We start from the raw sequence: 71,182 nt of genomic DNA on the forward strand, positions 1-71,182 counted from the left end.
ATTAGCAATGGCCTGGACAGGCTATGCAGTCTTGGGGAGGAGGAATGTGGCTTGCTATGGGATCTTTGGATAGTCTGGGAAATTTGTCAGACCCCAGATCTATTTTGCCAATTCCTGAGCAAACCTTTTCTCAGTGTAATTGACTTCACCTGCTTCAAAGAGCCAATGCTTAGACTTATCTACCCCGGACACTTTGAGACACCCGTATTCAGCCCTCTGCTTCCACAAAGGGAAATAAAGGCTAGATTTCCACTGGAAGATATATCTCTGTGCAATTAGCAGAACTCAAATTCTAATGTAAATCGCTTGCATTTGGTTTTAATCATTTCTCTAATGGAGAGAGAGAAGAAAATAAATTATGTATTATGCTAGCCTTAACCACGAGAAGTGTAAAACAGTCATATATATACCAATGCGAGGCTTGTTATGGTCTTAATTTTCCAATAACAATGAAAAATTTTTGACAGTGCACAGATTAGGTGCTGGATAAATGTTCCGGGGAGATTACATTATGTAGCTTTTGTAACTCAATGTGGTGGAATATTGCATTTTCTGGCCACTGAAAATAGAGTGGAATGCAGTTATTAGGATCACTGCAATATCTATATGCATGTTCTCAAATATAAATGGCGTGCTATAAACATAAATCACCCAACTGCGGTATGATTATGTTGGAATAATACAGCGGAGACACAAATGAAGAGAAATGCCTTCGAACTGCTTTCCCTGCTAGGAGATTGGAACCTCTGGCACGAAGACCAGAATTATAATTGGAAAACTGAGTAAATACTGTGGCGGTAGTTTTAACCCGAGAAAAGCACCAATTTCTTCTAAAGTGAAATTGAAGCTGCACGGTCCTATTTATCTCACCAGGCACTTCCTCCGCACTGTATAAAATAGCCAGATCACTGACGGGAATGAGTTAAGATGGCAGCTGCAATCGGTGGTAACATTTGAATCTGGCAAGGCGGTTAAAAATAAGAAGAAGCAATGGGTTGTGTGTGTGTGTGTGTGTGTGTGTGTGTGTGTGTGTGTGTGTGTGTGTGTGTGTCTGAAAGGTTTCAAGTAAGAGGCAAAATACAGGGGTCTTTTAATGTTTCATTATCTCCTTCAGCCCTCGGGAAAAGCAGAGGCAGTTGTGAAAAAGACAAATTTTGTGCATTTTGCGAAGTGAGCGAACTCCCTGGCTGCCACCACGTCCCAGCTGTCAGACTCTGCCCATACCACACACCGGGTTGGAAGGCGTGGAAATTGCTTCTTGTCCGGAAGGGCCTGATTCCAATAAGACTATTTACGGTGTTGCCAAAGCACTGTGGTATTTTACCACAGAGGCCAGCAATGGAAATCCTAGACGGGGGAGGCAAGGAAAGAGGAATGACACAGAGTGCAGGGGAGGATATCAAAGTCATTTCTTTGGTAGCCTTCTTTATCTTATTGTTAAACAAACCAGTCTCACGTACGAGACCCATGACCACCCTTCAGGTTTCTGGACCTATCGAGCTAGCCCTTCTTACCAGCTGCACCCTTTCCCACCTTCAAATGTGACTGCAGTAAAGCTGATAAGGAAGTTCCCACAGTTTCTTCTTACTTACTCCAGGCATCGTTCTGGCACTGTGACAAATACCGAAAGTAAATCAACTGAAAAAGGAGGAGGGTTTATTCCGTCGTTACAGCCTCAGAGGTCTCCATGCGTGGTTGCTCAACTCCATCACTTTGAGTTGTGACAAGGCAGGTCACCATGGCAATGGGTACGCAATAGAGCATATTTTTTTCCTTTAACATCCTTTTTCCCTTAGTAACTCTTGTCTCTCTCCCTTCTGCAGCAGCTGTCAAGAACGTGCCCTTTTACCCTGGATGAGGCATGGGCCCCTCAGCCAGCCTTCAGTGTGACCCGGAGACCCACAGCTGGAAATGTATTCATTGGACATTTTGGAAGCAGCAAAAACAAATATTCAAAAACTCCCAAAAATAACCAAAATCACCAAGACTCCAAGTTTGAGATGCCACAAACTGTCCCCATCCTGTTCCTAGGTCTCGTACACTCAGGATCATCCACAGCTTCCCCGGGAAAGTGACAGGTTCCTATAAGTGGACTGTGAAGCCTGAACTTGGAAAGGAGAACCGTGGGAGAGCAGACACCAGGGAGCAAACGCCAGCTGGCCACAGCTCCGAGGGCCTTCACGTGGGCCAACAATGCCATGCTTTCAAGCCACAAGGTTTGTCCTTCCTCTTGTGAGAAAACCAAGTATATGACTCAAGAAAACACTTTAGGCACTGAGGAAAATATGAGTTATATCAACAAATGAGCAAGGAAATGAAAGCAAAGCCAGAAGGTATAGAAACTTCTAGAAGGCTGCTTAGACAACCACACAAAAATCCTTCAAAAATCTGTACAGTAAAAATCTGTTACCGGGGCTACCCACTTCTAGGGATGTCCCTGAAGCAAGCGATTGGGGACATTTTAAAAATACTTAGCTTAAAGTGTAGGTGTCCTATCAGTGTTTGTGATGACACACACATTAAACTTCACGTTCAATTAAACTAGATGTTTAATAACTGGAGATCATTTAAGAAGTTCTGGTCTGTACAAATAGTTGGGTCCTAGACAACCTAGGAAGTTATACATATAAGTCATACATTTGCTGATGTCACAGTACTTTGTTATTTTATAGTGAAAATGGCATATTATGAAAAACAGGTTAGGATCAGAAACAGCCAAGCAGTAGCCAAAATATACAGAAATGATATTCAAGATTTTGTGTGAACATTAATCCACAAAGAGTAGTGATCTCCCAAAGCAGAAACAACCAAAGGGCCTTACTACTTCCTAAAGTTCCGCCCTGGGAGTTTCTGGTCTTTGTACTCAAGGACTAGGTGCTCAGTCAGAGACAGATGAATTCTTGCATTGCAGAGGTGGACAAGAACAGAGACTGTACTCGATTTACAGGACAGGGCATCTGAAAGGACAGAAGGGCAAAAACAGGAACCTGCAGGGGGTCACCGTTGTCTTCAGTATCCACATGAGGAAACTGTCTGAGATCAGGGCAAGAGCCTCTCACAGAGATTACAAGAAAGCACTGAGGCATGCTCAGAGCCAGGGGCACTGGATTTCCCCCCGCACTATGCTGTAAGCATGAAGCACACACAGGCTTTGGGTATAGAGAACAAAAGGGCCTTGCTTCAGGAAAAGAGAAAGACTAGCCCCACATCACACACTGCTCTAACTCTGATCTTACAACTTGTAAGAGCTAGTGCTTACAAGATCGACCTGTTTGGAAGTAACATCATAATCATAGCTCTGTAACCATGCATGCATCACAATCGAAGCCCTGTAGAACCCACAGGATTCCATAAAGGAGACCTCGGAGACACACTGACTCCTTCTGCCATTTGAGGGGCGGTAAGAGGTACCACTGGGCAGTGGGTGTGTCAGCCTCTTGATATCAGTCTTCCCGGCCTCGGAACCATAAGAAATAAATTTCTGTCGTTCATATGCTTCTCAGCGTGTGGCACGCTGTTACAGCTGCCTGAGTGGACAAACACACTCCATGTTTACAAGGCTCCCATCTGTGCTTGAGAAAACTTGGCCAGGGGCTGCTGGACGGTGGTGTGAGGACTTCTGGGAGGTTGATAGTGCTGTTCAGTGAAGGTGTGATCTTACTCATTTCCTGTCCTCTTGTTCCCAAGGTTATTGAGAGGGCTCCATTGAAATCATGGGGTAGCATGGCAGAACTCCCTCGTTCTCCCTGAATTCCTTGCAATTTCTGCTTCACAGATATGGGGTTTAGGCCATAAACACTCAGGAATTTTATACGTTTGAAGGAGCTTCATGAAATGCTACATCTTATCTCTGATCATGATTATTCTTTGTTCCGAAATCTCCATTGCTCGACAGTAAATATAAGTCACCTTCCATCAAAATGTTAGCACTTAGTGTCTAATTCTAATGGCATGGGTGTAGCGTCCAGAAGCCTCTAACTCTTTTGTGCTTTTGTTTACTTATTTCAAAATGTACTTAATTCATCATTTTGGTCATCAATCTGGTCTCTTGGGAAGGCTTTGAACTTCCTCTATAGCAGAATATGAGCCAAACCGATGTTCTCTTTGGCTTCTAACTCTGAATTCTGGAACAGCAGGCTTGTGCCACAACGCCCAGCTAAGTGTTTGCTTCCAATTAGCATAGCCTGATGCTATGGTCTGGATATTGTTTGAATGTGCCCACGAAGGCTTCATGTGTTCAAATTTAATCCTCTTTGTGAGGTACTGAGAGGGTGGAAGTGTAATTCACCATGAGACTTTACATAGTGTTGGAGACTAGGATTAGATAAGGTCCTCAGAGGGGGAAAAGTGGGGGAGGGTGGAGAAAGAGGGGGAGGAGTAGGGACAGGGCAGGGGAGGAGGGTGAAGAAATAAATACACCCTGGAACTTGGGTCTTTTACTGTCTGTGCCTTACACCTCCTCAGAGGTCCACCATCAAGAAAGCCCTCTCGAGTTATGACTTGCATGTGTGTGTGTGTGGGGGGGGGATGTTGCTTGGTTTTTGTTTTGTTTTTTTGAGACAGTTTCTCTGTGTAATAGTCCTGGCTGTCCTGGCACCCACTTAGTAGACCAGGCAGGCCTTGAACTCACAGAGATCCACCTGCCTCTGCCTCCCAAGAACTGGGCTTAAAGGCCCGTGCCACTACTCCCGGCTTCCATCCCCTGTTGTTAGTAGTCCTCCCTTTCCTCCTCTTACATTCACTGCTACACTGTGTTTGTATAAACTGCCAAGTATCTTTTTTCCCTCTTGTGTAGGCCTTTGGACAGAATTCTGGGTATATTGTGTCACCGAGACTGGTCTTTCTCATCTTTGTGTAAATGCATATTTCTATCATGAATAATTCTCTCCCAGCAGCTAACTCAGATGCAGACACCCACAACAAAGAAATAGATGGAGCACGGGGACTCTTATGGAAGAATAGGAGGAAGGATTGAAGCCTAGGAGGCGATAGGAACTCCACAAGGGTCAACTAACCTAGACCCTCAGGACTCTCAGAGAAGGAACCACTGATCAAGGAGCACACACCGGCTGGACCTAGGCCTCCCCACACATATGTAGCAGATGTGCAGCTTGGTCTTCATGTGGATCCCAAACAACTTGAATGGGGGGTGGGGTGGGCTATCCCGAGAGCTGTTGCCTCTGTGTGGAATTCTTCTAGCTGGGCTGCCTTGTCTGTCTTCAGTGGGAGAGGAAGTGCCTACCATTACAGAGACTTGATGTGCCAGGGTGGAGAGGATACCCAGGGGACCTCCACCCATTCAGAGGAGAAGGGAATGGGGGTGAAGAATTATGGGAGGAGTGACAGGGAGGGGGCAGTGAGCGGGATGTAAAGTGAAGAAGTGAAAAAGAAAACTCCTTTTGCTTGAAGGGTTTGTAAAGCACCTTTTAATAGTCTGCCAACCATGGACTCTTGGGTGTGGGGTCTTTCTTATGGCTGCACAGACTTTGGAGTGGCACTTCTCTCAGAGTTGACAGACTGCTCTCTGGAGCTTTCTGCAGGCGAGCCTCCTTCCCTTGGTCTCTCTCTGTAACTTGTCTCTATCCGCCTTTTTTCTAGCTTCCTTTAAGATTTTCTTCTCTGTCATTGGTTTTTAACAAAATGGCGTACCTTGGTGGAGTTTTCTTCTTGTTTCTTTGAGTGCTTGGGTTCCACTGAGTTTCTTGCTTCTCTATGTTAATACGTTTCATAAAGCCTGGGACATCTAAATATGATTGATGATTGATTCGAGTTCTTCTCTTAGAGATCCTGATTGCTCAGAGTTGACTTAAAGCCACTGAAACTGTCCACATTTCAATTTTTTTAATTCAATTTTCTTTTCACTGTTTTGTTTTTGATACTTTTAATACTGATGTATTTAGTTTTAATTTATTTTCATGAACACCAACTCTCATGACTGGAACTCAGTAGTGAGTAGGACAGTTTTGAGAAAGTGAAACAAGAGAAGGACAGCTGCATAGTGACCTTAGTCTACCAGCAAATGGTTTATGCAGAGGAAAACTGAGCCTGAAGGAAGCTTCTAGAAATAAGTGAATTTAGTGTGGCCTCAAAATTAGAGACCTATATACAAGAACAGGATTTCTGTACACTAGCCAAGAACAATGAGAAATTTAAAGTGTATTTTGAAATTGAGAATTTTCAATGCAAACTGTTAGGAATATCCTAAAGGCCAACTAGACAAAAGTAAAAAAAACCTACATACTAAAACCTATGAAATCAGGCCTGGGGAGGGGGAAGGTACTTTCTGTGTAAGTACAAGGGCCTCAGTTTGAATCCTCAGGACATGTAAAAGCACATGCATCTGTAACCTGCACTCCTATGGGGACAAAGTTGGAAAACCCCAGGAGATTGTGGACTAGCTGGTCGGCTCACACAGTGGAAGAGAACAGTAAACAGTAGGTTGGGGAATGAGACCCGACACCTGGGTTATCCTCTGACCTTGATGTGGGTGCCGTGACAAACACATAGATGCACAGGCACACATACATGCACACATCATGCGCGCACACAGACACTGAGACATTGAGAGAAATGTTGTATTCATGAGTCAGAACACTCAGTCATCGCGATGTCCATGCTTTTAAAACTTACCTGAAGTTTCGAAATAATCCTAGCCCAAATTCCATAGTTTCTTTTTAAAATAGAAATTGACAGTCTGATTCAGAGTTCATATGTGGAGTGCAAATCCAGTGGAAATCAGCAGAGCTGGAGGCTTGCGTTGCTTGACTTATATGGTGTTGGACCAGAAGGGATTCAGTCAAAAAGATCAGCACAACAGAATAATGGTTCCCAAAATAGAGCAACACACAGCCACAACCGATTCTTTTTTAAAGTCGACATTTTCCAACAAAGTGGCTCTCCTGAATAATGGATTCTGAACAAAAATGTAAACGTCAGAGAGGATAGGATTTTCAACAGTGATGCTAGGACAATAATCCTCTATCCAGAAGAGGGAAACAGAGACAAAGGAGGAAGAGGAGGAGGAGGTAGGAGGAAGAGGAGGGAGAAGAGGAGGAAGAACAGGAGGAAGAAGAGGAAAAGGAGGGAGAAGAGGAAGAGAAGGGAGAAGAGGAGAAGGAAGAGGAGGAGGAAGAGGAGACTGACACATATCCAGCATCTTTTTTTTCTTACCATGCAACAAAACCTTTATTAACATTTTTAACAGAGGTTCAGCTGTCATTGACACTGGTAATTTCTAAACTTAAATTGGGGCAAATGGCTAGAGTGCAAAGTAATGCCATCACTGCCCACCAGGAATACAGACTGAAGAATTAACAACCACCCCTCAGACAGAGGACCAGGGGCAGGGTCGACTCTTTCTGAATGTTGTAATCAGAAAGGGCAAGGCCATCTTCCATCAGCTTGTCTGCGAAGACGGGCCTCTGCTGGTCAGGGGGCATGACCTCTTTCTCCTGCACTTGGCCTTCATATTCTGGATGATGTCACTGGGCTCCACCTCTAGGGTGATGGCCTTGCCGGTCAGGGTCCTCACATGAAGATTTGTATTTTGACCAGTTAACGAATGTGATGAAACCACAAACCACCTAGCACGTCGAAACACCCTCACGGAAGAAACCCTCACAGAAGAAGCCCTCACAGAAGTGCAGAACTGGAGAAAGCCTCTTGTCACTTGTACCTAGCATCTCATAAAAATAAAAATCACATGATAGCCCTAAAGGAGAAACCTGAAGCTGTGGAATTTCAGGAAGACGGTGCAGATGAAAGCCTTCCCAATCTTTGGTGAAATAAAGCTTTCTTACATGTGACAGCAAAATCACTCTTTCAGATGGGTTTTATTTTTAATTATCTGTATGTCCGGTGGTGTTTATAACTGATGTGCACTCACTCAGAATATAGAAAGAGTCCTCGGTCTCAGTTATACAACCAACAAAGTACTTCAAAAGATGTGGAGAGCTTGCAAGACGGAAAACGAGCAGACGGGATGCTCGGTGCCATCCTTCTGAAATCCGTCCAGCTAGCAGCTCTGTCCATCCAGTTAGGTAGCTACACATTCAAGACCTGATTGCTCTAGGTTGTCAATAACTCCTCTACACAGCTTGTCAGTTCCTTTAAACATTAAACGTAGAGCAGCAGTGTCATTCAGGAATTTTGCTCCCAACCCATTTGTCCAAAAAGGGTGAGACAATATCCATGAAAAGACGGGCACAAAATTTCATGGAAATTTGACTTATCCTAAGGAAGATACAAAGCTGAAACGAGATGCTGAAACGAGAGGATGAAGTATGCTGTGTTCACACTGTGGAATTCTGTTCATATATGAGAAGAAATGAAGTATCAGTCATGGAACAACACGCGTGAATCTCAAGACAGTTAAAAAATTGTGAAAGGCCACGCTGGAAAAGAAAGGCACAGTGAGGAAGGCATTTACATGAAATTCTGGAAGCTGAGACCAATCTATGTTGGGGTTTGGTCTGGTGGTGCTATGTATTCAAATGCTAAATTTTGTACCCCAGGATCTGGCTACCCCAAGCCAAGTGAATTCCCAAATATAACAGCCTTTGTTGTGTAAACCTTGCTCCCCAATTTTAAACTATTGGTTAAATAAAAATAGCTGTGGCCAATTACTGGGGAGAATAGAAAGAGGTGGGGTTTCAGTTACCAGGCTGGGAGTCACAGGTAGGAACCATGAGGAAGGAGAGGAGGAAGGGGAGGAAGGAGGAGGGGGAGGAGGAGGAGGAAGGAGGGAGGAAGAGTGGGATAGAACTGAAGGTCTCCATGAGATATGATGGACTAGGAGCGCATGCCTGAGTGAAATGAACCCCAAGGAGGACAAGCTGGAGAAGCAGAAATAGCCCAGGAAGATACAAACAGCGAGTATTGGAGGAGCAGCACTGGGGAAGTAGACAGTCTAGCTTATAGAAAGTTAGACTAGGGGTAATTCCCCCAGGAACTGAGAAAAGCTAAATAACTAAATCATAGTCCAAGCCTCATTCATTTGGAAGCAAGGAAGGGATAGGTATAATTCAATTCATTTTACAAATCTATATTGACAAAAACCAGACCTTCTATGCCTAAAGATGGAGTCACTGGGAATGGAGGGTGGAGTCGAAGAGAGGCAGGAGGATTGACTGTAGTCAGTAGTCACACCCTCATTGCTTTGGGGGTAAGGGGTTCACAGTCTTAACCACAATGGCTTCACAGATACGCATAGATAGGTCAAAACGTCGGTTTATACACGTCAGAAATGTGTGCTCCAGAGAGGGAAGGAGGGTATAAAGCTGTACCCTTAATTAAGAAGCTGTTTGCAATCAATACCTACTAGGAGAGAGAACCCATTTTCTCCAACGAAGTGACTGGGTATATCACCACACTCCACAGCGGGCTTCGCGCTCTATCACCACGCTCCACAGCGGGCTTCGCGCTCTATCACCACGCTCCACAGCGGGCTTCGCGCTCTATCACCACGCTCCACAGCGGGCTTCGCGCTCCGGACTCCTTGGCCAACCCAAGATGAGCTCTATTGGTTTTGTGTGTGCTTTTGTAGGGGGAAGGTTTTGTTTGTTCGTTTGTTTTTGCTTTGAGGGGTTGGGTTTGGGGGGAGTTGAGAGAAAGAAAAAGAAAGAAAGAAAGAAAAAGAAAGAAAGAAAGAAAAAGAAAGAAAGAAAGAGGAGAGAGAGAGAGAGAGAGAGAGAGAGAGAGAGAGAGAGAGAGAGAGATATGAATTTGAATGGGTAGGGAGGTAGAGAGATAACAGATGTTCGGCTAACAGATGTTCTTCCTACCCCAGGGTAGATGAAGTGGGGCAGAGGCCATTTCTCCCTTTCTTCAAAGCTTTGTTTGACAAGGGCAGTTGTTCCAAGATAAGGAAGTGTAATGCTCGAATGAGAAGGTGCCTACTAGACCCACGAACGCTTAGGGATAAAGACGCATGGCCACCAGGTTACTCCTGTTTCTCTTTTCTCTCTTTCCTTATTGAATTCTGCCTATAGTTATACAGAATGTCATAGAAATAATGATATTTCTCTATAGAGCACATGGAGATTTTCCCAGTGCTTTTCTGCATGGGATCCCTCAGTGACTGGGCAGTCTGTCTCTGATGGTTAATTAGAACCCATTCTGCAGATGGGAGGACAGGGCTTGTCTATGGCTTGGTATTGGTATCCCAGGGGGGCCATGGCTGGATGGAGATCAGTGAGCCTCTCCAGCTCACCCCTTCCTCATCTGGATTAAGTGTAGCACCCTGCTAGAGTTTCTCTGACTGTGTAGAAGGCCTCTCTGCAGTTTCCCAGAGCAGAAGTACAGCCCTGCCTTTTACAGTTCAAAGTAATTCTTCTGGACACATTTTCACCTGAGAGCATGAGCTCACTCTGGCTTAACACCTTTTAATCAAGTGTTTCCTGAAAGAACATGTAAGTTCCTCCAAGATGAGGTGATGGTTCATGGCGAACACTGTCTTGCTTCCTTATAAATCCATCACAAGTTAGGCAACAGAAGGAGAGAAAGGCTTCTCCCTTTCAAATCGTCCCCAAAGATTCCCTGCTTTGGCAGTTTGGACTTACCAAGTTTCTCTCCTGCTGCAATGCCCACGTATCTTTAGGTGCTGGTCCACATTTGGGAGTGGCAGCAGCCTGTTCTTGTGACCCCTTTGTGGACAGATGCAATAGAATCTCTCAGGGTTAGAGACCGAGCTCCGTTGTAGAGGACGAAGCCCTAGGTTCTCTTTCTAGCACTGTATAAAGAGGGTGTGGTGGTATGTTCATAATCTCAGCACTGGGCGGGTGGAGGAGGCAAGAAACATAGACACCGAAGTCATCCTCGGCTACAGAGGGAGGTTGAGGCCAACTTGGACCAGAGACTCCGATGCAGAAAAGAAATAAAGATAGAAAAGGGAGGAAAGAGGGAGGAAAGGAAGACGGGAGGGAGGAAGAGAAAATGGAAGAGGGATGGAGAAGGGAGGGAAAGACAGAGAAAGAAGGCCAGAGAAAGAAAATGAGGAAGGAAAGGGACAGAAACTTTGTCCCTGTATCTGCCTTTACATTCCATTTGTTCTAGAAACTAAATTCAAGTTCATCTTGTTAGCATCTCGAGCTACCTACATTTCAGTGACCCCTTACATAAGACAAAGTGGATATATTTATCTCATCCGGCAACAGCTGGGTCAAGGCTGCCAAGAATTCCTCCCTTCTCTGCTTTCTCCTAGTGGAGTGGCCGGCTGATCCCAGAGGGCAGGGACCCGAGCGAAAAGCGCTTTAGTGGTGGCGTTCAGCCCCACAGGCAGGGAGGGTTGTGCTCATTAAGTCTTCCGGTCCCCAGGAATGGCTGGAGGCCTTCTGGGGAAGCTGCTTAGAAGATTGCTGGGGGACTCCCGCTGTTACCGCTGTTACCCCGAGTTGAGTTTCTCTCCTTTTTCTCCCAGTTATCCCTTATTAGAGAATCCTCTAAAACCAGGAGGAAGGAGAGGCGAGCCTTCTGGCTCGCTCCCAGTCCTCCTGCCGCTCATTAAGGCTTCTTGCTCAGTGTGTTCTGTGATGTGAACTTGTGAACTCAGTACAGCTTACTCCGCCATCATTGTGAAATCAGCACTTAAAGCTATCAAGGACCCAACAGCAACCAGCTCTCAGGAGGCGCGAACAAAGGCGCCTGCCATTGTACTCGGGGCTACTTTCTCAGGCTCATGGCGGATGGCGTTTCAAGGAATAGGAATTGGACTATGGGATGCACTCTTACCCATCCTTGAGCTCCGCGTACCATGCACAGAGAGAGCCCTTGCGCTTTCTGAAATGAATTCTGAGCGCTTAGGAACAGGCGACTGGGTTTTACAAATCAGTTATACTTTGATCCGGTAGGAAAACCCTCAAGATTACGGTGGCGAACAGAGCTGATGTGGGACAATTAGGGCCAGAGTGAAACGGGAGGAAGGGTGAGAGGATTCCAGCTTAGGATAGCTCCGAGGATGTGTCGACCATGGTGGGGGGCGGGGACTGTTTAGTAGAGGTAGAGACTGGAGAGGATATGCTACCCTAGACTTTTGGTTTGCTCTTGCTTGTGTGACTCAGTCCTGGCCACGGTGTCTAGTCCCCATCTCTGTTTTTCTGATTCAGCCATGAGGACTAATTTGGCACTGCTATTATCGCAAGACCTACTGCAAAACACTTCTGAATCTAGGACAGAGGCTAGCCTGTCAGGTCTTAAGGCCAGACTCAGCCAACTGCTGATTTTTGTAATAAAAATAAAAAAGAAATTACTAGAACTCTGTGAGCCTTGTTTCTTCCGGGGTTTGTTGACTATGGCTACATTCATACCACAAAGACAGCAGGTATAAGATTAAAATACGTATCCTCTGATCCTTCATGGAAAACAGTTTGCTGAACGTTGGAATGGTGGCTTCCGAAGGCCAAGATGTACTCGCTGGGTTTAGAATGGCGTGGAACAAGTTATCTCACTTGTAACTTGGTAAGAAATGACCGTTGTCTTTGCTGCTAGATTTTTCTGATGAGGACAGGGCACGGTGGGCATGTCTGGTGTCTGGGTAGTGATAGGGGAGGTCTCAGCTAGAAGATTTAGAAGATGAGGGCTCTGCAGATATTTCCATGTGGCCTTTATGTGTGACAACTGCAGGATCCTTCCTTGGGGATGTGTGAAGCCATACTGCCCGTTATGACCTCATCCTTCAGGCCGCACAGGGTCACCGTTTTCCTTCTGATTGCTGCAGTAGATGGACATAGATGTACATTTCTACCCAGCCTCAGGGGAAGATAACTGGATCCCATTGTAGGTAGAAGAGCACACACACACATACACACACACACACACACACACACACACACACACTTTCCATGGGAAGTCTGGCGTGTGGGCTAAGGCTTCAAACCTGGGGAATTTCTGCCTTTAAAATACTTAGTCCTGATTCTGCTACCCACTCGTATTTGCATAATTTGAGTCATCCTTCTCAGGGCCCCCTGGGGCAGCCCAGCCTACAACCAGGAGCCACTGTCTTCTTTTAGAAGTTTGTCCTTTTAGAAGTTTGTCCCCATCCTTAGGCTGCTGTCGGATTTTCAGATTCTGGGCATCCCTACTGCTCATGTAATTATGGTCCTTCCTGGACTTTGTCAAAGACCCTATTACTTTTCTCAGTAGACCTCAAACACATGTTCCCGACCAATGCCTTTGGCCTGTTTTTTGTTTGTTTGTTTGTTTGTTTGTTTGCTTGCTTTATTTTGTTTTTGTTTGTTTGTTTCATTTATCCTTACCTAGTAATGGCCTTTAAATCCAAACTTGAGTTTCATCCATTTTATGAGCTCTTCCCGTCCATCCTGGTCTGTGTCTCTTAAACCATCCATTTGTGAGCACTATCTGGAGCCTGAGTGTGGCCCAGGTGGGCACTTCCTTGTGCACAGTGAGAGCTCTCGTCCCCCTTCTTACCGACATTCCTCTTGTATGTTCTCGATACAACATTTTTTGATGTTGCTCTGCACAGCACAGTTTTTTTCCTTAGGTTTCTACTGGATGACCTGCTATCAAATGCGCAGGCTTTTCTAATTCACATTTATCATTCACTTGAATTTATCAGGCGGCTGGGGAATCAGACGCAGATGTAAGATGCTTCAAAAACAAGACACTGACCTACTTTCTTTAGGGTGCCTTTGTCAATCTCAACACTTTAGATAATGCTCATCAAGTAAAATCCAGAGAGGACAGACAGGGACGGAGAGAGAAATGGGAACAGGAGCGAATGGCTGCATTTGCTCACACAGCTAAGACAACCTTCCCCTCTCCATTGCCTGTATCTTACCTAGAAGACAGTGAGATAGCTCTCTGAGGATGTTTGTCCATACTCTGAACTCTATACGGGCTTGTAGGGTAAGCCATGATGAACATTTTCCAAATGAGGGTGCCCCGTATGTTTGGATGCTAAATTAGCAATCATAAAAGGTGGGGAAATATCTCCATTCCCCCTTCTTTCTCCTCCCTAGTTGTCTGGTTTGCCGTTTCTGTGCCCGTATGTAATAGTTTCTCTGTAGGTTGCTTTCGGTTCATTAAGGGGTTGCTCAATTTATTAGGAAGCAATCATGCATTTATACTTTCTTTTCTCTGAAGTGCACTCTTGGATGTGAGACCATACACTAATCACCTTGAACGTGATAATGAGCGCACATTCACGTTGTTACGGTAAACGGCGGCCCAGTGCACTCAGAGTGAGGATACATCTGAACTATGATTTGCCCTTTCCACTGCAATGTTGAACAGTCCCAGCAAGGGTCAGCATGCCGTTGGGAACGTCTCTGGGAGGAGTCGATCAGCTTAGAACCAGAAAGCAGTAACCTGGTACAGTAGGAAGAGGAAATAAACTTTGGGGAAACGAGGGGGGATTTTGTAGAGTACAGAAGGCTATCTTTTGATAACGCAGCAGAAAGAGGATGCACAGAGGGCCGGAACGGCTGAGAGTCTGACACAACATCCAATCAGAACTACTTTTTTGGTTCTGTGGTTATTTGTTCGTTTCCTTTTGGGATAGGTTCCCATATATCCCAGACTGGCCTCAGACTTACTACACAGCAGAGGATAACCGAGAACTTCCTGATTCTTTTGCCCCCGCCCCCTCCTCAATGTCAGGATTATAGCTGCGGACCACCTTGCCTGGGTTATATGGGGCTGAGTTGATTTTAGACAAACTCTCTTACAAACTAAATTCCACCTCCAGCCTCCGGTGCATGGTTTAAACTTGAAAGGTGCTTATTTATAAAACAAAAACAAAAACAAAAACAGAAAACCAAAGTCATGAAGCCACTCATCTAGGAATCACTAAGAAGCCTGAAGTTTGTCCGTTGTTTCCACTTTGACCCCACTTGGCTTTGCCCCCCCTTGCCTTCCATTGCATACGGGGAATGTAAGTGTTGTATCTCAGGTCCTAGCCAAGAGTTTGAGCCAGGCTGTCACGAAAGGGTGGTGGCACATTTTGGGGACCTGATTTCTCTCTCTTCTGTCATCTCTACAGTGTGCTGGGCAAGTATTAGGAAAGAGCCCGTCTACATCTGAAATCCTGTGTCTTTCAGACAGAAACAGATGGAGACGCTACCCGGGTGGATCCCACTGGCACTTGATTTACAGAAACTCAACAAGAGTGGTCTCCTTGCTGAAGGGGAGGGATGCTGAGTAACCCTGTGGAGGATCGGCAGAAGTTTCTTAACCGAGTTAAGGGAAACCCAGAAGGAAACACGCCAAGTAACTCCACAAATAAACAGTTAGGTTCCAGCATGCCCTGGGGTGTTCCAGAAGAGAGAAATAGAATTCATGCCCATCTATGTAGCACCATCTTACTTATGTGTTTGCCCTATAGGCTGCTATTCAGACCATAAACTCCCACACAGCTTAACTAAAGCACATTTCTCAACGTTTCGCCTGGGGTGTAACTTGGTTTCACTACAGCGATGCTTTTTGGGCCAGGGAAACAAAGACAAAAAGAGAAAAAGACCACACAGTGTGTGTGTGTATGTGTGTGTGGTGGGGGGAGGGGCTGAAGGAGAGGGAGAGGCTGGGGAGGGGAGAGTAAGACTCATTTTCCCACTGGGGAGCTTCAGGAACGGAGTCTCTGCCTAGTCTCTGTGTAGTCCTGTAATTATCATCACCAGGTAATGCTTACTGGGCACCCTGGGGAGCTTCTCTCTGCTGACCATTTTGTCCTTACTTAAAACACCCCCGTTGCTATGCAGTAGAAGCTTACAAAGCGATGCACAATGGACAGTGAGTCCAGATGAGGAGTTCTAAGCGACTGTGGTCGGCTTGCTATGCGGGGCACATTTCCAGCAGGGAGGACCTCCGTTGGTGAAGCAGGGATGTGGTCTTCAAGGCCCACTTTAGCTATATGATTCCATTATTCTCGGTTATTGTTTGAGTTCTCGTTTATGAAGAAACCATACAATTCTAAAATTAATCAGGCATCATTGTGAAGTGTAACTTCTTCAAAAACATAACTCCACATGTCACCTCCTTTTATCCGTCCGACAATGCACAGATAACAGCTGGCGTGCTTGTGGGGCCTATGGGAAAATGAGGTTCTCCTGGCCACCTAGTAAGTGGGAGAGCTGGGCTCTCTGGAGCCTGTGGATAAGGCCACTGAGATCCACCACCTCCGCGCCCCTGTCCATCATCAGTGCTATGTTGTGTGCTTTACAAAGCAGTAAATGGTCAAAGCATACGGAGTGTTACTTGATCTTAAGGCTTTGGGCCCTCCAAGTAAGGGTCCACCCTTGCCTACATCCTTGACACAGATTCACTAGTTGTCCACTCTAACACAAAACTTTCATCTGCACAACCTCTTGGAAGCCTGAAAAAACATTTAGGTCGCTAAGTGATATTGCAACAGCTAATTCTTCCAGAAGAAAGAAAAAAATCATGTATCAACATTATCATTGATGAGGAATGAGATCTGGACTATTCACTCACTCAGATACAAGTTGATTATTACGTGAAAGTCATTCGCCTGTATATTCTGCTTTTTAAAAAAAATAACTAGTTTTATTTATTAGCTCATCACTGATCAAGTCCAAGTGCATTGAGAGTTGCTGAGACTTGAACTGAAACTTGGCCTGTCTGAAAATCTGTGAATTTAGTCTCGGAGACTCTCCCTCCCTCCAGGAAGAAACCTTCATTCTGGAATAAGAGATATTTTTTTTTCTTTTCTTTTTTTCGGAGCTGGGGACTGAACCCAGGGCCTTGCGCTTGCTAGGCAAGCGCTCTACCACTGAGCCAAATCCCCAACCCCAAGAGAGATATTTTTTACAGTATCTCCTGCTTCTGTAGTTTAAAAAAAAATCAGTAGCTTTTATTCTTATTAAACCTCTGGTTCTTTTATTCAGTATTATTATTTTTGTTTCTCCCTCTGTTTCCTATATAATTTGGACTATTTTTATTGAGAATTATAAATTGTAAATAAGCAAATAAATATGTTTAAAACGAGGAGGAAGACGGGGAAAGGAGTAGAAAGAACCATTTTCAGCTTCTCTCTGCTATGTTAATGCACAAGGCAGTTTTCAGTTTTACCAAAATAAGGCCAAACTATTTCCAACAAATTCATTAATGAAGCATCAATAAAGCACACAGGGTTTTTATTTATTGGCTTAATGTTTTATATAATATATTTTGATATTTATATGTTTGATTCTTTTTATTGCTAAATATTGAGCCTTCAATTAAGGGCCAAGGAGTACTGAGGAGTAGTGGAGTCGGGGTAGCCCCAAATACTTTAATAGACCCTGCAATCGTAGAACTCAAATCCTGTTCTGGAATGGGAGACATTGGGTTAGGAAAAGCAAGAATCCCCTGTGAATGTTTGGTTTGGGCTTGAGCTGAGTCGCAGCAACGTATGACCTATCCCGTAAGTCCATCTCTGCAGTGTTTTCAGACAGATTGGCACATGGAGTGATGACTAGGAAAAAAAGAACCTCACTGCAGGTGGCACCTTCCAAAACAAGAGCTGTCTGTGCCCACCTGCCTTTGTTTCTTTCCGAGCTCCTGTGTATACCATAGTTGCTGCCCTTCATTCTCTGCATTCATCAGACTCTAGATTCTTCAGCCATTCATGTGCACCCAAGAGCAATAAATCTTCCCTTGGCTGTGTCCAAAGTGAGTGTGGTCCTTGGGAAAACATAGATAGAGGCGGTCAATGGGCCACACCATGGTCAGAGGAAGAAGGGGATATTAGTAATCAAGAATGGTCAACAGGCCCCTCCCAGGGAGGGGCGTGGCTATCTCACCATGGGAGGAAGTTAGAGCTAGTAGAGAATGCCCATCATGGCAGCCCAGAGATCTGCCAATTGTCCGCAGTACTTTGGCAAGTGAAGGGATGCTGTCTGCCTTTGTGTAGCAGAGCAGTGCTTAGTAGATCTAGAAATCAGAGGATAGTGAAAGGTACAGAGCTAAAGAAACACCAAGAGAACACCTTACCCACTTCATCCCACCCACAGAACTGGTGAGAGGACAGGCTTACCGAAGGTCCTCTTTTTCCCTAATTTGCCAAATGTTCCTATTTACTTATATACTGTATCTGGAATTTTCCTGCCAAAACCCTCTACTCTCTTCTTCAAATAAATGACTTGGATTTCTTACCCCGTTTGTTCCCCAAACTGCTATGTCTATTGCTGGAAGCCTGGCCAAAGCCCCCTAAACTAGCACAACGCTTCCTAGGGCACACAGACATGCAATTGTGCTGGCTTTCTCTACCCCACCCAGTCGATTTCAGACCTCTGCCCCATTCTAACAAGCTCTTCCATTTTCAAGACTTTCAGAGAGAGCCCTTGACACTTTTTTCTAGTTGTTGGATTTGCCTGTGTTCTTTTAGAAGATATATTCATTGCCTCGCCCTTATAAAAGAACATTTGCTGAGTGCTTATTGTAAGAGACAGCCATTGTTCCACACATTGAGTATATTGGGACAAACATACTGTATTACCAAAGGGTCTTTCTAGAAACAGAACCAATGTCTTACAAATAATAAACCAGTATTACTAGCCGGGCTTACACAACAGGACAGAGAGTCCAGCCGTAGAGGTCTGTACCTTGGAGAGACAGAGCCCAGAAGCTTTCAATCCCAGAAGCTGGGTTTCTCAACAGCCTCACTTAGGTCCTGAAGGCTTTGAAGATGTCTGCAGAGTCACTGGTGTTGAGTCCACATTGAATGCCTAAGGAGGTTGGACCAACTATCACACACAACACACACAGCACACTGCTCGAGGAGCTCCCACAGGGATCTCCAGCATCTCCAGCTTCATATGTGTTAGTTAGCAACCTTGGGAATTCAACCTTGGGCAGAACTAAGCAGTTTGGTTTCACTCATGCTTGGTTGAATATAGATACTCTCTCCTCTGTCTCTTTAAATCAGAGACTTCTTTGTCTTCATTCTCCAGCTCCCACATGCACGAGTGACACAGGAAGTCCCACCCTGTGAAATACAAGTCCAATGCTGAGTGACACAGGAAGTCCCACCCTGTGAAATACAAGTCCAATGCTGAGTGACACAGGAAGTCCCACCCTGTGAAATACAAGTACAATGCTGAGTGACACAGGAAGTCCCACCCTGTGAAATACATGTCCAGTGCAAGCTGCTGGGGAATCCGGTGCAGTTCCCTTTGCTGTTTAGCTCCTAGATACCAACACAGAAGGCAGTTCAGTCACTGGAGGGTGGCCAAGGTAGAGAACTTGTTTTAGGAAGTTAGGTCTTGCTACACCAAGACACTATCATTCTGGAGATAGAGATTGAGTGAAGGCTCTCTCCCAGGAAATTTTTAAAGATCCTGAAATTCAGTGGGTTTGATACCTTAGAGTTGGGAACTAACACAGATTGGCCACCTCTTTGCATCTGTCCACTCGCTTCTTCCTGGAGAATCCCAGGGTGACAGGAATTAGAACTTCAATATGGTTGTTAAAAGCCAATGACAGGGTGCCTTATCCCTATGTCCTTTCCTTTAAGGCCTTGATATTGAGGGACAGCCATCGGCAAACCTGTCTACCTTCATTTTTATGGAATCTCCTTGAGCAATGCAAACACCCTTCAAAGGTTTTCCAGATCCAAGGCATCGTGTCGGTCTGTGATCTCTTGGTGGTTTGGAGCCCCCCATAAGTCAGTTATAGCCAACTGAGTCTATTAGACCCATCTGGCCACTGGCTGGTGACTTTCACCATTTTAATGAGAAGACAAACTAGTCACATGAAATGAAGCAAGCAAAAAGACCATGCCCCTCTCTGGGATGTGCCAAAAGCTTGCCTTAACTGGCAGTATTAATCTCTGAGTTTGAAGTGGAAGCAAGAGCTGGTCTTTAAATGCACTGAATAAGCTCCCCAGTTGGCAAAAAATTCTCTCTCTCTCTCTCTCTCTCTCTCTCTCTCTCTCTCTCTCTGTGTGTGTGTGTGTGTGTGTGTGTGTGTGTGTGTGTGTGTGTGTAAAAGTAACCGTACCCAGCCAGGCTTGGAGGCAGTATCTACGTGTACCTTATTCTTGACAAACCCAGGGAGACTCCCTGCTCCTCCCTATTTTTGAGCCACAGTGTGTGCACACAACGGAAGCAGTTAGACATGAAGACAAAGCTTTCTAAAGGGTGGGTGCCTGCACCTGAATACCCACCTGCCCCAGAAATGAACACAACCCGCTTTCATTTTGTTTGTGACAAATCGGTGAACAGAGGGGTCATTCTCTGCCTTGATTTCTTTAAACTCCGTGTGTTTAAGAAGGATAAAATGCACATTAGGAACATGACAGAGCACAGCCACCACAATGTCCCAGCTCCTGCGATCCTATTCAACTCTTCTTCCTTTCCCCTTCAGTGAGCTTCGAATAAAGCTAACCCAAACCCACATGGGTTTCTATAACATCCCCAAAAGAATGACAATGAGTGATGGGCCGTAGGTGGAAACTGCCCGAGGAATCCTAAATTGTAACTGGGAAAAAAAAATTGACATTTTAGATTTTAAATGTTACACAGTTTTTATAAAGCTTCAGTCAATTTATTTTATTTATTCTAATGAAGAGCATTACAACTGCTTTACCGCGCTGCAGCAAGCATCGATCACACCATTAATCACACCGTGTGAATAGCCACAAATCAAGTCCCAACAGCAAGCACTGAATCAGGAGCAATGAAGCATAAACTCCTTCACAATTTATGATCTCTCCAATTGCATCTTTTCAACCATTAAATTGCAAGATACCATAAATTTTTATCTTCTTCACTTCAGTCACATTATTGATTCTGCCGTGTGAAATACAGAAGTGCCGTAAATCTCCGCGATTGAATTAAATTTAAAGTCTCGACTTTAGAAAAGAAACCCCACACGCTGCCATGGCTGTTAATTTACGCTGAGGAACAAATGATAGAAACATTAAAATTTAAATGGACAACAGGGATTTCTAAAAGCCATAGTTACTGTCAACCCCAGTCCTTGTCAACCTTGAGGGATTTTTTTTATTATTATTAATTCAAAATTTAAAATATGAGGGAAAAGAATTTAAATTTTTTTTAAAGCAGAAGATAAGTAGGCTGCTCACAGGATCGGGCAATAGAAAGATTCCTCAGAAGGACTGGCAGCCAATAGGAGATATTCAAAAGGCAAGACAATGACAGCATTGTCTTACCCCATGCTCATCCCATGATAAACCCAAAAGAATCCATGTGCCCCATGCTTCTGGCTTCAGTAATGAGCCCACTGAGGCCCTGGAAGTCTTTAGGTAAGTGTGTTAGGTCTCCATTGCCTCTGACTACTGACCCATTTGCCACCAGTATGCTGTCCCTCTAGCTGCCCCAGGATGCTCTCCTTGCAACAACCTTGCTGAACTCCCCAACCCCGCCCCCGAGTCTTTCTGACTCCTGGTTATGTTTGGTCAATGGGAGGCACTAGCAGAGTCGTAAAATTCATGGTGAAAGAGAGGTAGGAATACCCCAACCCCATCCTTTTCACCCCACCCACCCCACCCTGCTTCCATTCCATGGTTTGGCACCGGTTGTATCTTGCCTTGACTTGTGTGTGTGGAGTCAGAGGGAGGCCTCTTCCCTTGGCTCAAGCTCCTCTTACTCCAATTCCCCTCTGTTCCTCCAGGCCAGGGACTTACAAAGTCTTCTCCTGCCATTTCCCTCAGTCTCCATTTAACCTCAGTACCTTTAACCCTGTCCACGGGTCCAAGAAGGATCTTTCTTCAAAGTCTCATCATTTGTGATACAGCTTCCTCTTGGATCCTTGACAGTATACAAGGTGTCAAGGCACAGAAAAGATCTAACCACCCCAGAGAGCAGCAGACAGCAACCTAGGCTTGTAGTCGAAGGTGGCATCAATGTTTACAAGGCCTAAGGTAGCCCCTGACCATGTGAAGACTGAGAAAAGCATGCTGTGCCTTGGCAAACAGCTGCCCCTGGTCGTCATATATTGTACCCAAAGAAGAGAGAAACTGAATCAAGTAAACTACAGGCAATCTGAGACCTTTCACTAAAGAGAAGGGGAAGAGGATGCTGAACTAGGCTGGGTAGACTTGCCTTCAGGCACACATCGTTACAGCCCAGAAAGGCGTAATCCATTGCTAGTTTCGAGGTTCAGGCTGGCCAGGTTCGACGCATAGCAGTAGACCACTAGAAAAGTCTTCCAGGAATGGGAACAGCCCTGAGAGGCGTGAGTTATAGTCTGATGTTTGCAGCTTCATCCACTACATAGATTTTTTTTCCCCAAATTGCCCTTTGGAAAAGCGAGGCAGTTAAGGAGGTTACTGCTGGGATGGCAACAGTTCAAGATAATGTTATAACAGCTGCCTTGTGACCTCCTTCCTTCCCCAGCAGAGGACTCCTGGAATTGTATATATGAAATAACAGGACCATCCCTCCTGAACTCCTGGAATTGTATGTATGCTGCCTTAGAGACCAGGATATACCCGAGAGCTACCGTGCAACCAAGTAGGGCTTCAATTAACCCTGCAGGATCCATACAGGCTACACAAGATTCCTGAGATCAGACTTGAATTTGCTGAAGTCCAAGTTAAAGTACAAAGAGCAAACTCCGATATGGTGTCTTGGTGCACACCCTTAATCCCAGCACTCAGGAGGCAGAGGCAGGTGGAGCTCTGTGAGTTTGAGGCCAGCCTGGTCTACAGAGTGAGTCCAAGACAGCTAGGGCTATTTGGAGAGACCTTGTCTCAAAGAAAAGGAAAGGAAGGAAGGAAGGGAGGGAGGGAGGGAGGGAGGGAGGGAGGGAGGAAGGGAGGGAGGGAGGGAGGGAGAGAAGGGAGGAGGGAAGGAAGGAAGGAAGGGAGGGAGGGAGGGAGAGAAGGGAGGAGGGAAGGAAGGAAGGGAGGAAGGGAGGGAGGGAGGGAGGGAGGGAGGGAGGGATGGAGAGAGAGAAGAAGGGAGGAAGGAAGGAAGGAAGGAAGGAAGGAAGGAAGGAAGGAAGGAAGGGAGGGAGGGAGGAGGGAAGGAAGGAAGGAAGGAAGGAAGGAAGGGAGGGAGGGAGGGAGAGAGGAAGGGAGGAGGGAAGGAAGGAAGGAAAGAAGGAAGGAAGGGAGGGAGGGAGGGAGGGAGAGAGGAAGGGAGGGAGGGAGGGAGAGAGGAAGGGAGGAGGGAAGGAAAGAAGAAAAGAAAAGAAGGAAAGGAGGAAAGAAAAAAGGAAGACAGAAAAGAAAGAAGAGTCAGGGCATTTAAGCAAGTGGAGTAAGGAAGTTCATAACCTGAGGTAGACCTGGGCTACACAGGGAAACTCTGTCTAACAACCACCACCACCAAGTAAACTGGAACAGTAACGTGAGGCAAGCAAGAACGTGAGCCCAGACTGTGTGAACTCTCAAGGTGTTCCAGACTCAGAGAGAGTCCCACAAGACCTGCCTTCTTAGTCTATCGCTACATGGCCAAAAGTCTTTGGGAGTTTCTGGTATTCGGAGAAATAACCAAGGCTCAGAAAAGGGGAAAGCTTCTGTTCAGTAAAACAGTGCATTCACTGCCAGACAAGTGCCTTTCCCGGGGGCAACCAACGCTACCAGCTTATCTCCCTACTGCGTAAATGCATTTATGTGTGCATGCTTCCAGATACACTCTTTTCATATGCAAACAGATGCATGTGTGCTTGGATATGCATATAAACTAAATATGAACATATATATACATACATATGTATATGCACATGTATATATGCATACTATACCCAGTTTTTTCATTTAGCCCCAAGCCACGAAGCCTGTTTTAGGCCAGCATGTAGAGGAGGTCTCTTACTGCTCATTTAGGTGGCGCATTACTTATGTAAGATGGACCAGTTGATTCATTCATTCATTTCACTGTTGATAGACATTCGGTTGTTTCCAATCTCCTGCCATTAAGAACCATACCATGGTAACATCAGAAACATGCCAGTCCACAGTTGCTGTATGGTAGTTTTTAAATTGATCTGAGTATATCAGCTGAGTGTTCATGGCCTTGGGAGGGCTCATGGAGTGCTGCTCTCCTGCCCCACATGAGCCTTTGCTTTCTCTTCCTGGCCACCGTGAACACTGGAAAATCATCCTGGCCTCGGACTGTGACAAGGACGCAGGGTGAAGCTCTTAGCTTGGAGATGCTTGCTGCAGGGCACCCTTTCCAACCTTCTGTCCCCTTGGGCAGATGAATTTTGGGATCCTCTGTATCTCTAACTTCACTAAAGAGCAAATTCTATGAAAACACCTGCATAACCCAAAGAGTGAATGGGTAGCCAAAAAGAATGAATTTTTAAAAGTTAGTCAAAACAAAAGGAGAGATGTCATCCGCAAACAACTTTCACTAGGATCCTCAGCCCGTCCCTTGGTGCTCTCAAAGCCTGCTGTCCTTTCTTGTCTCTTAAATTGCTTTTGCCACTCTGCTCACTACGTCCATGGCCTCCAGTCCCCTCATTCTCCATTTCAAACCAGAAGAAATCAGATTAATTTTTTATGTGTTCCTCAAATCCATAAATCTAATTTTAAATTCCAAAACAGCTCTAACATCTTTGAAATGTTAATAACCCTATAAAAATATTCACATTAGCCCAAATTATATGATTAATGTGGCATCTTCCCCATGAACATTTTAAACGACTTTAAACACATGACTCGTGGCCGTTACCGTGAGCCACGAATTTCTGTCTTAGAAAATAAGAAGCTGGATGGTATTACCTGATAGATGCAATTTCTAAATACGCCAACCGCTCTCCCCAGCTCTGCACCATGTCCATTCATTCTGCAACCAACGGAGTGCCACCACCATCGGGAACATTAACGTACACAAAGTGTGAGCTGGCATCACACTGCTTGGGTACTTTTGCCTGAAGCTGGCAAGTGACTGGGTAAGGGGCTGGAACTGTAGCTGAGAGGCAAGGCATCTGCCTGTTGTATACAAAGATCTGGGTTCAAGTCTCACAACTGAAAACAAATTGGGACTTGTTGGGGTGAAACCCTGAAGGTCTAGACCTGCAAAGACAGGAAGCACAGCTCCATTTTACAAGGAACAAGAAATGAAGATACAGACTCTTAAGAACTGGAAAACTGTCCAAAACTGTGATGCCCTCCTCAGCAAAGCCTCACTTTCTCTTCTCAGTTCTCCCAGAACATGCTTGTGTTTCTGAGATGACAGTGTGTTCTTAGTTTCTCCCTATATACAGTACAAGATGGCTGCTTTGCAGGTCCTGAGTTTCCTCACCCTCCTTCAGGTTCTTATAAAGATTGACACCATCAATTCCAGGTCCATAGTTTGTGAGAGACACTTGGATTGGGACATAGTAGGCCTAGTATCTGTTTCAGTCCATCATTCCATAGATGTACTGCTACTCAACACTTTCTTCTGTGACTTTCCCACTACATAAACCAAGGACAGTGTAGGGGGTGTCACTGTGAGTTACAGGAACCATTCAGACAATCTTGAGCAGCAAAGAGAAGCCTCTGGACAATGATGGACATCTCTTGGCTTCTATTTAAGAAGTCTGGCTTCACTCCAGATTTATTCTGAATGGCTCGCCCTCTATCCTGAGCACACCATCCATAGAGAAAGGCCAGGCACAGAGTCCAGAGCCCAGAGCAGAGGAAAACACCAAAGCCCCTTGTTCATCCTCTCTTAAGAGTTCAAGATGGACTGTGGACCGGGGCCCCATAGGATAAAAGGAACCATGGTTTTGGAATTGACACTGCCTGAAATGGAGAGCCTCGAGAAGTATGAGGGCCACACAAGCACTCCTAACAGCCTCTCTGATAAGCAAGTAATACTATTTTACCATTTAAAGATGCTAGCGATATGCTAGTTAAGACCGTCTCCCAGCACAGATAGAGGGCAAGTAGACACTGGCCATCTTCTTTTATTTCTACCACGGTCTCTTCCAGTCTTTGGCACATAGCAGGCACCTGGAATGCAAAGACCTCCAGAGTAGATAAGGAGATAAAGTGTTCATGGGCAGACGGCTAAACACTACATTCACTCCTTTGATGTCCACCCATTCGGGAAGCGCTAGATTTGTGTGGCAATTGAACTACAAGGCTTGTACATCCTCACAGTGAAGCCACACCTCCTGTCACTGTAAGTAAGTAACAAACCCTAATGTAGCTCCTGGGAGTCCTCCTGAACCCCAGCCAGAGAGCCAAATCCACCCTCATTTTCCAAGGATCATCAGCCCCTTCACCATGACAGATACTGTGTTTCTCTTCCATCAGGTGTGTGCTAATTCTCGGAGGTGAGGTGGGGGAAGGGGAGTGAGTTTTCTACCTTTTAACTTTAAATGCAATTGAATTAGTCTTAGCAGGAACATCTGGCCTTGGCCACCGGAGGGTTTGTGGGTGGAGGTGGTATTGGTTCCCCCTCTCTGTCCCAAGGGCATGTCTTTTCTAAGGTCAACAGAATAATCAAAACCTAGCCACTAGGGAAGGAATTCTTTGGTATGCATTTATTTAATTCTCAATCTACTAAACTCTACGCCTTAGTCAATCAGTTGTAAAATAAAGAACGCACCGCCAGAAAAGGCGAGCCCTGTGGGCACCTGTATCGAGGAAGTTAGAAATAGATTGATGGAGCCTGAGTTGGGGGCCAATCGGGCTTCAGTGGAAAATGCCCGGGAGTGGAGAGTGCACTCCCTTGTTATTGCCACAAACAGAAACCTCCTTTTGAAATGGCGAGAACCCTAGTTAACCAGCTTTCCAGTCCAGGAAATGGTCCAGATTGACAGGCGCAGGCTGTCAGAATAGGACAGCGGGGAGGTAATGAAGGGACAGCACTTTAGAAGCCACAGGCCGAGGCTCGCAGAGGGTGAGTTCTGTTCAGAGACACCAACCACTGCCCTGTGACCACCCTGGGCCATCTCCTCCGTGACCCGCCCTTCTCTCCTCCACACATCACTGGGCCGACCCATCCATTGATCTCTAATGCCTGCCTTGCTTAATGTAATTGGGATGTCAAAGAGTAAAATGTGGTTAGCTGCCCGTTATTCTCCCTCTCATGAAACTCACCCTTGGACAGAGAGCTCGGGCTTTGATGAGAGCTGTCACAGGGCTTCCAAAGGACGCTTATTTCTACATATTCACAGGGACCATTTGAAGCATTGGGGACACCAAGCAGAGCAGGATTTAAATGAGAAATACAAGGACCACCAGGGTACTTGGATATCCATGTGACCAGTGGCTATATGCGAGGCGGCTTTTTTTCCAGCCCACATAAGCTTTCTACCCAGAGGGTCTACAGATCCATCCTTGTTTACAGCCGGCACCTGTCCCATAATACCTTTGTTAAGAAGAATTAATTTTCTTCCCAAGGTCAGGCTGGGGACACCACACTTCCCTGAACAGCCAGAGACAAGTTCAGCGCCTGATATACCTCAGTGCTAAAGTATAGTGGCTCATTTATGAGTTCATAGGTTCCCAGGGGGAAATACATGCACAATAAAATGTAAGACACAGAAACAGGAAATGTCAGACCTACGTGTTCTAGACTCTGTGTCTGTGAGACGGGAAAAGAGACACCTTCACTTGGCTGGTTTTGTCTTACCTGTAAGCCATTAAAGAACATGGTGGAGTTCTGGAAGCCTGGGGCTAAGCAAAGGAATCTGAGGGAGAGAGGGAAAATGAAGAGAGATGACAGGCGTTTGGAAGAGTAGCCCCTGACCCTCCCTCAGCCACCAGATTTCCTAACCACTTCCCAGTACAGCTTGCTGGCAACATAGCACAGGTAGGAGAGCTATGACTTGTCAGAGACCCAGAGTGGGGGTCCAGAAGCACAGCTGCCCCTACTCACCCCTAGCTAGCAACCCACTGGGAGGTCTATAAGTCAGGGAGCTTTAGGTTCAAGAACAACCAGGCCCAGAACACTGTGGAAGATTTACCACTGAAATGGGTAGGGACCTAATCCACGCCTGTCCCACCTCAGTTTAGCCACAGACTTTGTATACATGCTCAGTGCCATATATTAGTAGGCCATCCATGAAAATAATCATAATTTATCTTTCTTTGCTTCTTGGGAAGAATAGTTTAAGCATGGGATAGTTTTTTTTTTTCAGTTTAGATGGAACTGTTCCTGTGATTGACCAAACACAGTAGTTACACGGTTACTCCATGGTAGGTTACATGGTAGGAGTCCAAATGGCTCCTCCAGTCACCTCTTGAAGCATAGTATTGAGTGCCTTAATGCGAAAGAGAGTAAACAGAGGAATAGAAAATCCCACCATCAAGCAGCCAATGTTTGCAGAATGGAAGCGACCTTCAAAAGACTGAATGGAGTATAGAGAGATTCGAGGGCCTAGTGCGAAGGACTCCATGTTAAGAGCTTGTAGACCCCGAGTTTTCATTATCTTCTAAGGCGGCACCTTACCTGATCCAGGAAGACCCTCGAGGATGCAAAATAGATTCCTTACCGCTCAGGAGGAGAGTCTAGGGGAGTATTCTGGGCTGTCAGGAGACAATCCGGTAATGAGTACCAAGTCTTCAATAAAGACACACAGAATAAAAGGGCCGTGTTAAAATTACCGCAGCCTGGCATAATAGCTGCCCGCGAAGATACTGCAGAAATGGTAATGAGTGCTACAATAGCCTGAACTTAGAGTGTTTTTATTTAAAAGATTCTAATTAACCAGAAAACGAGCATTAATCTTGGCAACTTGGAAAATAACAACATGCCATCCTATTGCTACCAGCCAAAAGGTTAGAAAGGGAACAAGAAAATCTCGTCTAGGGGAAATCAGTCCTCTGAGAAACTGTCAATTCGAGGTGCCAGCTACAATGCGTGTTGAGGCTCAGGCTTGCTTCTCGATGGTCACTTTACCATCCTCAGGCTCTTGGGAAAACGCGGTTCTCGTCAGAGCTATCTGCTTTCCCAAGTTCGGCATGTCAGTGAGTTCTTAGTTATCCAGAATTTAAACAATAGCAGGATGAGTGTGGGTGGGCGTGGGGTGCCGTTTTTTTACTCCTAGTATCTTAACACTTAGGAGATCCCGCAAGCTCACTCAGCAGCTGCAGGCTGCCCCTACTACAGCTTCTAAGAGGTGGCCAAGCTAGATGCCGAAAGGCCACCTGAATACCACGTTTTTAAGAACCTGGCAAAGGACACGATAACTCGCCGAGGTCACTGCTGCCTCCTTAATGAAATGAAGAGGCTTTTGGTGGAGGCTAATCTCAATAAGTACATTAGAAGCAAAAACAACATATGCTCAAAGTGTGTTTAATGTGGCTAACCCACTGAGCCTTACAACCCAGCTCACTGAAAAATGGTACCAACTAGAGACTGGCTAGGAGCTGCTGCAAACTGTCACCACCCTGAGTCATGCAGTATGCCCTGTCATTAGCCCAAGAAAGCATCAAAAGCCAAACTTTGAAGCCAGGTGTGGTGGCACATGCTTATAATCCCAGCATCGGGGAGGCTAAGGAAAGAAGATCATTGACTTGAGGCCAGCCTGGCCTCCACAGTCAGAACGTCTCAAAAACAAACAAAAAACCTCCAGAACACCATTGCTACAGAAGTTTATCACTTTTGTGCCGGTGTAAATTTGGAAATTCCTAAATGAACCATGTTGAGTCAGGGACTGTCTGTAACTGATATTTATCTACCACAGAGGATGCCCATTTTTTCAGTGAAATAGGAACAAAGTGTCAAATACAAGAAGTGGAAACAAACTTCAAGATATAAATTGTTAGCCTTCAAGAACTGGAAAGCAAACTTCTAAAAAAAAAAAAAAAAAAACAACAACAACAAGCAAACAAATATCCCAAACAAATCAAAACCTGAAAACCAACCAACCATGACAAAACCTCCACCATGTTCCCACAGCATGTTCTCTGTATTCAAAATGAAGATGCTTAAAATTTGAACACTCATCACTCATAGTCACAGGATACCTAGGCTTAGAATCATGAAGGCTGAACCCACACACACACACACACACACACACACACCCTTTGCCTTCCAGCTCATACCTTCTCTTCAACCTTTTCCTTAGGCAATGTACTGTGATGTCTGCACACTCTTCAAACTGGAGACCCCTGCTGGGTCATGAAGAATGGGGAGATGAGTGAACAGATATCTATTCACCCCAGGGAGGGCAAAGGCAGTTCTAGACAAGTTTCTTAACTGTCTTAGTTACAGGAACATGGCTGACTAAAGGCAGTTACACCTTTAAAACCTCACCCCAACCTGGGCATCTCTTCATGGAAACTTTATTATTGGTACTGCAGGCAGTGCCACAGAAGAGCTTCCCCTACCCCACGGCTTCCATAGCCTGGGTGAGGGGCCTGCAAGTCTGGCAACCCTCTTGTCAGGTTTTGGGGGCCTATCTTCCCTCCATCACAGTGGGTCTCGTTCTTCCTAATGCTGCGACCTTTCAACCCAGTTCCTCATATTGTGCTGACCCCAACCATAAAATTATTCCACTGCTACTTCATAACTATACTTTTGCTACTGTTACTGTATATATACAGTGTAAATATCTGATAGGTAGGATATCGGATAGGTGACGCCCAAAGGGCTTGCAGCCCACAGGCTGAGAACCAATGCCCTATAAGCTAATATTTCAATCTGAAACAAACAGCTACACATCTGTGAAGGAATCTATCTTACGAAGCCCTCATGAAGAAGCATACCCTAAAAACATCTGTTGACTCTGCCCTGATGCCATTCCCACCCCGTGTCTGCCTTCATTCATTCAGGAATTTCTCTGGTATACTAAAATGCCAACAATACTGAAAGATCTCTCCACTGCCTGATTCTACACATCTCCAGTTTGGTGTTCCTAAATGCTAGTGTTAGTTTCATACTTAAAATTTCCCCTTGACCACCAAGTCATCCTTCCTACCAAACCCTCTATGAGCTTGCCTTGGCTTCTCCTCTAGCTTCTTGCTCAGATTGCCTATTTAAGGTGCACTGAACATCCCAATAATATACTCGTGACACCAGGTTCTCATCATAGCTTTAGTAAGGGACCATTCCTGACCTGAGCAAAGAGGACCTCTACTGAGATTCCTGTGGTTTCATGAGGGGCTCCTGCTATGCTATTTCTCTGGCCACAATCCTCCACCAGGCAGGTAGCCCATGAGATGAAGGCCCCATGCTACCCAGGAGGTGCAAACCCACATCTAGACCACACACCGTCTAGATGAAACCCCAGACATCTAGTACCCAGGGTTGAAGACTGAGACAGGCTGACTCCATCACAGGTTCAAATTGGCAGTTCAGGAGATAAGGCCTAAATCTCTGTTTTAAAGAACGAAGCAAGTCCGGGCAAGTCTAGGCAAGTCAGTTACTGAAAAGAGGCCAGGCCTCAGGCGGCCAGTCAGAAGCTGTTCAGTCACCTGACCAGAGTCAAGGGCAATGAGTCTGCAACAGTTTCTAGACTTCCCCAGCAACAGTTTCCAGTCCTCCACTCCCCAGCAATGGTTCTGAAATGTCCCTAGAGATAGTTAACAGATTAAGAAAACAGTCACCTAGCCCTGACTTGGAATTCCCCTGATGTACTTTAAACCGGGCCTTCAAGCTCACTTGGGTGCCTCTATCCCTGTAGATGGTAGACCCCAACATGTTAGACTTCTGCAGATCTTGCTTTTACATACTGTTTGAGTCTGGGCTATCATTCTTCTGTGAATCGTGGACCCTTATAAGACCTCCTTATCCCAATATCCTAATATTGCTTCCAGAAAGAGCAGAAACACTGGAAAGTGGCTGGCCAGGCTGGCCGAGGGAGCTACCCTGAGCATCAGTGACAAGCATCCCATGAATGTGATGGGCAAGCTACGTGGCTCAGGGCATCTGAGTTTGCAAGTCACAGAGAAGACAGACAAGGGTGACTCGGGAGCAGCTAGCAAGATCTTATAGTGCGAATGGGAAAAGCGAAACGGCTGTCTTTGGAATAACCCAGAACTCACCTTCCAGGAGAGGATTGTTCCCTTGCTGTCCTGCTAAATAGCTCAATGATGTTGAAAAAGAGAGAACTGGTTTTGAGGGTTCAGTTATGTCTTGCTTATAATACATATATCCCCTGTCCAGATGAGTAAGAGTGGAGTCAGCCTTGGGATTTGCTTTTTCTCCTCAACTTGGGCGGTGGTCTCCAGGCAGTACTGCAAGGGCAGGAGCAGTTTTTGGCAGAGGGACTTAAACCTTCCGGCTGCCTCCAGGGAAGGCCCAAGCTCTGTACCCTGCTACTAAACAGGCTGTTAGGAAGCCTGTCAGTATACGGTTGGCATGTGTGTGGGGCTTTGTGGGGAGGTCTTAGAAACTCAGCAACATTCTCTACTAAGCAGAGTGTGGCGGCTACATCAAGGAACATTCCTGCAGAACACCGGAGAAACACCAAAACTGGTGGGGTAGGATACCAGTTTCTGTTGTTTAAGTTGAATGGAGGGATTCCTCTTTCCTGCCCCCCACTTCACTTGCAGCCGATATGGTATTTTGTAAAGACAGGTGGACCATTGTTTATGAATCTCTCTACCCACAAATCGCACCCCTGGCATACTGTGTTTCGGCAAAGAACACTTGAAGTACTCGGCGTCATGAGATAAATTATATGACCCAGTTAATCATTTAACCCCCAGAAGACTTCAAGAGAATTTCTGTTGTTTGTCTTGCATCTTGCAGATCCAAGGAGAATGTGCCCTCTCTACGGGAGGTGACACCCGCCAAATGCTCCCACATCTTGTCTCACAGATTTCTTCTTCTATTCTTTCCCCCCTCCCTCTCTTTTTTAAATGTGTTGTTGTTAGTATTATTATTATGGGTTCAACAAGAACTTAAGAGCTTATTCTTTTCTCCTTCCTTTTGAGGACATCCAAGAAAGAAAAGGTCAGTTGGAGTGACACACTGCTACCCTCTGAGACAGGGCAGAAGTTCAGCTGCCCAGGGTGGTGGGGGTTGGGGGGGCGCTGACAGATTCAAAGTAGGGCCTGAGCACAGGAGCTCGCCCACACATTCGCTCACCTCTCGCTCGTCGCTCTCTCCCCAGGCTTCCTGGAAGGGCAAGCCAGTGTCAGTTAAAACAACAGCTCTGAGCCTCTGCAGAACAATAGATTTTGATTAGAAAAACGCTAATGCTATACCTATTAGTTAATTGTAGACTCTTAACAATTTCTGTCAAATGTGGGATTCTCTCTCTCTCTCTCTCTCTCTCTCTCTCTCTCTTTTTAATTTCTGAAGAGTAATCATGGGCTTCTGAAATTCTGTGTGAGCCCTTTTGGGTTCAGGCTTTTGTTTGAAAAAAAATGTGGGGGAAGGGTAGGGGTGGTGGTGGTGGGGAACGGTAAGAGGACAGGATGGAGTATTTCTCCTTTCAAGGGTGCTTGAGACAACAAATGTTGCGCTTACAGTTTGAATCACAAAGACCCGAAGATAAACCGCCTAGAAAGCTCTGATCAAGATGTTTACATCTTTAATTCAAGCAGCAGACTAAAGAGAGCAAAACTACAGAGCGTAGGTAGAAGCTCTGATTTTTATTTTTACACAAGGCGCCTCAATTATTGTCTCAGAATTAGCACTTATTTACTGTCTACTCTGCTGTAATCGAGATAGAATAAGAAAACCATCCAAGAAGAAAAATTACAACCATGATAGAAAAATCATTGTTTTCTAGGTAAGAGAGGGAATTTGGGTCATTCAGCTCCATAAAAACAAAAGAGTAAAATTAAATATCAAATAAAAGGCTAGCATAAGGCAGGAACATTGATCTGTCACTGGCCAGAGCTCTGTAAAGTGGGACATGATAGTCCTGAGCTGTCCGTGTTTGAAGGACAGTCCTGTGCTTCCTTAAGCGATTTAAAGAGTCCAAGTTGCCTAGAAATATTTGACAATTCGTTGAGACAGGCCAGCCAGAATTTTTTATTGTTGTTGGTACTGCCTGGATAGTTGAAGTACATAGCCCGACCGTAGGAAAGAAAAGTTCTGACATTCTGAGACTGCGTCGGTGACAGAGGAGGGGTGGGGGGGAGTAAACGCAACGCCCTGTCAGGTTGTCTACTTGAGGCCCAAATTTGGCACATGACTGGTCCCAGCGGGCCACAGGATAGGACGGAGCGCTGGTCCTTTGTGAAGAACTCCCAGTTATAGTTCCGTAAACACCGCATGCGCAATGGTGCTTGGGGAAATCCTCAACAGGAAGAAGAAAACTACCTTCTCCTCCTTCCGCTGAACATTGGTGCTTTTAGTACTAGTATCTTCGTCCAATGCCAGGGTCCAGCAAGGAATCGAGACCCGACCCCTCCCCCCCGCCCCCTATTGCCACCCAGATGTGGTTCACAACGCTTCTGCACACATCCCCTTGGTCTTCTCAAAAACATTTGTTAGGGATAGCTATTTGGAACAACCATAAAGTCCTATGTACCTGACTCTGCCCCTCAATGCTGAGATTATGGGCACATGCAGCTATGCCCCGCCTTTTATGCAGATAAGGGTTTTAAAACTCAGGTCCTTGTGCTTGCTGAACAAGCGAACGATCTTCCTGCTCATGTCTTCCTACCCACACCTTCAAAGTTTCAATTATTAAGTCCAAGAGCATAAATGAATACAATTGACCAACTGACAGACACACACACACACACACACACACACACACACACACACACACACACACTAGGTATACAAGAGAATCACAAAGGTAAAAACCAAGCACCCAAAAGCCTGATGTGACTTAGAATCTTATAATACTCTCTTCATAGGGCAGAGGGAAGCCAAGGACACAGGCAATTTTAAAGGAAGATTAATGATTTCTGTTAGAGATAAATGGGCTGAAAAAAAGAGATCCTAGCCAGAGAAAAGGTGTATCTCTGCTACAGATGTGGTGTGACTCCATTTTTCCTGGAGAATGAAGGGAGATCGGAACCATTACTTTCTGTCTGGGGGAAACTCCTGTAAGGAGCTGAGGAAACTTCAGAGAAAACCTTCTTTTGTGCCTAAGGACTCACAGTTTCAAAACTAAAGCCGTGTGTTCAAGGCTATCATCTTCTTAGCCCCAACTATGTATGCAAAATAAACACTATTCAAAGGAGTTGTACAATACCTGAATCTTAGGCACAGAGCTTTCTTCTGTTATGCAATCTATTAACTCCGTTTCAACAAATCCAAACTATTAATACACAAGGGAAGGGTTCGTACTTGTATTCACTTGGAGAAGTTGCTCTTTCTCCTCCTGTACCAGATCCCGGCTGCTGCACGGCCAATCGCTGTGGAACGTGGAGCACCGTGATGTCTAAAATTAAAAGCCCGAGTGATCCAAGTGCTGACAGCAAATCTTGCACACTGCTCCAACTGGCACTCCCCACATTCTTCCCACATTCCCACAGTCGAGCATGCGTATGCCTGTTCTTCATGTCACCGAAGGCAAAATCCTCTTTCTATCAATTCTGAGAAAGTCTTACCCTACTTTCTCTTAAATTTTTAACTGGTATCCTCACAGGTCATTAAGCTCCAACTAAGGACTTCAAGGTCCTTCCAAATTCTGCCCTCCCCCAGTTCCCAAGATAGTGCGATATATTTTAGGCTTCATGATAGCAGCATGCCGCTTCTGGATACGCAAACCGGTCCCAGTTGTTCACTGGTGCGTAATGGATTAGACAAACTCGGTGGTTTAAAAATGACAGTAATAATTTATTAGTACTTCAGCACCTTCCACTTACGCAGGGGACACGCATCTCTGTTTCAGACATAAGCCAAGGCAGCTTGTCAGGGCCTAAGGGAGTCGGTGGGCCCAGTTCCCAGATGACCCATTTGCAGGTTGGGGCTGGCTGTTTGCTTAGATGTTTAGCCTGGGTTACGGGCCAAGGAAAATATCCTCCCAAGAAGGCCTCTGTGTGCCCTGCCTTCCTTATTAGATAGTAAGTGGAGCCATCTTGCCCAAACCAGTAAGGTAAAATGTGTATGTTCAAAGCCAACACAACAGAAACAGGTATACTCAGAGGGTCCTTGCCTGTTAGAAAGGTGTATTCGTTGTGGAATTGCTTCACATATGCCTTAGGACAGAGTTGATGCACTGCTGGCTTTCCGTAAAGGGACGAAATGGCTCTGCCATTCTCTGTCACATTAAAGATGAATTTGCAAGCTTGAATGGTTAAGTTCAGGCAAGCTCAAATTGACATCTTTTTTCAAGTGGGGTCCAAAAGTCTCCCACTTCCTGCCCCAGGGCATCTTTATCTGGATACAAGAAGCCTGTAGGATCTTCTGTGACTGCTTGCAGCCATTGAAAGGGATTAAGAGAGTGAATGACCCTAAGCAACTTACAACCAATGGGGGCAGAAACTGACAGAGGTGAGACAAAGGAACTCTACTACCTTATCCAGAAGGCCCTGGGAGATCAAATGCCCATCTCTGCACAGCTGGCCATCGCACTAGCACATGTGCTTTGGGGTTTTCCCTCCTCCCACGGTTTTACTCTCTCTTGTCTCTTACTCCTATTCCCCAAGGCCACTTCTCCAATTAACCAGCGCACCAGCTTCTATCTCAGACTCTGCTTTCCGGAGACCCCTGGATAGCACGTTGCCTCCAGAACAGATGGATCACTGAATTTATGCTTGAGGGTATCAAATCCCAACTTGAAAAATGTGTGGGGAAAACAAGCCTTATGCCGTTCTTGTTTTGTTGTTGTTCTTTACAATGGAAAGCATTTACAACTAATATAGGCGTGCTACGAGGAGAGGCAGAAGCTAAATCTGGAAGGATGGGAAAGGACCAATTAGCTCAGGGTTCCAAATAATGATTGGCATGTTTGTGGAATGAATCCAACCTTCCTTGCTGGGGACCGGCTAGTTTGAACACCCACTAGTACAGAGGAAGGGACATCTGGTAAGACAGGAGCCCTTAGAGTCTGAATTGAGATGTATTACATCCTCACTGTCACTGGTTGTGGCTGGAGAGCTAAGCTAGAGATGCTGAAGGCCACAGCTGTAGGTAGTTTGATTTAACTTTCCTGAACATTTGTCCTGCCAAATCTCATTCAGACCTCTGCGCCTGTCAGGTCCCTTCCTGCCTAGACTCATTTTTGTAAATGCTTAATACTGCTTAATGATCGATTATGAGAAGCCATATGAGTCACAACAGTTTAGTCTCCAAGTGCTGAAAGACACAGTTAGTTCTAAGCCTGGCACAAGCCCTTAATCCCAGCACTTGGGAGGCGGAGACAGGCTGATCTCCATGAATTCAAAGTCAGCCTGGTATACACATCAAGTTCCATGTCAGCCAGGGTTACATGATAAGACTCTGTCTCAGATAGACAGACAGACAGACAGACAGACAGACAGACAGACAGACAGACAGACAGAAAGACAGACAGACAGACAGACAGACAGATAGATAGATAGATATATCTAGAATACTATTGAATTCTCATTGGTTGAATCTTTTTGAGGGTTTTTTTTTTTTTTTAAGTTTAGGATGATGTTGAACTCATATGTGATCCAATTGGCAAAGACATTCAAAGTGACTTGAAGTAATGTTAAATCTCAGACATATACCCCTAAACATGCACACATGCGCACATCAGTAGATACTCATATCATGAACACCACAGCAGATACTTGCTTTGCTTTAAGTAAAATATACAAAAATATTCAATTCAATTGGCGTTTTGGATAAAGGCGTTCACACACATTCTCCTACAGATGACAGAGGACTCAAGCTTCACACTTGTGATGGTTTGGATAAGCTCAGTGCAGGGCGTGACACTATTAGATGTGGTGGCCCATTGAAGTTGACCTTGTTGGAGTAGGTGTGTCACCGTGGGTGTGGGCTTTAAGACCCTGTGCTAGCTGCCTGGGACCCAGTATTCTGCTAGCAGCCTTCAGATAAAGAAATAGAACTCTCGGGGCTGGGGATTTAGCTCAGTGGTAGAGCGCTTACCTAGGAAGCGCAAGGCCCTGGGTTCGGTCCCCAGCTCTGAAAAAAAAGAACCAAAAAAAAAAAAAAAAAAAAAAAAGAAAAAGAAATAGAACTCTCAGCTCCTCCTGCACCATGCCTGCCTGGATGCTGCCATGTTCCCACCTTGATGATCCTGGACTAAACCTCTGAACCTATAAGCCAGACCCAATTAACTGTTGTCCTTTATAAGACTTGCTTTGGTCATGGTGTCTGTTCACAGCAGTAAAACCTTAACTAAGACAACATTCCTCAGGTCTCATTTTAAGGGTATATTAATATTCTCCCCTCTTCTCTTCTGGTACTTGCTGTGATGCAGAATAAGGCCTTTCCTGTTTATTTAACAGCCAGTTCCTCAATGGTTGGGTTACATTTGCCAGGACCTCAGGAGAGAATTCTGGTGCACATCTACTTGTTCTTTCCTGAGTGGAAAGGAAGGATGAATGTCACTCAAGAGTAGCTTCCATGTACTTCTCTGACATAACCCACTGTTATCCTCTCAGTCATTTGTGAAGCAAAATTAACCCTTAGTAGTCCAGAATAAATCCACACACCCAGAAAGACAACAAGTTAAAGATTGAGCACTTTATTATGCCCAGGTCTGAAGATTGAGCACAGTTCTGATTGCTTTTCTGTTGTTTTCTGCTGATTTAATTCTCCCACAAAATAGCCTTTTTCCTGTGCCCATATTCCATAGAGGAAAACTGAGGAAGACAGAGGTTAAGTAACTAGCCTAAGATTTCAAGCTTGGGAACCTCAGCAGTCTGGTTTCAAGCCTTAGGGTGTGTTGTTGTTGTTGTTGTTGTTGTTGTTGTTGTAATTTTAATTTTCTTCATGTAAGAGCATCAGACATGGAAGTCAGTTTGAAAGGACTCCCACTAACAAAATCATAAAAAAAAAGTCATCAAAGAAATTACATCACAGCCAGGTATGGCCTGTGTAGCTCATACCTGTAATCCTAGCACCCAAGAAGCTGAGGCAGGAGTATTGTCAAGAGTGTGAGACCATCCTGAGCATAGAAGATGGCAAATCCCAGGCTACTGCATCAAAGCCAACGATAGTACAGTATTATAAAGCTGAGTTTTACCAGCCCATAAGAAAGGGAGGGAAGGAAGAAGGAGAGAAGGAGGGAGGGAGGAAGGGAGGGAAGGAGGGAGGGGAGAGAGGACTGGTTAATGATCTGTTGTGTGGGGATGTTCTTTGTTACATTAGACAGCCAATCAAATACAAAGGAACGAGAGAGGCAGGGAAGTTGCCGTTTTCTAACTACCACAGCAGTAACCATTAGGGGTGAAAGTTCGTAAAAGTACTGGGTACAAGTTTGAGGAATGGCAAGGTATTTCCATACACACAAGGTATCCTGCCAAGATACTTACTCACTACAAAAAGAAAATAGTACGTTTACACCAGAGAGGCTGGCAATTAGCACCTTAATCAAAAGCTCAGAATTAACATCAGCAGTAATGGACAAAGGAGTTTATGTGCCTCCGGCTTTAATTTGCGGCTTTAATTTTCTGTTGTACTCTTGCTGAAATTTTATAGTTTAAATCTAATCATAAGGAAACTCTAGACAAACCCAAAAGAAGGGACATAAAATAAGTTGCCTGTAATCTTAAAAAACATATATCTCCCTTCGGTGTCTCCAGGACCCTCTTTCCTTCCTCCGCAGCGATCCTACTGCCAGAACTTCACCATGTCCATTCTCAAGATCCATGCCAGAGAGATCTTTGACTCCCGCGGGAATCCCACCGTTGAGGTGGATCTCTACACCGCAAAAGGTCTCTTCCGTGCTGCGGTGCCCAGCGGTGCGTCCACTGGCATCTACGAGGCCCTAGAACTCCGAGACAATGATAAGACCCGCTTCATGGGGAAGGGTGTCTCAAAGGCTGTTGAGCACATCAATAAAACTATTGCACCTGCTCTGGTTAGCAAGAAACTGAATGTTGTGGAGCAGGAGAAGATTGACCAGCTGATGATCGAGATGGACGGCACAGAGAATAAATCTAAGTTTGGTGCAAATGCCATCCTGGGAGTGTCCCTGGCTGTCTGCAAGGCTGGTGCCGTGGAGAAGGGGGTGCCCCTTTACCGTCACATTGCCGACTTGGCCGGCAACCCTGAAGTCATCCTGCCGGTCCCAGCTTTCAATGTGATCAACGGCGGTTCTCATGCTGGCAACAAGCTGGCCATGCAAGAGTTCATGATCCTGCCTGTGGGGGCATCCTCTTTCCGGGAAGCCATGCGCATTGGAGCAGAGGTTTACCACAACCTGAAGAACGTCATCAAGGAGAAGTACGGGAAAGACGCCACCAATGTGGGTGATGAGGGTGGATTCGCACCTAACATCCTGGAGAACAAAGAAGCACTGGAGCTGCTCAAGTCTGCCATTGCAAAGGCCGGCTACACTGACCAGGTTGTCATCGGCATGGATGTGGCTGCCTCCGAGTTCTACAGGGCTGGCAAGTATGACCTGGACTTCAAGTCTCCAGATGATGCCAGCCGATACATCACACCCGACCAGCTGGCCGACCTGTACAAGTCCTTCATCAAGGACTACCCAGTGGTGTCCATTGAAGATCCCTTTGACCAGGACGACTGGGATGCTTGGCAGAAGTTCACAGCTACTGCAGGCATCCAGGTGGTGGGGGATGACCTCACAGTGACCAACCCTAAGCGGATCGCCAAGGCTGCAGGCGAGAAGTCCTGCAACTGCCTCCTGCTCAAAGTGAACCAGATTGGCTCTGTGACCGAGTCTCTGCAGGCGTGTAAGCTCGCCCAGTCCAATGGCTGGGGTGTCATGGTGTCCCATCGATCTGGGGAGACTGAGGACACTTTCATTGCCGACCTGGTGGTGGGGCTCTGCACTGGGCAGATCAAGACTGGTGCCCCCTGCCGATCTGAGTGCCTGGCCAAGTACAATCAGATCCTTAGAATCGAGGAGGAGCTGGGCAGCAAAGCCAAGTTTGCCGGCAGGTCCTTCAGGAACCCCCTGGCCAAGTAAGGCATGGACCGGAGATCCCTGGAGCTACCAGATCCTCTGTCTCTGATGTCATCCAGGCGGCTCAAGGCTGGCCCAGTGCTTGCCCCTCCCATGTCACTGCTTCCTTAGACGTCCACCCCGACCACCTGGAGCCCTGCTGGAGCCCCCAGCTTTGTAATCATGTGATCGGTCTGAATCATTGTTTCTGTCACCTGACTTTCCAGCTAGTGTCTGGAGCCCTCTGAACTCCAGCGTAATCTCTAGGGTGCCCACACCATCAAGACTCCCCCCAGTGGTTTACTTGCAAAAATAAAAGCTGCAGAAGCCCATGAAAAAAAAAAAACATATATCACTGTTATGAACGAACAGTGACTGTTCCAGATTAAGACAAACTAGCAAGACACAACAGTGAATGTTGTAAGTGCTCCATTAATAAAAATAATAATAATAATGTCTTCTGTTGTCATTCTTGCTTCCTCTTCCTCTTCCTCTTCTTCTTCTCCTCCTCTTCCTCCTCTTCTTCCTCCTCCTCCTCCTCCTCCTCCTCCTCCTTCTTCTTCTTCTTCTTCTTCTTCTTTTCTTCTTCCTGACTAAAAACTCATTGCTGAAAACAAGTGGCAAACCCTAAGCAAGCTAATAGATGAAATAATAGCATTCTATTAATGCAAATTTCCCAACTTTGATAGGAAATCATGCTGTGGTTTTGTAGGAGAATGTTCGATTCAGAAAACACACTGAAGCATTTAGGAGCAAACGAATGTTGAGTTTTCAATTTATTTTCAGTCCACTTAGAAAAAAGTTGTACACATACACAGAAATTATAAGTATGCATCCATGCATGTATATATATATGTATACAGAAAAAAATTAGAAAGCAAATGTACAATTGTTAATATTCGAGAGGTCTGAACAAAGTATCCACCTTTGTATGTATCCTTTGTATAATCCTTTCAATTTTTCTGTAATATAAAATTGTGTGAAACACATTTTTTATATATCTGAAAAGAAGACGGTATCAGCATCAAAATTCAGAGCCTCTGTGCCTGGGACTCTTCCTGGTCAAGTGATCAAAAATCTAATTCAAATTGACCAGGCAAAATATACAAAAAAAAATATTGTTGGTCCAAGCTGTCTGAGGGTAGAGTGACCTAAGAAAGAGCTGGGGGGTGGCTTGCCATTGTGTCTTGGTTCTTTTCCTCTTATTCCAGCCAGCACTGGGTTGGTTTCATTCTCAGTGCCTACCTGGAGGACCTGGCAGTTCCAGGTTCAGTATTCCCTTGGGATTAGATCCAGTTGGAAACACAGAGACCCTCTCCCTAGTGCAGCAGAGGTCGTACTTCCCTGGTGCATTCCATCAGCTTCCACACAGCTGCCTCCTGAGACATTTCATGATCAACACTTCTGCTTTAGCTAAGCTGAATGAAAAGCTCCCTTCTGGAACAAAGTCAGTCAGGTACTCACAGAGGTAGGCATGGCTCACGTAAGAACACCAGAGGTAGGGGCTGGGGATTTAGCTCAGTGGTAGAGTGCTTACCTAGGAAGCGCAAGGCCCTGGGTTTGGTCCCCAGCTCCGAAAAAAAGAACCAAAAAAAAAAAAAAAAAAAAAAAAAAAAAAAAAAACACCAGAGGTACCCACACCAGATTCCGGGAATGCAAAGACTAGACACCCATAGACTCTAAACTATCTATAACAGTGTCACTCGTCCCTCTAAACCCCTGGCTTAGAAGAACTATTATCTGTTTATGCACAATTACGATTTAGGCAGGATCCAGCAGGAGCAGTTCACCGTTGCTCCACATGGTGGCAGTTGGGTGGCTTGATTGCAAGGACTCCTGGGTTCATTTCCAAGATGGCTCCTTCACAGCAAGCTGAACCATCAGCTGAGGCATCTTCTCCATAGGCGTCTCTTTTGTGGCCTCTTGGGCCCCCTCATAACAAAACAGGATTCCAAGAGATAGAAAGGGAAGATGTCACGCATCTGAAATGTAAGGGGTTAAATCCCATATCTTGAGAAGAAATGCCCCAAACAGACTCAAAGGGGTGATGAAATGACTTCATCTCTTCAGGCAGAGTGACAAAATAAGTCCATCTGTCTTTAATCCATTCTCTCTTTTAATATTCAGCACTAGTTTCATAATGCCACCACAGCCAGCGTGAAAGCTAGAGTTCTAGTGACCCAATGCTCTCCTCTCAACAGCTGCCTGCTCTGGATTCTCAGTAAGCTCTGAGATACATCTGCGCTTGTCTCCCACACAAAGCTCTGACTTCAATTCCTACACCCACAAACAAGAGCATCAAGGACAAAGTCAGACTTTCTGATCATTAAAGGGAAGCATCCAAGTGTGACCGGAATCCAGGCACAAACTCATCTGTTGGCAGAGGCACTGGTATTTTGAGCATGTAGGAATATTGTCCCACTACCCACTCCGTACACACACACACTGATTTTCTTCTTGCTCTCCTGTTTTTAACAAAGGTTGAGTCCAGATGTGTATTTCTTGGCCACAAGTGGTGGCAAGCCAGGTGCAAGCGAGCATGTGAAAACGCATTTAGCACTAGGAAGTGGTCCAGGGGGGTGTCTTCTGTAGGGACAGATGTTATTCGGTTCTGATCCAACCACCTGAAAATTTTATGACATCGAAACTTCCATTAGAAGCCAAAAATTTGGAGTTTTGTATTAAATCTAAGTTGTTGGCTCATCTTTTAACACAACTCTTCTCCATTTGTTTATTTTATATGTGGTAGGAACTCAAATGTCACAGCATGTGTCTGGAGGCCTCAGGCCATCCATGTGATAGCCAGCTCACTCCTTCTACCTTGTAGGTCCCAGGGATTGAACTCATGTCACTGAGCTTGGCAGCAAGCACCTTTACCCTCTGAGTCGTCTTGCTGGCCCTGGTTAATCTTTTTAAAATCAATGTGAGGAAAACTCAGTACTGGACCACTGATCTTTGACTAGAGGTATCTGCTATCACTACTTTTACTGCTTAGCTTATTAGTACAATTATAAGCTAAAAGTAGAACTTAAAGGTAAAAGCTGGGCATAGTGCCCCACACCTTTCATCCCAGTACTCACAAGGAGATTTCTCACAGGTGGATTTCTGTGTGTTGGAGCCCAACCTGGTCTATATACATATCAAGTTCTAGAATAGACAAGACCATAAGTGAGATCCAATCTAAAAAAACCAACCAAGAAAAAAAAAAAATGGTCCCAGTTTGGCATCACACAGAATAAAGATGCTTAATGTCTACCTTGAGGGCTGCATGCTGAAGTTGTCATGTGTGATACATAAAACAAATCACTAGCATACCATACAGTTTTAGGATAATATGTTCATATTTTCTGTTTTGCAATGCCCTGTACTTAGCTTATGTGTTGGGCAGGTAAGGGACATGACTCATTTAAGGCCAGAAAAAATAGATGTTGGTGATGTTAGGTTGTGGGGAACAAATGAAGTCCTGAGTGAATGTGTATTATTTACATGAACATGTCTATGCCAAAGACTCATGGGAAAGACAAAGCATTTCCTGGGTCAGCTTGGGGAGGAAATAATAAAGCCTTCCCCTGGTCCCTGTGCAGATGTTGACAGTGCATACAAGAAGGTATCATCCTACAAGATGTTCTCCTACAGGATAAGTGGAACCTGAAACTGCCCCCCCCCCATATAGACTTCCTCCTGCTGAGATTAGCTCAAATTGCCTTCACCATGCAGATGTATAAAATAAATGCACTGTGTTTCCAGGCACTGGCGGATCTCCATCAGAGTGCATGGTTCACCCAATCCCAGCCTTTCTGTACAAATGTCGGTGTGTCCTGCCTTCCATACCTCATTGCCACAGTCATACCAACGCCAAAGCTGTGCAAGTCGCAGCCCTGGGCCCTTCCCCAACTCTATTTTTAAAGAAACATAGAGAGAGTATACTGTGCTATAGAGGAGGAAATACGATTTCAGAAATTAAAGGGTAAGCTAGTGAGCTCTTAGTGCTTTGAAAACTCCCTGTGCACTGGCATGATGGCTCAGTGGGTAAAGTGCTTGCCACATAAGCATAAGGACCTGAGTCCAGATTCCCAGCACCCACATAAAAGCCACATGGGGTGGCATCCTTCAGCAAGCCCAATCCTCAGAAGGAAGAACGCGTGGATCTCTAAAACTCATTGGCCAATGATGCTGGCTTCATCTATAAGTTCCAAGGTCAACAAGACAGCCTGTCTCAAAAACTAAGATAGAGAACAGCTGGGGAAATCACCTGATGCCCTTCCCATACATGCATGCACTGTGTACCTACATACCTCTGTGCTAACATCCACATGAACATGTACATACATGTATACTGAAGATACACAAATGAGCAAAATTTGCTTTTGATAGCCAGGCTTAGGACTATGGCTATAAATGGGAAAGCCTTGGGTTGGCAGGTTTTGATCTTGATCCTGCTGAACAAACAGAACCTGTGGAAGTCAAAAGCCAAACAGGAGGCTGGGTGTATCCACTCCCCACCCCTGGCTCTCGATGTAAAAAAAAAAAGTGTCTTGGTTTCATCAGTCATTTCAAATCCTGCATTGTCAAAGCAATGCTCAGCTTCTGCAAGTACTCATTTTGCACTAATTATATTGGCCATTTTCACATTTTTTTAGCCTTGTGTTAAGCTAATGGATTTCGTCAGGGGAGCAGGCAGAGACTTGGGTCCTGTCAGTCATGGGAATGGCAGGATTGGAAGGAAGGTTCAGTCTCCAAGAAACTGTTCATCCCTGGTCTCTGTGCCTCATTTCCAACCACTGTGGCTTTAAAACCAAACTCAAAACTTGTGTGGGTCTCACACTGTGAGCAAAAGTCCACACAAATCCAAGAAGGAAGAGGGCAGATGTCCTCACAGAGCAGCCGTGGAAAGCTTAGAGCATCCTTCACTTGGTATGGAGGTAGAAAGTGAGGAGAGGTGACTAGACATCTGGGTTTGAAGCTTCACGTTCCTCTTTGAAGACAGCAATTCAGTGTTCTTTGCCTGTTACCAATTTGAGAACAGAAAGTCTTAAAGGAGCTTACACTGAGAATTACCTGGGGCCATGCTATTCCTGGAAGTCAGGTTCTCATTGAAAGCCTCCAAGGGGGGAGCTGAAGAAGCCTTGTCCAAATACATCCAACAATCACACCTAGCTTGAAAAGGAAAGCAGATAGAGAATGAGCAAGCACTCCCTGGAGGATAGAGTCAGGACAAAGGAAAGATGAATGGTAACTGTAGTGGATTCCCTGATGTATTTTGGTCAAGTCAGAGTAGACTGGAGGGGTTCTCATGGGGTCTGGAGGAGCCTCACAGGGGTGTTTTGAACTTGTGTGAGGGTGCTTTTTATTGCTAAAATAATTAGAGGAGGCGGTTTCTACATGTCTTAAGCAGTCAGGGTCTTGGGCCTTGTAAGTCCTGCCCTGTGCAGACATTCTCAAATGACAGCTGAGCCTTCCTTTGTTATACAGTAGTTTCTTCCAAATTGAAACACTCCCTCCAAGAGGGAGGGGAAGGCCCAGGAGACTCTGAGGTAAACAAAAGGGGAATGGAAATGTGGAAGATTCTGGAATGCCTGTCCCTGGCTTTGTATATGGAGTAAACAGTTGCTTGGGGAGGACTTTGACCAGCCAAGCTGCAGAGAGAGGTTCTCAGACTGCAAGCTGTGCAGAGAGCTCTGGGCATTCATGAGCTGTCATCCGTGTTGGGTGGGACTTTTGGTGACGTGACTACTTTTGAGTCATCCCAACTTGTGCTGGCCTGTTTCATGTCAACTTGACACAAGCTAAAGCAATCTGACAGGAGGGAGCTTCAATTGAGAAAATGCCTCCACAAGATCCATCTGTAGGGCATTTATTAAATTAGTCATTGATGGGGAATGGACCAACTCACTGTGGGTGGGGGCCACTCCTAGGCTAGCAGTCCTGGGTTCTAAGGAAAGCAGGCTGAGCAAGCCATGGGGAGCAAGCCAGTAAGCAGCACCTCTCCCATGGCCTCGGCATCAGTCCCTGCCTCCAGGTTCCTGCCCTGTTTGAGTTCCTGTCCTGTTTTCTTTCAATGATGAACCACATTGTGAAATGTAAATCAGATAAGTCCTTTCCTCCCCAAGCTGCCTTGATCATGGTGTTTCATCATAAGAGTAGAAATCTTAACTAGGGCATTGTCCTGTAAGTAACTCCTTTTCCATACTCTTGTTAATAACTCCATTGTAACCTCACTGGACATTGGTGCAATTGTTACTTTGGTCTGTCATGGATTCCCCTTCTGGGGTGAGTAGACATGTGTTGTAGCTCCCCAGGAAAAGTTTCCCATAACATCTGTCCACACCCTAGACATTCAATTGATCAAATTCATTTATCATATTCACATACATTCATATATCAAAATGAATGCCATTTTTGTATTTTGAGCCTCGAATCCTCCTCCGTGTTACCTATAAACATAGCTTTATGTTTTTGAATTTTCCTGTTGGGTGGAGAAGAGTATTCTCTTTCTCTGCTTTGAGACGTTCACCCAGGAGTTGTCAGTGTTTCAGAATACAAGTCCATTGCAGGAGAGTCTCTCTTGTCATGCTGTCTTAGGTACCTGGTGCACTGACATGACAGTCTTGGGCCAGCCTACCTCCACAGCTGTCACAGACAGGATGACTATGAACAGTTTCCGCAGCTACACGTAAGCACTTGCACAAGAAAATGGTGGTTTTCTTCCATGTGACTTTTTTCTCTTCTTTTTTTTTTAACTGGATACTATATGATTTTTTTGGCTTGGAATGGAGTCCCATTCATATGAATGGAATTTGGTACAGAGTGTTAACAAAATGTTTTGGGTGGGGTCTGAGCCAGCTTTCTGTAACTGTAATACGCACCTGAGATAAATAACTTATAAAGAGGAAAGTTCTCTCTCTCATAGTCTGAGTTATGGACGTTTCTACCCACAGCTGATAGAGTGGAGTGTTTGGGCCCATGACGAGGCGGCATGGTATGACAAGAACACACAGGGGTGCGGAGACAGCAGAGAGCAGAGAGGAGAGATGTTTGGGATCCCCCAGTCCTCTTCAGCACATCTTCAGTGACTCGAGAAATTTCCACAAGGCTTTACCACCTCCCAGGAGCCCAACAGGCTGGGCCCTGACCTCTAACACAGGGGCTTGTGGCCATATTCTAGACCCAAACTATAGTAGATGGTGTGGTCCAGGCCTTGGGGCCTAGAGAACCTATTGTACTGAGCTGGAGCATCTAGGAGTTCACAATTCCTGATCTAAGCAGCTGTCTCCCGCCACCTATTCTCAATAAAATGCGGGGTAGAAAAGAGCAGAGTGTGCTGGGGTCAGAGTTTCATCCGCAGAGCAGAGATGATGGAAAAGGTCCGTGGGTGTCGCAACCCACAGAGCAGCCTCCCTGCCTGGTGGTGTTGGGGCTCAGGACACAGACCCTCCAAACTGAGCTCCCTGGAACTGAGGGAACAGTGAAGCAGAATGGTAACATTCACCTTTCCTCATTCTTTTCCCCAGAAGCAGACTTGGAAACCCAGAAAGATCACTTGCTGATCTTCCAGGTTCTCCGATTACACAAGTCAAGAGCTTTTCGTTCTCAGGGGACCACTGACCCTTTCCCATGCATCCCCACACATACACAACACATAAATAAAGAAATAATTAGTGTAAGAAAAATATACAAATAAACCTCTCTATCTAGTCTCTAAATTACTTAGAATGGAGATGTTGTGTAAATGCCCATGCAAAACAGTAGGAGTGGATGACACTAGGGTATGTCACTGTGTGAAAGAAAGTTGTGTAAACTACGTAATTCATTCAACATAACTTACTCAATTCCTTTCTAGCTGTCTAAGTTCCTTCTACAGGGTGCAGCCTAGTTTATTTCAGAGCTAAGATCTGACCGTACACTCTCTTAAGATTGTCTTTATTATGAGTCAGACTTTCAGACATTTGCCAGAAATTTAGACTCTCCAACTCTGAATCAGGCACTTTGTCAAAATAAGAAAATACCCCAAATTTAAAGACCTCATACCTGAAATGACACAAACGGGGGGGAAAAAGATTTGATTAAGAATAGGGCCTCCCCCAGTCATATGTAGCATGTCTTCATGTGGGTCCCAAACAGCTGGAACAGGAGCTATCCCAAAAGCTGTTGCCTGTACATGGGATATGTTCTAGTTCTAGCTGGACCTTGTCTGGCCTCAGTGAGAGAGGAAGCCCTTAACCTCACAAGGGTAGTGGGCATACTCAGGGTGGCCTCACCTTCTCAGAGGAGAAAAGGAGGGTGGATGGGCCAAGGATTGTGGGAGAGGGTGACAGGGAGGGGTTCAGTGAGTGGGATATAAAGTGAGTAACTAAAAGAGTAAAATTAAATTTAAAAAATGGGGCATGGGGGCTGGGGATTTAGCTCAGTGGTAGAGCACTTACCTAGGAAGCGCAAGGCCCTGGGTTCGGTCCCCAGCTCCGAAAAAAAAAGAACCAAAAAAAAAAAAATGGGGCATGGACTACACCTCCAGGACGCTGTAAAATCACCACTCCCAGCAGAATATAACGCACGCAGTGCATGCCCCATGAGCCATGGGGCAGCACACAGCAAGATGTCCCTATACAGACTGCGTGCTGGAATGTGAACCTCTCTAGCTTTGCCAACTGTCTTTGGGAGCCAATCACCTACAGCACCACCCAGCGGAAACAGTGTCTAGACTCAGTCTGAGTGAGGTGTTATAAGGACATAATCTTTGAAATGGGAGACTATATATAAAAAAAATCCTTTGTTATGATGCCTCTATGGTTCAGATACCGTGATGACGTCTCCTTGCCATAATTACACTTGAAAATGAAAGAATGCAGACACGGGAGAGCCAGGCTGAGGTTAGGAAAGCAGCTGACTGAACCCAGCCTAAAATGAAACAAAGCCCACGAGGGGAGAGATCACAGAGGTGGTATTACATTTTATTTGCATAGCATGTGAAATGGCCAAGTCAGGCAAGAGAAGGTTTGGGAACTTTTTATTTTTTTAATGATTAGGTAGTAGTAGTCTTCAGCCCAGTCTCACATTCCAGGAAAAGCATGATCACAGAACAATGGAATGTGTATGTGCTCGAGAAAGAAAACTCAAGAAAAGCAGACACACTCGGCCCTACCCCGCAGGCATGGGCTCATAAACCGGTCAGATGCACAGCCATCTGCTGTGCTTGGAAGCCTGCTAGGAAAGGCAGGACCAGGAAACCCCTCCAGTCACAAGCTCCAGCGCCTGAGGGTGCCCCGATTCCACGGTGAGTTTGTGATGGCAGTAAAGGAAGAGAAGAATCACAGGGAGAAATAGGAAGCATAATAAAAGGGGTTCGCCCTATCAGTCTCCTTCTGACATGGACTGCGGCTCTCAATGCCAGATAACCGAAGCAACTTGAGGCCATGGGGAGAAGCGAAAGAAACCTGGTCTAGTTAATATCTGTTAGCCTCAGTGTTAGTGCCAAGTACACAGACTTCTGCATATGTTATCGCTGTTACTGTCCCCCACCCATAACTCATATGACCATGCTACTGTTAGCCCCTCATCTCACAGAAGGTATGAAGTCCACAAGTAGCTGAGCAGCTTACCCAGGATCATTGTCGAGTGTTGATGGCCTGAGCCAGAGTCTGCACTCCTAATCACAGAGCTCGCCTGTCTCCCACTCACATAACCGAGCCCCCGATACTACCTAAATAACAACATTGCCTTATGCTTGGGTCTTTGTCTACGGTGTACAAGGCATCTCAACCACAAATTCCCAAAGAATGCAAGGAGTTAGAAATCTCTATCCCTGGCTGAAGATAGGGATATCATAAACCCTAGTGTTTCTTCTAATCCAAGCACTTCTCCACCAACCAGTACAGCTAAAGACGCCAACCCAAAAGTCATAACTCTTTCCCCCTGTGATTCTGCTTCAGTAACAGGCCACAGCAGGAGGCCAAATACAGATGGAAACAGTGGTGTGCTACACTTTCATTGAGGGGAAATAAGAGTTGAGCAAGCTCACTCATTGTTCCCGGAGGAGCCAAGTCTACCATGTAAACCCAGTCCCCAGCTCACACCAGTCACTCTTACTTACCAAAGGAATGCAGAGGCTTCTTTTTTCTGTGTTTTCTTTTATCACTTTGCTTTCTCGAACTATATAGTGTCTCCCTACGAATCCTGGGCTGACCTCAAATGGGACATTCTCCTGCCTCAGCTTCTCAAGTGATAGGACTTGAGGTGTGCACCAAGTGACTCTGCTTTTTTATTGGGCAGATATCACTAGGCCCATTATTCATAAAGACCTCAGCTCTAAACACACTAAAGCTGCTGTCTGGGAAGAACTGATCTGGAATATTATAAATCATAAATAAATAATATTATCAAGTACCCTGATGATAGCTCTTAACCTCATAAAGGAATAAAACATTAAACTACTTAGACGCTCATGGCTGTGGTTGATAAGGAAGTCCCAAAGCCAATAGGGTCATGAGCATTCTCTTGCCAGGCAGAGTAATGCACACTCAAAGTCCCAGCATTCAGGGAGGTTAAGGCAGAATGGGACTCAAGTCTGAGCTAGCCTGGGCTACAGAGTAAGACCTTGGCTCAAACTAAAAACAACAGCCATAAGGGTCTCGTCTGTTCTATATTTTTAAAGGTTAAATTTTTAAAAATTAAATGTCTGAGTTTGCCTGTGTGTATCTAAGAACACTACACACATGCCAAGTACCCAAGAAGGTCACTGGGATTATAGCCCATGTGGGTATTGGGAACCCAACCTGGGTCCTCTTCAAGAACAACGCGTTTATATCATTACGTATATCCTGAGTATAGTACATAGCATAATACTGATAAGTATAATAGATGTGTGCTGTGTGGCTTATCTGCGTGGTTTTGTATTCCATATGTTCTCTTGCTATCCAGTTTCACTATGCAAACCCATACCCACACAGCCAGCAACATTGTTTCTCCATCTTAAGTTGCACTAAGATGCCGTGGCTCTCTCTGAGAAAGGTAGCTTGCCGATGACCAAGAGGCCTTATGTGCTGCAATTGCTAGGAAAGACACTAATCCTGAAGGATTTCAGTATGGACGATACGCGGGCCTTAGTTACCATTGTGGACCTCAGTAATAACGGCGGGGAAGGTACCAGTGGTGGTTTAGATGAAGGCATCTGCTTCGAATTACTGTAATTATTTTGGTCTACTTGTCTTTCGAAGTTCAGGCATGAGATTGCAAAGCCTGGAGTGAGTGGAGTTATGACTGACAGATCATCGTTCACTCCGAGGGAAATCCTGAATGCCATTCTCATCAGGCTGCATGGTAAGAGCAAAGTGAACCAGCATGTTCCAATGTCTGTGGAAAGGGGGGAATGCCCACAGAAGGGGAAACTTCCCGCACTCGGTAAGGTAAGAAAGATGTGTGGCCGTGCAGTATGGCCGAGGCCCACAGGCTGCAACACACAGGACCACTGGAGAGGTTAAGGGTGAAGGGCCTGGAGAGGAAGGACAGGGAGAGAGGATGTGCAGAGTCACAAACCCCAAAGCCCCAGGGCCAGGCAGCGAGGCACAGCGGGTGCAAGGCGCTGCAAATGCCTGTGAGCGCAGAAGTGTTCACAGAGGAAATGACACATCTGGATCTGCATCAGAAAGGAAACATGAAGGAGAGAAGAGTAAGAGCTACAGATGTGGCGTGATCAATGCTTCTGGAAGCTGATGTTGAACAGGTAGATTTTCTTACTATATCCCTTATTCCTTTAAACATTTCAACGTTTCCATAAACAAAAAGTAAAAGAAAACGCTTTAAATGTACACAGAAGTAGGTGCATAGGGCTGCCATTTTAAGCCTCTGTGACCGAAAACATACACGTGCACACATCAAAATGGCTGCCCTTTTGTATCCGATCACAAGAGGATGACAAGTAATAAGCTCATGACTGTGATTGATAAGGAAGTCCCAAAGCCAACAGGATCATGAGGCACGACAGCTTCCATTTCTATAGATCAAACATCGCTTACTACAAACAGAATTTGGGCCCTGCAGCATATTTAGATTCCCATACACAGCCACACACACCCATACGCACGTCTGCGCACTCACCAGCACCATCCCAGTGTCGAGACGCTTTGGAAAGTGGCCAGCTCCTTAAGAGCCAACCGGCCTTTCATGGTCAGCCTAGCCAGCCAGTTCACAGGATTCCCGGGTGTCAAGGTGAACATTTAGTCACGGCCGTACTTCCTAGACTACAGTAAGGAGTGGTTAAAGTATGTGTTAGGTTGATTGACCAAACAGCCTTTACACCTTAGAGACTTCATCTTGATGCTTCATAGAAAGTCTATACAGAGAAAATGAGCAAAGGAGAACTGTTGGGATAAAAAAAAAAACTTTAATGTAATGTAATGTACATTATAGAAGGTAATCAGCAATGCAAAAAAAAAAATACCTACGGGATTGGCAAGATGGCTCAGAGGAGAAAGGCACAGGCTACCAAGTCTGATGACCTGAGTTTGATCCCTGGCACCTCCGTAGTAGAAAGAGAGAACTGACTCCCAGAATGTCACATGTGTGTCCTGGCACACACACACACACACACACACACACACACACACACACACACGGGGGAGGAGGGCGGAGGAAGTGGGGAGGGAAGGACGGGGAGGGAGAGGGGGACAGGGACAGGGAGAGAATGTAAAATAATGTTTTTAAATTGTCTCCCCAGATAGATATAAAGATGCTAGACACATACACGGACAGACAGGCTAAAACATGACTCTAAACATGTTTATCACATTAACATCTTCCAGGCCTGACTTTGAAGCTGCTCTAGTACATTCCAGGCCACATTCCCCACGGGCCACATAGGCTAGGACTAGAGTCACAGTCAACTCCCTTTTCCGAAGTGTCCGGGAGCGGTTGGAGACCCGCCCGTGCAGCATGACTCAGCAGTGTGGGATGGAAAGTTTCCGAGCAGATCCTGTCCTAATCAGGCGGGCATGGAGGATGGAGGTTGGCAGGTGAGGGCTCCCAGGTACGGGTGCAGTCAAGTACCCTTACTATGGAGGCAGTAGTGCTGGCTATCGAGAGCTGCCATCCCGCTCACCTGAGCTCCCAAGCCAGTTCCTGCTACATAGACAGGCAGGGTACAAGAGAGAGCCTGACTCAGCGAGTAACACCAAATCGGGATCCAATGCAAAGTATCCCCACCAACAGCCTTCGTTTGCACGCATCTGCCTTCTCTAGCCCGCCCTCCTCTGGACTCCTAGTAAGTGATAAAACTTTCCCGAAGCCAGAGCACACAGTACCCTCCCCGCCCCCGCTCCAGAGTCATTTCCCTGTGACTAAGACTCAGTAGAAACAATCGCCTTTCCTCTTCTTGGCTCAGCCTGACTTCGAGACATGACAAGTGACAGAGTAATTCAGTTGTGACAGGAGCACCACCAGGGGACACACTTGTCAATGGGCCCATCTGTCTACTGTCACTCTCTATCCCTTCAAAAGCTTTCAAGATTGCCCCTCGGCTGGGAGTGTTACAGGCAGAATTACACTCACTCATCCCACTCCTGCTGCATCAGCCAGTTGCTTTAGAGAGGGGCTGGGAGTGGGGGACGGGGAGGGGCAGCCACAGGGAGGGCAGAGGGTGAGCCTAGAACTTGCAGCCCTCTTCCTGTGCTCTAGGGGTTTTCACAGAATGAAAATAAGGAATGGTGATGTCCTGCGCTTTTTTTCACCAAGGGTTGCCCAGTGGCCACTACAGATACAGCAAAGTGTAGATGAAGCAATACGATTCATGGGTGCTGCCCTCACTGAGCTGAGGGGCTTCTAAAGAAGCTACAAGCCTGTGCAGACTGTATGGTTACCAGGTCACCACGTTTTATAACTCGGAAGCAGATGAGTAGCATAGATCCTAGACGTTGTGTGTTGGCTACTGTTGACACCAAACAGCCACAACTGAAGTCCAGCCGTGACAACATCCCTCCCTGTAGTTCCGTTCCTCAAATGTTGGATGGTCTCCTCACCCAGACTGGGATGTTTAAGGCTGGACCTGATCTCCCCTGTGTTCTGCAGGCTTCCCCATGCCTGGTACACTGTGGACTGAACAGTAGCTCTTGGTGAACACCTAACTTTGGTATTCTCTTAGGTATCCTTTGGCACCCCTGCCTTGGGTTTGACATCACTCGGCTTGTTCTACATTAGAATTAAGTTCTGAGAGGACAGGCATCTTCTTGCCAATCTCTGTCTTCCTGGTAGGCATGCCTAAGTGCACTAATTTAACAATCGATTATTGAAACGTTGCCCACAACCGTCATCAAAGCGGCCAGAATATGAAGAAGCCAGGCCTGATAACACGGGTCTGCCATTTAGTACTCAGGAGGCTGGGACAGGACAGTTTGGAGTCCAAGGTCAGCCTGGACGACAAGTGTAAACCATGTCTTGAAAAATTAGGCCCGCAGCTCAGTGCTACAGTGCTTAACTACTGCGCACAAAACCCTGAAACAGATCCCAGTTTTGCAGAAGAACAACAACAGAAATTAACTCGACAGCAAATAGACGCCAGTAAGAGAGGAGAGAGCCAAGCTAAGGATATAACTTAATATTAGAGCATTTGCCTAGCATGCTCGTGCCCCTGGGTTCAAATCTAAGCACTACCCTCCCCCTGAAAAAGATAAGAAATAAACGTCAAGTCTGCCAGTCCCCAAAACATACAGGCAATGTCATCTATACTATTTCTTTCTCCCAGTCACCTGAGGCTAACTTGGAAATCATAGGAAATGTCCATTTTTTACTGACAGTTGAAAAGCGCAGGCACACAGAGATCATTATTGGTTGCAACACCTGGGCTATCCTGTAGGAGGGTGGAACTCAGCCGGCATTGTTTTATTGTCTCCCAGATCCAAACAGGCGCCCCCACAAACACACTCAGACGATTCCAACTCACAGTGGAGCCACAGGTACAGTAGGTGAGACCTGACCTCTCTATCCCTTCAAGCCCTGCAGCATACCCTACAGGCAAAACTCCAAGGAGCAGAAGGCAGGAGATACCCATGTGCCCAAGCATATTTTATTTGCCTGATGTAATTGTTGTCTCTGAGGCTTACTGTCTCTGTCTGCTAATCTAGACCTAGTCCTGGAAGCTTCTAGCCTCCGTACAATCAAATCTAAGCCTAATGTATTCGGTTGCTGAATACGCTCACCCCCTTCCTAGTTCTTTCTGATCTCTGGCTGACTGGTTCAACTCAGCTGGTCTGGCTCAAACTCCTCTCCAAGCTGACTGATCTGGCTTCTGTCAGTTTCTCACTGAATTGCTCTGCTTGGCCTCACGCTAACGTTGGCAGTCTGTTCTAGTCTTCAGGCTCCTTCTCCTTCTCTGGCTTATGCTGTCTTCATCTGTGTCTAGCTTGTTCTCTCTTCAACCTGTCTCTGTAAAACTCAGTAAAACTACCTCCTTTCTCTAGGATGCTCTCTTAAATACCCTCTTTTTCCCCCCCCCTCTGTTCTCCTGAGAGACTTGGGCATATCCTACTCTGCCAGGTATTTCTCTGATTCATCACTTTGCCTGCCACTCGATTAGACATCACTTTCAAACGTGAGCGCGTCCTTCTACAAACCAACTTTACTGTTATTGCTTGGGGGGATTAAAGGTGGACGCTAAGGGCTGAACAATGCCACAACTAGAAACAGGTTTTTCCAGTAAACAGCACAGTCTCGGGGTTCGAAGTGTGATCAAATATCCTGCAACACCCATGCAGTTCTCTCTCTCTCTCTCTCTCTCTCTCTCTCTCTCTCTCTCTCTCTCTCTCTCTCTCACACACACACACACACACACACACACACACGTGTGCCCACACAGAAAGAGACATATGAGAGGCATGCCAAGGCAGACCCATATTGCCAGGCCCAGATTCCAAACAGCTAGAGCAGAAAGTATCAGTTGGCAAGAGCAGGAAAGAGCAAGAGCCTCAGGATCGTGGCCAGGTTGACACAGAGTTCTTGGCATAACCACTCTGCAGCCCTTTTTTTCCCCCAGGAAAACTGGCAGTTGCTAGCCTCTCCAGCCCTTCCCAGAGTGGTGAATCCTAGCTCTGGAAAAAGAAGAATTCGAAGGGCCACTATTTGCCTCTTACTGCCTTCAGACTGCATTAAAATACTGTTCGCTTGTCTTGCAGTGAAGTATGTTTTCATTAATACAAACAAAGATGAAAACAGTAAGGGCCACTTCTACATTTAACCTGTGTTTTCCACCTCGTTAAAACACTGCGCCTTATAACATGGAGAACCCTGGACATCATTTATCCTAATGTCCTATTAACTGTATGGGAAATAAAGTCTCATGAAAGTCCTACAACTTGACCACCTCCCTCATGAGTGAGAGTTGTCCTAAATCCCAGATAGCACGCTATATTCTCCTCCATTCTGCCCCAACATTCATGCCCAAGAAGGTGGTAAAATCTGGACTATGATTTTGTGATATTGCACTCATAACTGAAGCTGCGTTTTGTGAGCTTACAAACATAGTTGTGTGCTGTGACCCATCTGTGAGACACATAAAGATATTCTGGGATCAGGACTAGGGCACGGGTGACTTCAGTAAATAAAGAGGCAAGAAACATAATGACCTTCTAAGAAATCTTCTTGGAGGTCGTGGCTGAAAACTGATGAGGTTAGCAGAAGGATGGTTCAAACCCTATTTCTGCCATTTATGGTTGGGGGGCCTGGGGCCACTTCTGTCATCTTTCTAAATCTTCATCTCCCTTCTAACATGAAAAGTGAGAGGGACCACCGAGGAGCTAACCTTGTTTTCTTACACACACACACACACACACACACACACACACACACACACACACACACACACATTTTTAGCACACATGAACAGTTCAATCCATTTTTCCCTAGCTACAGATTCTGGGCACTAGCAAAGTTTATTTCTGGAGGTGGCTGATCAAAATGTCGGTTTTACTGGTGGGGTTCCTTCCTATGGTGGGTTATTAACATTTATAAAGGCCCTTCAGACATTGGTCTCTTCAACACTCATCGTCAGATCAGGTTTGTCATCCTCTCCAACATCACCAGCATCTTCCTTACCAGCAGCAACAGCAGCTTAAAATGTCATCCCTACCTACAGCAGCAGCAGCAGTAGCAGCAACTGGAGTCCCAGGCACAACCATCTACAGCACTGGCCTCCAATGGTGAGGTTAGGCGTCTTCACAGAGCAGGAAACTGCTGTCTGGGAGCAGACATGGCAGGACCTTTGAAGGCGAGAGGATTGAGCATTTGCTTTTCTGTTGGCATGGGCGGAGCATTCCCAACATTAGAGAAAACCTCTCCAATTTTATTCTTAAAGGAGGCTGTGAACTTGGAAGAGCAGCCCTTCGCTCACCTGACAATCTCAGGAAACATTTGCCCCTGCTTCCAAATGTCTCCCTTTATTTTCATGAGGAATGTGTGGGGCTGCAGGCTGGATCTTTCCACGCTAAAACTCTGCCCCAATAGCCTTGGTTCTGGATACTCAGTGTGCAGACCCAAACCAGTCCTTCCCACCCCAACCCCCTTTCCCTTCTCAGTTCTCACTGAAACAGCTTTTGCTTCTATCAGGGGAAAAGGGGGCACCAGCATTTAATTGGTCCCTAAATACAGTAGCAATGTTTTGTTAGTGATGCTGGAGATTAAACCCAGGCAAGCACTCTAACCATATGGGCATATTCCCAGCCCTTGTTTTTCCTTTTGTTTTGTTGGGTTTTTAAGTGTTTTGTTTTCTTTTGCAGTTGGGTCTCATTATACAGCTCTCACTGACCCTGAGCCTGATAATGTAGCCCAAGCTAACCTTAAACTTCTGTATCTTTACTCCACAGCCTCCAGAGTGCTGGCATCACAGGCTTGGATTGTTCCCCATACACGTGTGTGTGTGTGTGTGTGTGTATGTATGTATGTATGTATGTATGAATGTTGTATGTATGTGTATGTATATGGACGTGTATGTATGTATATGTATGTGTATGTATGTATATGTATGTTTATATTCATATATGTATGTATATATGTATTGTATATGTGTATGTGTATGTATGTGTATATGTGCATGTGTATGTATGTGTATGTGTATATGTGTGTATGTGTGTATGTGTGTGTATGTGTATGTATGTGTATATATATGTATGTATGTGTATGTGTATATGTGTATGTATATGTATGTGTGTATGTATATGTATGTATGTATGTGTATGTGTATGTATGTGTATGTATATGTATATATGTGTATGTGTATGTGTATGTATGTGTATGTATATGTATATATGTGTATGTGTGTATGTGTGTATGTGCATGTATGTGTATGTATATGTATGTGTATGTATATATTCATATATGTATGTATATGTGTGTGTATGTATGTGTATGTGTGTATGTGTGTATATGTATATGTATGTATATATGAATATATATGTATATACGCATGTATTTTCCCACACCCCTACATGCACACCAGCAGTAATAATCTTTTAAATGGCAAAGAAAATAAATATGGATAAGCCATTTAAAAAGTTGTTTTAATGACTATAAAAACTGATAAGAAAGAATGATGTTTAGTTTTTTTAACTGTGATAATTTTTTTAATCTAGAATCTTATTTCTATTCTTATTTTAAACATATTAATCACCCAAGGACTAGTCTGCAAGGACCTTAGCATAACCTTAGTGACGGGGACATTTACTCTAGATATCTTATTTCTATTATTCCTGTTTCTTAAATTGTAGTGCTTTTAAATTACTGGCTAATGGAGCTTTCAGTGCCATGGGCCACACTCTCCTCCCGTGATCTGTCATCTCCAGCAAGCAAACTGGCTCTGTCTGCAGGCATCTGCTTCACTAATTCGGGACAGTAAGCCAATTTTTCTAGATTTCCCTGGTGCTGTTAGCAATTTGGATTTGTCTCTGAGAGAGGCGACAAAGACTCAGAATATCAATTTAAATTCCTGAACTAAAAACTCGTAATAAAAATCTGACTCTCGAGTACTTCCCTAACAGCACACACAAGGTCTGCCTTTACCGGTTGTCTTATTAATGCTAGAAACAAAGTTATGGGGGTGTTTCTTCTTCTTGAGAGAGGAACAAGTGATTTTTGCTTCTAGCCTAATCTGCAACCTACTTAAAACCAAAGGTCTGGGTGGTACTCCCTCGAGGCCAAGACTAACAGTTGTTAGTTAGTGAAGGCATTCACCAGATGTTGCAGCCAGAGGCGTCCAGCAACACTGCTCAGAGCAGCCTTCACTCACCCCATTTAGAATTTACAACAAACTGAGCAGAAAGCCGTTAGAGCCCTTTCAGTATGGAGTCTTCCTTTGGGCCTCAAGCAGAGTTCAGCAACGGACGGATGTGCGTGCCATCTGCTCCAAATTCACGTCGCTCTTTCGCGGCCTTTCTGCCGAAAGGAAGGAGTCCCAGATACAGCCTAGAAACGCGGAGAGGTCACTCGCAGTCACTTGGGGAATATTAAAATCCCTAAGGGTTTCCAACAACACCTAGGGAAAGAACTCACAATGCCGTAATTGAATGGAATAATAACAGACCGTAATATAAGACATAAAATGAACAAACATTATGAATTAATCATACTTGGACAATTACAACCCATATGGCTTGTTAAACTCAATCTGCTCCCCGTAGGGATATGGACTGCGTACTGTATCGCTAACGCCGTGGCTTGTCCTCCCATGCCCCTCCCCCGGGGAGGCAATGGCTTAATTTTGTGAATGAGAAAACGAAGTAGAAACGGTGATATGCTCATGAGTTGGTGTCTGTTTAAGCCTCCCGTGTGGATCCAAGGTGGAGATGCCATTGGAGGTCTGAGACCTTCCCCACCCCAAGACAGCAAAGCTTTCCAACACAAACCCTCTTCTCTTTCCCACCCGTCCTGGCTTTTCCACTCTCCGCTTTGAGATCTCTACAGCGGAAAGCTGGAAAGCTGGCCTTTGTGTGCACCTTTTTTCGGGCAGCAGAGAAGGTTTTTGTCCTACCTAATAGGACACCACTGTCAGGCGACAGCAGCCGTTCACTGGAGAAAGAGAGCTTCGCTGTTTGTGTGGTAAAGTCAGCGATAGGACCTGGATGGCTGCCGAGACTTCCCATAGCCAAGGCTTCTGCTGATCTTTAGCAAATGCTTTAACATAGCTGACTGTGGGTTCCCACACCCATAAAATGGGGAAACCCTGATGTCCGCCAGTGTGCAACCGTCTCCTGAGTCTCTTAAGACACACTCTAGAGCAGCAATTCCCAACCTGTGGGTCTCCTCACTCCCTTTGGAAGTCAAATGAGCCTTCCACAGGGGTCACCTCAGACCATTGGATAACACAAATATTTACATTATATTAAAGGTCACAGCATGTCTTATATTATGGTTTGTTATTATTCCTAGTTCTTTTCCTAGGTATTGTTTTCTTAGGGATTTTAATTATAGTTATGAAGTATCAACAAAATAATTTTATGGTTTGGGTCACTGCACCATGAAGAACTGTATGTATTAAAGGATCACAGTGTTAGGAAGGTTGAGAACCACTGTTCTAGCGAGAATCTAATCCAGTGGCAGCCTGCGTTCATGAGCTGGTGTTGAATGCCTTTTCTGGACACATGTGAAATCGAACTGTTTGAGAGAGAGTAAGGAACTGAGGAGAATTCTCTTAACTTCGCAATGGCCTGGGCTACCTAGCCACCTGTAGTGGAAGCTATTCTAGAGAACAAAACAGGCTCAGGCCTTGCCTCAAGAACTGGTGTACCTCAAAACTGACCATCCAGAAAATCCTAGAAAATTCCACTGAATGCCGTTGGCTCTCCCTACCTTGTAAATTCAGAAGCTGTGGAAAGTAAGGTAACCGGCTCAAGTTTCCCAAGTAACCTTTCCCAAGCCAGTAGCTGGCGTGAGTGTATGCTCCCTGACACTGAGGTGAGACATATCTCTGCTCCCGCTTCCCTGGGTTGAGCGGTCCTAGCATCCGTACACACCTTTGTGTGTGAGATCTGCTGCTGGGTCAACTGAGTGCCCTGGACCATGAGCCTAGTCCTGTTGGCCCAAAAGTAGCCTGAAGAATCAGCCTCTATGAACAAGCTTTAAGTATATAAGCATTATCTTGCATTATCCCAGAGCAAGTCCTGTGATGCATTTTCTTACAGACAGAGACATTTTCGGGTTAGCTCTTTGGGTCAGTATCAGCTGTAACATCCTTCCTGGTTGTTTTTACTATCCTTTAGCTAAATCATGGCTAAACTCTGTGTGGACTATGGTGGAGGGAGATGCTCATCTTGGAAGAGGTCGAAGTCTGTAGATTCTGTGCCCTGAGTTTTACCCACTCCTGAGAGAACACATAGACATTGCTTCCCCTCTGTCTGACCCTTCCGCAAAATCAACTCAAAATAAGGTCATTTAATACAGTTTTAAGAACTCAATGAGGATAAAAATCAAAGAGCTCTGACTTCCTGGAATCTGGGTGTGAACCCTGCTGCCCCTCTGTCTATATTGAGGAAGCACCTTCACCCAGATTCTCATCCTATGGGGTTGAAATTGGGGCAGGGCATTTAAGTGCTCAATAATATTACTTTTATTTATTTATTTTTTTGCCCAATTTCCTGCCTCACTTTCCCCTACTCTTCCTGACTGGAGTTGCCTCTGTCTCTTATCTGGCTTATCAAAAACCCTCTTGGGGGCTGAAGAGATGGCTCAGTGGTTAGGAGCATTGACTGCTCTTCTAGAGGTCCTCAAGTTCAATTCCCAGCAACCACATGGTGGCTCACATCCATTCTATACCGAGACCTTGTGCCCTCTTTTGCTGTGCAGGCATACACGCAGGCAGAATACTGTATATGCAATAAATAAATAAATCTTTTTTTTAAAAAATCCCTCTGAACTGTATTTTCTTCTCCTTTCTTCTTTTTAGACATGTCTCCTGGGCTGCATAGTCAATACAGCACCCATAATGGATGCATTTGTTTCCTTTGGCTGCTGTAACATATTATTGTAGTATCCATGACGGAGAATAACACAGTTGAACTCTGGAGCTACACTATCTCAAATGTATCTTAGTGGTCTAAAACCTGGGTATGGGCAGGATAAGCCTTCTGCATGCTCTGAGAGCCCACCCCATAGCCTTTCTCACTCTTTCATTGTGTCCCAGGGTATTTTCTTGTTGCTGAAATAACGATAGTAAAAAAGATTCTGGCCAAAGCAGCTCAAAGAAGAAAGGCTTCTAGCTCACAGTTCAAGATACCGTCCACCATGGTAGCAGTGTGAAGGCAGCAAAAGCTTGAAGCAGCCGCTCACATTATGTCTGTAGTCAGAAGACAGCGGTGAGTACAAACATGCCACTGCTCTGTGTGTGTGTGTGTGTGTGTGTGTGTGTGTGTGTGTGTGTGTTTCTCTACTTCTCTGTTTCTCTCTTTCTCTCTCTCCACTTGTACAGTCCCATCCACAGCTGAAATATACTTTCCAATCCATTAACATAACCAAGATAGTCCCTGACAGGCTTGCTCAGAATCCCCTGTGGTTCTTTCTGTCACCTTGACAAATGACAGACCAGCACAGCTCATGACTCCTTCCCTGGCTCGTGTTCAGATCCGGCGATATGGACTGAGCCATCTCACTGCCCCTTCTTTGACTCATCATCTGACCTGTCTGTCTTTCCTTATAAGGACATGTGTGAATACACAGGGGGCCATCAGGACAATCCAGGGTAATCTTAAGAATCACAAGTAGCAGCATTCATTCCCTCTTCCAAAAGAAAGACTAGTGCACAAACATTTCCGGGATCCATGAGTCTGTCCAGGAGAATGGTCCAGTTAAACAGGTTCTCACACCCTTTATGACTCAGACTCTCCAGTGCTAACCACATACTCACTGTAACTCATCAGAATACGTGTCCTTCCACATTCCTCTGACCCAATAAATTGAGCAGCCACTTGCATGATTTGTGCATATCACAAATGAAAAGGAGAGAGATTGTGGAGAAGGAAAGAAGGAAAGGGGAAAGGAAGAGGAAGATAAAAGAAGAGGAAGAGAAGGAGAAATCCAAAGAGAAAACAAGTCTATGAAAATGTGCTCAACTTCATGAATTATTTCATTTAAACCATGATCCAAAACAATGGCTAAAATCAAAAAGAAAATACCAAGTGTTGACAAGGACATGGAGCATCATACATTGTTAGTAGGGATGTAACTCCTTATAGCTACTTTAGAATATAGCTTAGCTGCATTTACTAATGCTGAACATATCCATATCCTGGAATCCAAGAAAATCACATTATATTTTAATCTGTTTTTTTTAATACCACCATCTCTCACCAACTGCAAGTGCCTGACAAGTTGAATCCTAGAATGATAGCTAGCATATAGCAGGTATTTGAAAAAAAATATTTGCAATGAGTAAGTTAGGGCACCTAAGAGAGCCATTCACAGGTCACAGCTGCATCCTCTGGCTTCATCCACCATCCTAACATTATCTTAGCTTCTCCTTCTTTACTAACTTTTGACATCTCGGTTGGGTAGTCAAGTTAAATGTCAGATTTCCTTCCCCTCTGCCTTCCTCCTGTGTAGATTCATCACACCTAGCTTCCTCCTCTGAGATTGCCCACACCTGATTTGGCTCCCACGCAGAGACCAGGCTTCCCAAAAGATCTGAGTGACTGAGCGAGGGAGAGCATGGAGACAGACTTTGAACAGCACAGCAGAGATCTGGCTACATTTCTCAGACTCTTGGCATTTCTTTTGTCTCCAGAAGCTCCCTCGAGCCAGGGGAAGTCTGGAAGTGTACAGACGGTGTCTACACTGGCCATGTTTGTCTCCCTGTGACCACGTAGCAGCTCTCATTTTCTTTCCCTTGCTCTTCTCCAGGTAGAGTTCTACCCTTTACATATCTCCGTGTCATTGCTTACCTCTAAGTCCCTTCTTCCAGATGCCATCTCTCTCTCTCTCTCTCTCTCTCTCTCTCTCTCTCTAAGGCCCACTGAAGTCACCAACAGTGTCCTACAGGTTTCTATGGACCAATTCAGAATTCTCTATAGTCTTACGACACAGAAGTCCCTCGTTGTTCCTCCAATAGTGAGGAAGCCTGACTCTCCATTCTTTGTCACTTTGTCTAAATAAAAGGATTTCTGTATACCTGGCCCATGCTATCCATTCTCTCAGGGTTCAAGGGATGGCATTTTCCCAGTTCCCTCCCCTCTTACCTAACTTAACACAACCAAAATCCTGGTAATATTAGGCAGTAGCTAAGGGGTGTCTTCCACTGTTCCTCAGTAAATCACCAGCATGATTCTATGAGATCAGGTCTATTTTTAACTGCACTTAGCAGAGAAGGAAAGGAAGGCACAGACACACGAAGGACTTGTCTAAACTCAGACAGCCAGAATGTAAGGTAAAGTAAACCTTGCACACAACCAACTCCCACCACCCCACCCCATCCCACCAGTCAGTAGCAATCATGGAGGAGGAAAAGGCAATGCTAGCTTGCCGTGTGGTGAGTATCGGGCTCTGTTCTGAGTACTTAATAGCCAAAAACTTTTGGGATCATACAATGCCCAAGATTTGGATTTGTGGGGTTTTGTTGTTCGTTATTTGAGACGGTTTCATAGTGAAGCTCAGGCTGGCCTCAAACTCAAAATCCTCCCGGAGCCTCCTGAGCGCTAACTAGGACTGTAGATATATACCGCCACATATCAGATTATATATTTTATAAAGGTGAAGCATCTGATGGGAAAAAGTACTGCACAAACTCACAAAGTTCTTGAGTGGCCTCCAAACGAACCTTCTGCTCCTGGATCCCAGACCCCACCAACTCTATGAGAAGCAGCCATTGCCTGTGGAGGGCTGCGTGCTGGGAGAGCCGATGGGGGCGCGCTAAGAATGCCTGAGCATTCCTGACTCCAGTTTGTAGGTGTGGTTCTGACTCCATCTGGGATATTTGCTCACTAACAACTCACTGTTCCACTCCGCACAAACATAGAGATTATAGTCTTTAAGGGCCTTTGAGTCTCTCTGACCACTGAGATAGCCATCTTTTCTGCCTTTTAAAAAGACCAGAGCAGAGAATGTGGTTCAAAGTCACAGAGAGTGCAAAAGAGAAGGACCTGTTTCCATCCTCGCTGGCACTCTGCCCAGACTCTACAAAACTCCTGCCAAGACCGCTCAGTCGGGGAAAAGCGGTGGATTTCCAGTCTGAACACGTGGGTCTTCTCTGCGGTTCTCAAGGAGGGAGATCTACTTCCTGTTCAGAACTCTGTACTCAGGAAGAGGCCACAGACCATTTCCCTGGAGCTTCTGAGAAGGCAGAGCGCAGGCAGCACCTGGTCCCACAGTAAGCCTAGCCGACGTCCTCCAGCCAAAGCGTACTCCTTGCAGCCAGACCTGTTTGAAGTTTGCTGCGAAGTCATGGATAAGATAAGGAGTTTTAAAATAAATGTGATGAAAGGTAGGGACCAGAGGTCACACCTGTCACCTGCTAAGAAGGCGATTGTCAACAAAGTATGTGAAGACAGACACAGATAAACTTTCTGGCAAACATCCCAGAAAGCAAAAGGCCCCTTGCCAACAATTTCTCCTGAAATCTCAATTCCTGGAATCGCCAACACTATCAAATTACTTCTGTGTGGTAAAATGTAGCAAACCTTTGTAAGAAGGAATTGCAAGCCCCCGCCGCTGTGGAGATGCCAACGAAAGCAGAAACTGCTTGATAAGACTGTTTGGGTACACGACACGCACACTGTGATTAATGGATGAAGTTCTAATTTAAATGCTTTTCAAAATAGAACATGGGTTACTATTGGTGCAATGAAACACCATGACCAAAAAACAAATTAGAGAGGAAAGGGCTTATTCAGTCCACATTTCCACAGGACATGGAAGCCAGGACAAGAACTCAAGCAGGACAGGGACCAGGAAGCAAGAGCTGAAGCAAAAGCCATAGATGGGTGCTGCTTGCTGACTTGCTCAGCCTGGCTTGTTCAGCATGCTTTCTTATAGAACCCAGGAGGAGAAGCCCAGAGGTGGCACCACCCACAATGGGCTGGGCTCTCCTCTACCAAACACTAATTTAGAAATTGCTCTACGGGCTGACTGATCCACAGCCTGAACTTATGGAGACATTTTCTCAATTGAGGTTCCCTCTGTTCAGATAACTCTATACCATGTCAAACTGATGTAAAACTGGCCAGAACAGATGCTGTGTGCCTGATGCTAAACTATTTTTTACTTTGTGAACCTGTGGAGCACATACAATGTTCAAGGGGTGCTCACTTTCATGCTCAACACCCCGCCTTTGCCACCATGTCTCCTTTAAGTGGAGAACAGCAAGTTGATGAGGTATTATTATTATTATTATTATTATTATTATTATTATTATTATTTTGTAATTGAAAAATAAATAATTCTGAACATAATGATGATAGAATAGAATTTTTTTCCTTCAGAACTCTTCAGAGTAAACAACCCACACTGCCCAGGTACACTGGCCCTTTCTCCTCTTATTGCAAACATAGACTTCTTGAGAAGCCAGTCTTGTCATATTGGATTCTGGTCTAAAGGATGAGGCCTTATGTTTTTTATCACTTTATTTATTTGGAAAGGGGTGTTCATATGTGACACAGAGGACTGCTTGGTGGAGTGGGTTCTCTCCTTCCCCCTTCTCAGCCCCAGTGACGGAACTCAGGTCATCAGGCTTGGCAGTGAGTGTCCTTACCTGCTGAGCCTTCTCACTGGCCCTATGCCCTACTTTCAATGACATCATGGCTATTATTGTTGAAGCAGCTTCAAAGACAAGCACTTAAAAATCAGATGAGCTGGGAAGACTTATAAAGACTTCTGTCTTTATTACATGAGCTGTATGTCAAAACAACCCACTGACATTTGGTGAGGGAAAGCTTGTCTATACAGTTCCAGATAATAAAAACAAAGGAAAGAGGGAATCGTAAAATGTCATCTTGTAACCCTCATGTAATAGCTGGCTAAGGCAGTAAACGTCCACAGGTGTGAAGATAGGACCAGATAAAATTAGGTGATCTCATTAGACTCTTTTAGTCCTGAGAGTAAAACCACAGGGCCCTACAGGAAGGGTCAGCCTCCAGCTGGACCTGCTGACAAACCTTGGCATTACTAAACTTGGATAAACCCTACATCTTCTACTTCCTGATGTGATATAAGGTGAAAAAAGTCAAATGTTGCACCTCAATAAATTAAAGCCTTCATAATTAAAACATAAAAGATCCTATATTCAACACCAGCTAAAACCAGAACCTGGAGCATCCAAAGAATAAGAGTCTTTTGAGAGAGGCCTGCCTGCCACCATACCACGCATGTCAAGTAGGGGAAGACACCTACAGGCCTGTCAGCTGCATGGCTGGCCTTCAGTGGAAGCCATTACAGATGCAAATATGTGGTAGAGAGACAGGAGAGAAAAAAAGGGCAGAACAGTTTAAACATTTCAAAGAAAGACAGAACTGGAGACATGAGGAGCAGTCCCTTGTGAGTGGCCTGCCCTGCCACCTGAGGCCATGGTGAAGTCCCAGCCTGTGTTGCCATTAAGGGTCATATCTGGGTCTGTGGCCATGCAGTAGCAGGTGTCTGTGTCAATATCCATGGCCCATATTGCCACTAAAGACAATGTGGAAGTCTCTGGACTCAGCTGCTGCCTGGGCCATGTTGATGTCCAAGGGCTGGGCAGTGCTGGTCCCGTCCCTCACTATCTGTAGCACTTAGGAGAGTAGGCCCTGCACCTCACCTGGGCAGCACAGTAGAGCTGTCCCTAGTGGCATGGGTTGAGAGTGGGAGAGCTGAGCCCCAGCCTTGGAGGCTGCAGCATTTAATGAGCTGGCTGGGGTAGTGCTAAAGAACTTGCCCTGGTGGTGTGGTTGCGGGCGAGCTGGTGGGCTGACTAACCCAGATCCAGGCCTTTGTAGCACCTGCCTCATTTATAAACTGCTGGAGCGTGTAAAGGGGTTGGTCCTGCAGATCCAAAGCCGGAGGATCTCCATGACACAGGACAACAATAGGATAAAATGGAGTCCTGTGAGGATCCAGTATTGATTGTGTAGCAGAAGCCAGAGGGCTCTGACCAGACAAATGACTCATTGCAATGAACATTTGCAAGTAAGCATGTGTGGACAAAAGGGTATACTGTGGCACACTATGACACTTACATTTTGTTTATTTTTTTTCCTTTTGGGAGGGAGGTGACAAGGACAGAAGTCTGATACAAGAGTAGGATTTGAGTTCATGATGTAAAACTTATAAAGAATCAGTAAAAAAGGAAAAAGTCTCTTGAAATGAACAACATGATTTAGAGGAGAATGAATGAGAACTGTTTGTTGTAGATTGTGTGTGTGTGTGTGTGTGTGTGTGTGTGTGTGTGTGTGTGTGTGTGTATCCATACATGCAGATGCTAGAGGTTAATCTCAGATATTGTTTCTCAGGAGCTATTCACTTCATTTGTTTTAGAGAGAGACTCTCGTGGCCTGAAGCTCTCCGATTCGGAGAAGCTGGATGGTCAGTGAGCATCAGGGATCCTCCTGTCTCTGTTTCACAGCCAGCATGACAGATGTGTACCACCGAGTTTGACCTTTTTACATGAGTCCTGGGGACTGAACTCAGGTCCCCAGGTTTGTGAGGCGAGCCCTTTACCACCTCAGCTCTCTCTCTATCCCTTGATCGCTCTGGATTTGAAGAATCCAGTTGTACAAACAGGTGACACATGAACCTCTTTGGGGTTTCAATTTGAACAAACGACTAAAACAACTGGGAGAGGAACTTGGAAAGTTTAATGTGGACAGGGCATTTTAAACAAAGGTAAGGAACTGTTATCAGGGTGTGTTATGGTTTGAATATGAAATGGCCCTCAAAGGATAGCATTCTTGTAGGTTTGGCCCCCAGGTAGGAAACTAAAGGAGGTGGGACCTAGCTGCAGGAAGTGGGTCATTAGAGGTGGGACCTAGCTGCAGGAAGTGGGTCATTAGAGGTGGGGCCTAGCTGCAGGAAGTGGGTCATTAGAGGTGGGGCCTAGCTGCAGGAAGTGGGTCATTTGAGACTATATTCTTGGGGAATGTACCTTATTCTTGATATCTACCCTACCTGTCCTGCCCTTCCTCCCTCCATCCCGTATCTGCCGTGAGGTAAGTACAACCATCTGCATGGACCTGTCACATCACAGGTCCTGAATTCAAATCCAAGTGACCATGGATTTGGTTATTTGTCCCAGTGATGAGAAACCTTGATAGCACAAAGTGCCATGAAGTTTCTCTGGTGATGTAAAGAAATGTGTCAACAGAGTTGAGCCACACCTAAAGGATTCCAGGGTGAAGTCAGTGTTTGAAATTCACTATATACATTCTCGGCCAAAGACAAGACTGGTAAATCACACATAGCAAAATAAGAAAAACTGCAAAGTGACGAGTGTGTGACGATTCGCCATTTTCCACTCTTCCTGAGTGAATATTTGAACTTTTTACAATAAGTAGATTTTAAATTGCACTAGACTCCACTTTGCTTTCTTGGAATCGAGGAAATAGGTGACGCAGGAGAAAACCCTTTAAAATGCAGTGGAAATGTTCATTTTTAACCATTCTTAGAGCCAGCTCCACTGAGGACCCCAACTCCACTTCCCAAGAATCCCTGCTGCCTTTCAAGTTTATTAATGATACGAACACTACTAAAATGGAGCTGTGAGATGTATAGCTAGTCTTGGGCTATACACCTTTTGTCTCGAAGTTTCTATAAAGAATCATTGTCCTCTCTAGTTGACCAGCTATAGTCGGAAAAATGAAAAATGCACATTCACTGAGCCATTAGCAAAAAAAAATCTAAAATCATATTCAATTCTCACCCTCCAAAATGAGCTATAAGGTTCTCTGAATGCTTAATGCTTCCCACGTATCAGGAACTAAGAGTTACAACCATGTCTGTGGTAACCTAAAAATGTTGGAACTGGAGATAAGAGTAATGGGTCAGGTAGTTGATCAGTTAATTTTTTATACTATGTTTGGGAAGGTGCACATGGGAAGGGTTGTAAAAATTTTATGAAATATGTATTCACTGTATACCTCAACAGCTCTGAGCTCATCCGATGCATACACATTCGTGATGGGTCTTAGCTACACCTAATTGCAAACGGACCTCTCCGGCCCAGGCAATGGGAACTGTGTTGGTCTTCACATCAGGAAGTAACTAGATTCCTCACACTAGAGGAACTAGATTCGACTAGATGTGCTCATACACACCTCTAACCCCAACATTCAAGAGGGAAAGACAGGAGGATCAGGAGTACAAAGTCATCCCGGGCTACATAGGAAGTTTGACTTCAATCTGAGCTATGTTGGGGCACGTACCTCAGAAGACGAAGGCAGGATGGTTCTTAAATAAGAAAGAATTGCTCATAACCCAT

The 71,182-nt window shown here is 45.3% G+C and overlaps 1 protein-coding gene, 3 long non-coding RNA genes and 1 pseudogene across 15 annotated transcripts; 1 reads left to right on the forward strand and 4 right to left on the reverse strand.

Annotated features, from left to right (window-relative positions):
* Positions 1–1,085: 1,085 nt before the first annotated feature.
* LOC134486381 (uncharacterized) lies at positions 1,086–1,832 on the reverse strand. The gene is made up of 2 exons (XR_010065227.1): positions 1,593–1,832; positions 1,086–1,347 (listed from the first exon to the last, which is right to left on the reverse strand). It is a non-coding gene; the product is annotated as an uncharacterized LOC134486381 (long non-coding RNA).
* A 5,981-nt stretch (positions 1,833–7,813) lies between these two features.
* Positions 7,814–11,522, reverse strand: LOC134486382 (uncharacterized). The gene is made up of 2 exons (XR_010065228.1): positions 10,560–11,522; positions 7,814–8,393 (listed from the first exon to the last, which is right to left on the reverse strand). It is a non-coding gene; the product is annotated as an uncharacterized LOC134486382 (long non-coding RNA).
* Positions 11,523–20,474: 8,952 nt separating this feature from the next.
* Positions 20,475–35,510, reverse strand: LOC120101566 (uncharacterized). 12 transcript variants are annotated; one of them, XR_005502213.2, is made up of 8 exons: positions 34,969–35,506; positions 32,898–32,972; positions 31,850–32,041; positions 28,354–28,421; positions 27,492–27,549; positions 25,735–25,861; positions 24,644–24,937; positions 20,475–24,176 (listed from the first exon to the last, which is right to left on the reverse strand). XR_005502213.2 is itself a non-coding variant. In XM_063284880.1 (8 exons), the coding sequence occupies exons 3-7, from the start codon at positions 31,953–31,955 to the stop codon at positions 24,660–24,662; spliced, it is 603 nt and encodes a 200-aa protein (XP_063140950.1). In that variant the 5' UTR covers positions 31,956–32,041; positions 32,898–32,972; positions 34,969–35,509; the 3' UTR covers positions 20,475–20,848; positions 24,644–24,659. The 12 variants fall into 12 exon arrangements, 1 of the variants encoding a protein (XP_063140950.1); XM_063284880.1 differs by having other exon boundaries at positions 20,475–20,848; positions 28,354–28,387; positions 34,969–35,509; XR_010064811.1 differs by having other exon boundaries at positions 22,884–24,176; positions 28,311–28,421; positions 35,064–35,507.
* Positions 39,442–41,120, forward strand: Eno1-ps1 (enolase 1, pseudogene 1; annotated as a pseudogene).
* LOC120101442 (uncharacterized) lies at positions 57,680–60,296 on the reverse strand. Its single transcript, XR_005502006.2, has 2 exons — positions 60,047–60,296; positions 57,680–58,025 (listed from the first exon to the last, which is right to left on the reverse strand). It is a non-coding gene; the product is annotated as an uncharacterized LOC120101442 (long non-coding RNA).
* Between the last annotated feature and the right edge of the window lie 10,886 nt (positions 60,297–71,182).

This window comes from Rattus norvegicus, chromosome 3 (genome assembly GCF_036323735.1).
Source record: "Rattus norvegicus strain BN/NHsdMcwi chromosome 3, GRCr8, whole genome shotgun sequence".
Classification (NCBI taxonomy): domain Eukaryota; kingdom Metazoa; phylum Chordata; class Mammalia; order Rodentia; family Muridae; genus Rattus; species Rattus norvegicus.

What these genes read in the sequence shown, in the direction of transcription:
- LOC120101566 (XM_063284880.1), bottom strand. Translation starts at nt 31,955, where the DNA reads ATGTATTATAAGCAAGACATAACTGAACCCTCAAAACCAGTTCTCTCT. An exon ending in CTAGACTCTCCTCCTGAGCG is followed by an intron (nt 27,550 to 28,353) that starts GTAAGGAATCTA and finishes TCTCTCCCTCAG; the next exon opens with ATTCCTTTGCTTAGCCCCAG. An exon ending in TGTTCTTTAATGGCTTACAG is followed by an intron (nt 25,862 to 27,491) that starts GTAAGACAAAAC and finishes TTTGCATTCCAG; the next exon opens with GTGCCTGCTATGTGCCAAAG.